The sequence below is a fragment of the Eleginops maclovinus genome, chromosome 17 (genome assembly GCF_036324505.1).
Source record: "Eleginops maclovinus isolate JMC-PN-2008 ecotype Puerto Natales chromosome 17, JC_Emac_rtc_rv5, whole genome shotgun sequence".
In the NCBI taxonomy this organism is placed as follows: Eukaryota; Metazoa; Chordata; class Actinopteri; order Perciformes; family Eleginopidae; genus Eleginops; species Eleginops maclovinus.
The window spans coordinates 4173342-4234289 of NC_086365.1; the positions used below are offsets into that span (position 1 = coordinate 4173342).

At 41.5% G+C, this 60948-nt stretch overlaps 1 protein-coding gene across 1 annotated transcript; it reads left to right on the forward strand.

Annotated features, from left to right (window-relative positions):
* The first annotated feature begins 24381 nt into the window (after nt 1-24381).
* sema3aa (sema domain, immunoglobulin domain (Ig), short basic domain, secreted, (semaphorin) 3Aa) lies at nt 24382-57320 on the forward strand. Its single transcript, XM_063905520.1, has 17 exons — nt 24382-25086; nt 38600-38760; nt 40065-40127; nt 43407-43526; nt 44534-44624; nt 44712-44831; nt 46785-46927; nt 47080-47194; nt 47287-47356; nt 49624-49768; nt 49941-50160; nt 50496-50587; nt 50709-50750; nt 50981-51138; nt 53292-53359; nt 53451-53596; nt 54574-57320. Exons 1-17 carry the CDS (start codon nt 24981-24983, stop codon nt 55297-55299), a joined length of 2586 nt encoding a protein of 861 aa, XP_063761590.1. The 5' UTR covers nt 24382-24980; the 3' UTR covers nt 55300-57320.
* Nucleotides 57321-60948: the final 3628 nt, after the last annotated feature.

The following is a 60948-nucleotide window of genomic DNA, read 5'->3' on the forward strand; positions in this document are numbered from 1 at the left end:
GGCCTATGATCAAAAAGAAAGGGGTTTGTGTTGAAAGAATGCTAGGGATTGTTGCTCTCAGTGTGATCAGAGCCTTTTAGGACCTGTGTTTACTTTAACTCTCAATGCAACAAATAATTCATTCAATCAATTTAAACTGAGAAAAGAGAACATTTTGTTTTCACAGAGCGACCACACATGTAATCAGGCATCTGATTGAACCATAATGGAGAATTGATAACCAGCGCCGTGATGGGTGTTGTTTTTTTTTTGGATGAGCCCCAGCGCCTCTGCAACTTAAACTCTGTGTGTGCTATCCAAAATCAATTCACAAACATTTTGCTCCCGGGTTGCTTTGGCTATTGATGAGGGTGATGATGGACTTGGGCAAACAGAGGAGTCATGCTGGGAGGGAACTGGGTCAATGTCAGTCCTGGTTCGGGGAATCGACCCGCCTCAAATGTGCGTCATTCAATGTTAATGAAAGTCCATGATTGATTCCCGATGCACCATCCTGTCACTACCACTGAACTCATCAACCGAGCTACAGTCGTTGACCATTGATGGGATTATTGGTCTCGCTCTGGTAATTAAATAAACATTTATCTGAGCTTCCGAGTCCGTATCTCTGAAAAAATGAAACATTGACTTTAATTCAATGTATTATGGCAACAATCTTCACCTTACTGTGTCAGGTTAGTTGAGAGCAATAATATCAAGTTGAATATACCGTTATTTATTATGTTTAATTAAACATAATGTTATTGCTTTTAACTAACCCAAAACAGTTACATTAAATCTGTTGACATAACACATTTCAGTAAGTCCAGTTTCAGTTTTTTCAGTTTAGGCTTAAAGAGGAAAATCTAGGCCTTGGTTTGCATAACTCTTGCTCCCTAGCTTTCTCCATGGTGAAACATCTTTTACAGTTTCAAATAATTATGTCTGACCTAATTGAGGCAACACATAAATTACAGAAACTGCTGACAGACTCAAAACGTACAACGCTGTGTATTCCGATAGCATGACTGTTATTTCTAATTGCTCATTTTTGCGTCACCACTCGATGTCTGTAAACCATTATCACCATTAAAAGATTGAGATCAGAAATAAATCATGACACAATTAATCGATTTGCTTCTAAATGTTTGCCTGTTATTCAAGAAAGAAAGCTGTTCCTCTTTATTTGTTTCGATGGAGGACCTGAATCCCCCTTTTGGTTTCATCCATCCTCTACTTTTAATTTCATACATTATGGCCTGTACATGTTCATGAATTTTAATGTATCAAAAAATAATCCCTGCCCTCTCTTGACCCGTAGAATCAGAGCCAGTCCTGTAAGACCAAAGAAAATCCAGTTTATTCAACTACAGAATACATGGAATTCTGTGTTTCCTACTTAAATCCGTCAATAATAATAACAGGATCCTTCAATCCTTATATAATTGTCAAGGGATCTTTAAATCCTTATATAATTGTGTCTTTGTTTGGTGCACATTTTGTATTATTTATATGTAAAACACACATTCCTTTGAGGAGGAGTCTGCAAATGAAGCAGTTATTTTACTGATTCCAATGAGACACATCTAAAAGTCATTTTGCACTAATTAAACAATTGTTTTGCCGTCTTTCTAGCATCACATTCAGTTTTGTCACATTGTGAATGTAGGACAAAACTTCTAATGAGCATGTGCCTCTGTGGATCCAACAAAGAGACTAGGACATGGCGATCCAGTATTGTGTGCTTCCCTGTTGTTCCTTGCTGATAACATTCAGCCTGTGTCTGCTCATCCATCTAATTATCTGTCTACCTGCCTCCCTCTGTCCGTCGCCACCCTCCTCTATTGTTATTCACTCCAGGCAGGACAAACATGACTCGCTGACCTCTGGCCATTAGAGACCTTTCAAGCCAAAAGGGAACGCTGACCCTTTTTACCTGTAGCGCTCAGGATCATTGAATGCCACTGTTTTAATGCAACATGCCATTATATCATTGGAAAGAGGATAATGGCTCTTGTCAAGATTCATTCTCAACCAAACTTCCAATAGGACAAAAGCAAGATAACCTCAACTGAAACCAATTGAAAGCCTCCTTTAAGTATCTCTGCACATAAGGACAGAGCTCCCCTTGCTTTTAGGGGTTAATGTATAATCACCCACTCAAAAGTTTCTTCCAACGAATACAGAGGGAGGGCTTGACCTGGATTTCTGTAAAGCTCTTCCTCTGAGGCGACAGTCGTACTATTCAGGGATATCAAGTCTTATCATCTCCTTTTTTTTCTAAGTAGGATCGCTTACTTTGGTAAAAGCTCTGGCTTGTAACAATAGGCCTTTTTCTCTCGGTGATTGAGGTGCAGCTTTATGCTATAGCCCTTGATGCATAGGAAGGTAATTTCATGGCTCCTTCCTGCAGACATGAATCAGACACAGTGCGCTATTATCAAGCCCTGGATATTAGTCTTCTAGGTAGGGGATGGAGGTGGAGGTGATATTAAGCCTCAAAGTGTGTGCATGTGTGTGTGAGAGACTGAGCCAGGGAGAACATGAGGATATGTGGTCTTCATGAAGCAATAGCGAGGGGATGGAAATGTGTGTGTGGGGGGGGGTTTTGAGCGGTCCTGTGCATGATGTATCATGTTGCCGACTGTGTGGCTGCTGCCATCACATCAAAGAACAAAGGGGTGTTTATGTCAGGGCTGACTGATTTGCTTTTTATTAATGTCTTACCTCCCTTTTCTCCCCCCACAACTATCAGACCTCCACACATCATTCCCCCTTCCCCCATTATGTTCACTCCTTTGGAGACCACAATGATTTCTTTAGCATTTGTCTCCCACTCTTAAACACACACATATACACACTGTGCCCGACTCAGCTGGGGCCTCCCTGAAATGTGCCGTGTATTCTCCTGGAGTGGATGAAGCGCAAAGGCAGACATTCATTCCCACTCCAGCTCCTCTTTCTTCCCCCCTGAGCCATTTACACGGTGAAAAAGGTTAATTGCTTGAAACACCAGCGGTGTTATTTCAGCTGATTCCAGAAGCCATGCATTTGATATTAAACAGACAAGAGATTACTGTGATAATAACCAACGTGTGTTCCAACAGAGTATTTGAACTGGCACATGGGTAAGCTGTAATTCATGGGATCCGTTGTTGAGTTTTAAAAGAAACGACATGAAAAATAAAGCCTCCAGGATCCTTTTTTCTCCATGTGGCAGCCCCGGTACAGTAAATACAGATAGAAAAATAAGGAATTCAAAGCATCTCCACTAGTGTTAAATCATTTTCAGTTGAATCTGCATGTACTCTCAGCTGTCCTCACCCCTGAGTGATGGGTCCATGTGTAGGAGCTTGGCTAATCCCTTACAACCACATTGTGCTCAGCATCGTCACCCCATGAAGACCATTAGCATCATAGCTGCGGGTGATTGGTTTCTACAGCTCAGGGTCACCGCTGGGTTTACTTTGAGGCAGCCCTGAAGAAAGAAAGATGTTGATCAAAGTGAGGATTATAGAAAAAAGACATACAGGGATTATCACAAAGATACATTTGACTTGACAAAGCGGAAAAGTGTTGTGAATGAAAGATCCTACCTACAAAATATTGATGGGTGATTTAAGTAATTCCTCTGCTTCAAAATGTGTCGATTACGGAAATCTCCTGTAGGCTACCATGTCACAACAACAGATCCCTTTTTAAAATGCACTATTTTGGCTATTTTGGCAGCTGTGAGTAGCTTTTCTATTTCAGTTGCATTCAATAGCGTTGAACAGTACATCAAATGTCGTGAAAGGTTGTGTAATTTTAAGCTTAACACATCGTAATGCACCTAGCGGTTAGCTAACAAAATCGGTTATTTAACCAATGAACATTTGAAAAGTAAAGTACCAAACAAGCTGAGATTGAACTAAACACAATACATTCAAATTTAAATTGTATGATCAAAATTAAATAACAAGATTTAGAGTTCACTGGGCAAAGCAGTGCATTCACTAAAAGTTAACACTAGTAGCATGCACTCTACGGCAATGCTAACATGGTAATGGCCTTAGTTTTTTGGCTTTAGCCACTGTTTGCTTATTAGCACTTAAAGAAAAGCGCAGTTAAGGATGATGGGACTACCATATCTTTCCCTCGTACTAATGTGTTATAATATGAGTCATACTATGAGCATTCTTGAAAGTGTAAATAAAAGAAAAACCCATTATTATAATCAGCCTCTTGGACTAAAACACATCCTCAAGTTAATTATTTATTTTCAATGTAAGTCAAGCCTATAAATATTTACATGTTATTATAGTGTTTAATTAATCCCTAGGTTGTAATTGCTGGCGCTACTTGCTGCCTCGCCTCATGAATTAGAGTTATTTCCTCTGCATTCAGCTTAATCAGTTGTATGCTCATAGTGAAAATGTTGTATGTGTGTGTGTGTGAAGGTTCATGCAATCCTGTGAATGCTCAAACACATTAGCTGTAAGTGGCGTCGGAAAGGCTAGCATCGTCAAACAAATGACACAAAGAGAGGTAGCCTGTGCTCTCAAACGCGTTACAGTGATTGAGCTTGAGAGCTAGAGTGTGGCATTCTTTAAACACAGTGTTTGGGGAGAAGTGGCATATTCAAACACACGGATAAGAGAGATGGGGGTCGCGTAGCAAAATGCATTACGGAGTTGGAGAGGTTGAGGGAGTGCAACATTTCTAAACACATTATACTGGAGCGACGATGGCATGCTGAAACAGAGTGTTGATGGAAAGCGGAGCGAGAGGGAGGGGTCAAGAGAGTTTCTGTTTTATTTCGGAGGGGTGTGTGTGCTTTGTCTGCCCATTGAGTGCTGACTGAGTTTTGACATCAGCTCAACGTGGGTACACAAACTTACCAGTGATTCGTCTCACCTAAAGCACACTTGAGGGTTTATTGGCACACACATACACTGACAAACATGTGTGCACATATACATGGACGCATATGGGAAGAAACTCACAAATTGACACACACACACAGTTTGTCTTGTTTTTTTTAGATCAAGGCATCCAGTAAAACCAGCATGTAGAATCACTTCCAGAACTAGACTCCTGACCCCGCCAATAAAGCCCGTCACGAAAGATTAAGCTCAGATCAAGCAAAACACTTCAAGACATGTTCCCCCGTACATTATCTTGGCACTGTGTCCAGCCCAATTAACCTTACAAGCAGGCCCCTTTTCACATTGCCAACTCTGAAGCAGCAGGGGCACTGCATCCCTGGCATTTTTCTTCGCCTGGCAACGGAACACCTTGAACAATGCAGAAAAAACGCCAAAAATGCTCTCTTCTTCTCCTGTGGCAGCACTTAGGTTGAATCTTTTCAATTAGCCAGGTTGACTTTGCAAGGCTAATTAAGTCCTCATCCTTGATGAGCTGTCTGACTTCTCCTCCAAGCCTCTTACCGGGGGCTTACAGCCCCGCGGGGGCCACCGGCCAGACAGATTGTAGTCCAGCTGGAATGGGATTAGCAGCCCGCCAGGGGCCTGAGGCCCACAGTCCCCGAGCTTTTGTTTGAATCTGAAGTGTCGAGTTGGAAGGGGTGAAGCAGGCAGAGAGGATTGAGGTAATCCCCCCCTCTTCAGGACTGCTCCCCAGAGGAGCAGATCCCGAGTAACGCCATAGACCACCAGCCACCATCAGAGCCACTGTTTACCCATCACACCCCAGCAGGTATACAGTCAGAGAAGAAGACTCCCCCACCCTGACATGAGTTAATGTATGTAATGAGGGTGATACTTAATGACCAATCAAAACATGTTTTTCCCTAGCCAAGCGTAAAATATAGGAGAAGTCTGGCAGGATTAGAGGCGTCACTCTGTGGAGCAGCAGGTTGGGAAACCCACCTAGGCCGCTTGGATTTTGTTTGCTATAACAAGGAGATTATTGATATAATCAACCAGCTGCCAATCTAAATCATTATAACAGATTGGTTATTGGCCAGAAAACATTTTCACTATAAACCAAAATTTTAAATCCAGAAACACAATCTCTGAACACTGATTAAAATAATAATTACAGTGCGAAGCTGCTGACTCTCTGCTTTTAAAACTTTATTTGCCCACGCATGTTGCTCCTCAGCCAAATTGAACTATGTTTGTTACATTTGTATCAGATGATTTTAAATAATAAAAGACTGAATGGTGCTGATTCTAAAAGTCCTCAAACACACCTGTGGTATGCAGGTGTTAGAACACGTGTTCTCACTGTACAGTGTAAACAGCGGTATCACACAGTGTTGGGGTAGATTATCATAATAGATGATTCAAAAGATAGGCATTTTGTAAAAGGACATGTCTTGTTTTGTGATGTAGGTTTTTCCTACATTTTTCTCCTGACAACTGTTGTTTTAAAGTAATCCTGCACATAGAAGATGAAGACATGTTAATCACAAATAGCTTAGCTGCAGAGGCTAAACTTGTCAGGCTTGCAAAATCCTGCAACAAAGAACACAGTGAGTGGTTTGTTTTAAAGACCTCCACCCTTTTTGAAGGATTAGGGGCAGAAAAAAAAAACAGAATTCTGTAAATTGTCAGGTTAGTCACTCCAAAATCAGGTTTGACAAGCACAAACCAGTATGTTTTTACTGCTTGAGGGTGACAAGTGTAGACATTTCTGCTCATCAGTTAATGTGTTTGATTTATTTAGTAACTGTTCCTTGGATGAACACCATATTATCTTGTATTATTTGCCGGCTCAGTTAGTAGTATGACCTCTCTTACGGTGCACCTGTGCCTGTGACTCAGTTTCAGCATTGAGCCAATTCCAACAGGCTGTCTTTCATCGCGGTGTGACAGAAGCACATGAGATTAGAGCCGAATCCACCCAAAACAACCACGCTGAGCTCAGGGATAATCCAGAGTCCAAACATCAGAGGGAAACAGGAGGACACTGCCTCATCTGTCATCCAACAAGAATCCGCCCCGAAGAAAAACACAGGGACGTGATGCGCCGCTATTGTCCAACCTCGCTGGCACTGGGAAAACAGGATGGGATGAGTTTCTACGCCTGAGGTGACCAACTGCGCCTCCAGCTTTAACACATGTGATGTTGTTGGATCAAACAGTGGCTGCATTTGTACAAAAGTATACAATATTTGAACCCACAGCACTAAATTGGCTCCTAAATAAGGATTGATAAATAACTTTTTAACCTTTTCCAGGTTTTTGCAAATCAGCAATTCTTGATCATAGGGATTCTGAGATCTGTTTTGTGTGAGGCCTGGTTAACGTCAACAAATGCTTCTTGCTACACTGAAAAAACTGACTTTAATTACATGTTTTATGTCAACATATTTCACATAACTGTATGAGGTTAGATGAAAGCAATAATATTAAGTTGAATCTAATATTTTTGATTTCAACTTAATATTATTGATCAACTTAATACAGTTATGTGAAATCTGTTGACATAATACAATTACTAAAGTCAACCTTTCAGTTTTTTCAGTGTAATAGCAAAGTCAAAATTGTCGGGTGATTTTGGTAATTTAAGTAGCTCGAACAACACTTCTAAACTTGGTTCACTTCACGAAACAAGGTTTGCTAACTCTAACTGACTTAGCTTTTGTTAAAGTCTAGGGGTTGAAATAATTTTTTGAAGGATATCTTCAGTTTGGACAAGAGTATTTAGAAACGTGTGTGTTATAAGATAAACAGATTGTGATTGTTCATTATTGTAACTTAAGTGAAGGTCAGACCATGTTTTGGTACAAATGTATACGTACATGCAGGTTATTCCAAAGGGTTTATTTGCTTTTTTTGCCACTGTACACTGAAAGAAGGTAAACGTTGACTTTAATTAAATGTATTTGGTCAACACATTTCACATAGCTGTATTAGGTTAGTTGAAATCAATAATATTAATTTGAACATATTAAACCTAACATTATTGTGTTCAACTAACCTAATAAAGTTGTGTGAAATCTGTTGACATAATACATTTAATTAAGTCAATGTTTCAGTTTTTTCAGTGTAAAAAGAGACCTCTTTTTTGTCTTTGCTTCATCTGGAGGCAAACATGATTGTAGCTAAGTTGGCACAAGTCCACGTTTTCCAATAGGATGAGCATTGATATGATCTCTCTGTAAAGACTTCAGGCTTCAGGGCATTTTTCTTTTTCTAAAGTTCAGAAGTAAAAGCTGTGCTAATTTGAACAGTGCCCCATTATGCACCATTCACTGTACAGGTGACTGGTGTGGTTATTTCCACTGTCAGTATTAGACATCTTATTGTACAGTCATCACAAAGGCTGTAATTCAAAGGCATGTTTCAATGCCAGAACATGTGCAACACAGCTGTTTGAGACACTAAATACATCGGTATCATCTTAATCTTTTGTTTTTAAAATCAACCACATCCCCCCCCCTCCCTCACTAATGTACAGTATCTTGTTGGCTCTCCCTATTGAAATGCAAGATGGATAGCGTACAGTATGTCTTTGCATGATGTGTGTTTGTAGCAATCTTTGCCCAGTTCTCACCAGCAGGACCAGAGGCTGTTTTTATAGCTGCATTTCTTGCGTCAGTTCTCTGAGATGTCAGGACTGACGGGTGAGAGAAAGGGAGCCTCACACTGAAGTGGAATGGGACTGATCCTTTGCCAGACAGCCTCAGCTGGGGGCCACCATCCAACTGACTTTTCCAACAAGTCCCCGCCCCCACAAACCCTCCGCCGTCCACCCACTGTCCACCCTCCCCGCATTTATTTCTGGACATGCACTGATAACAGAATTTCCGGGGAACAGTCCAAACAGACTGCCCTGTGTTGCAATGTTTTGGACACAAGTCGGGATTACTCCATTAGATAGGTGTCGGGTTAACATGCTTTGTCAGCATGCGGACAGGGAAAAGCAAATCCCCATTTGTGCTGTTGAGTCGAGGAACAAACAACAGCTCTATGTTTGTCTTGTAAATTGATTGTGTTTCCATCTTTTCTTTTAAATTGCCAGATACAAGGCTGTTGAATCGTCATGCTTGAGCTCTTGATATTTTCTCTCATGCCCCAGATGGACTGTGTTGTGCCGGTCGAACAGAGCGTACAAATGACACACTGACTTATTTATTATAACAAGTCTTGTTGTACGGACACAAACGACTGACATTTATGTTTCCTTTCCCACTCTTTCTCTCTGGACAAAAGAAGACTTCTCAGAAGTCAGCATGACGGTCACTCCGCCTAATCTCTGGACAGTCTTTTTTCCTAACTCATGACATTCTTTTAAGACATTTATTACAGGACAGTTACAAGTAATGGGGTGTTTCATTTGCCATAATGAAACCTAATCACACTGTGGACAGTGCTTTGAATCTATCTGTCCAGTGGTTTTATAGCCGAAGTTGAGCCGTGGAACAGAACGACTCTCGGTCTGCAGGCTGTCAGTGGAGGTAGTTGAAGGAAGGGATTCCTTTACATCTTAAAGGATTAAAGTGTGTGGATGATGATGAGATGAGTAGTTTGAAGTCCAACTTCTTTTCCCTCTTGGAAAAAGCCCAACTCTGATAGATGCTTCTGAATATGAATGAATCGTCAATGGAATTTCTTTAAAGTAAATTAACTTTTCATGTTTTTGTAGTTGAATTGTAGAGCAATACTTACAGTGCAGTGTATACTATCAAGTTTTTTGGCAAAATAATTTACTTCGAATGGAACCAGCACAATTAGCTGCTTCACTATTGGGGGCAAAATAAATGAGTTGACCCATTGACCAATAGCAAACTGTCCTGACTGGATCAATCGACCCCTGACTGAAACGAAAAAGCGGAAAGACATACATTTTAGCTTATTAAACGTGTTGTGTGTTGCATTCACAAAGCTTTGGGAAATTGAGTGTGCAATGATGTCATCCATATAGAAATGAGTGTCACGTGGGAGCTTTTTGCTGCTTTTTGAGCTAGCTACTTTCATTGGACAACAGTTAGTGACGTGGTTTCCTGCTAATTAATGGGTTAGCAGTTAGCATACCTGCTACAGCTAGTTAATGACTTAGCCCTATAGATATCGTTTTTGGTGTTCCAATGGGAGAATAGTGAGAGATACAGTATATTGTCTGTATTGTCAAAAATGTATCTCTGATTGTTAGCTTTAGATCTATCCCTTTTTTTTTTATTTACAAAAAGCACAACATATAGTTTGTTGAGTGTATAGGCAAAAGTTTGGACGTGCCTGCCGGGTTATTTTCCAAGCAAGTGTGAAAGATAATTGGTCACATAGGAGCTTTTATAATGGATCTGCTTTGATGGAGTCATTTAGTTGCACAGCTTTGCATTTCATCACTTCTGTCTGTCAATTATACTTGATTTACAAGGTGTCTAAGGGACAGCGAATGTGAAGCATCAATTTGTGAGTGGGTGATTGCACTTGAGAGAGGAGATGGCAGGATATATCATTCATTAACATGGCAGCATGTCCTTCAATTATCCCTTGTCGAATTGGAGTGAGCCATTTCAGTCATTACTCCTGTGAGGAACGACCTCTCCCAGGTATACACTGAGAGTCTGCATGTGACTTGTATGAAAAGGTACAAAACTGTAGAAGGCTTTTGCTAAAGTATTGTGCTATATACAGGTGGGACTCATCGCTCACCATACCAGCTTGTCAGAAGTCTGTGTTTACACAGATGGTTTGTATTCACCCCGGGTCCTTTATGAATGCTGTAAAGCTAGCAGAATACGAGGCAGTGTCTGCATAGAGTAATGAATGGAGTACATGAAAGTTTTTGTCTTCAGGGTTACATGACATGAGGTCTAATAAAAAGTAAAAAGGGGACAGACATGAACCACTTCCAGGAGACAGACTGGGGCATAAAGGTTGTCCACAGTTCCTAAAGGTTGCATTATGAGCCCCGATACATTTGAACTGATAATATTGTGCTAATGGATTCGGGAGAGGGCTCTGACAATAAATAAAAGAAGGTAATTACGTTGTTAAGAATGGGGGTCGTCCCCGTTCAGGAGTGAGGTCTGTTATCTGGAGTAAAAACAGGCTTTAGTAATGGAGGTGATGAAGTTTGGTGCCAGTCGAGCCGCGTATCTGCGATGAGTTTTCTTCTCCTGATAAAACACAGAAATGTTTTCTCTTGCCGTGAAAGTGTTAGCCTGTTCACACAGCTGGGGCAAATCACGGTGCAGAAATATGTAGTCGCCCACATGCCACAACACATCTACTATATTAAAAGTAGACATACACTAACCAGACTAAAATACATTTACTTTCAGATAGCTTTCTCTGGGATCATATGGTAGTGATCAATTTTGGGCTCGCTTCTCCAAAAGTATATTGTTCTCATTCATCATTTCAGTAGGAATATTATCACTCCCTGGAAGCAGTGATTTACTATATGCAACATTTTTGATGTCCGCAATAAATTTCCTACTACTTCCTCGACTACTACTAAAATTGAGGACAAATGAGCTACAGCTCCTCCTTTTCCAGAAATAAAAATGAAACGCAATAATATAGAAAACCAATGTTGCATTTATTCTACAATAAAAGCAGTGGAAATAGGCTCACAATGAGAAGATTAGTACAGCATCCCTGTTCTTACTCAGCGATACACATATGTAAGAGGGAAGCAACTAAAAATAACTTGGGAGTATGTTGTGTCATGATTTTGCTTAATTAAAATAATAATATTTTAAAGCATGATATTTATCATGACTAACTTTACCAAATGAGGTGTTGTAACTATGATGTCATTGCGGGACATGAAATACTCATGTATTATGTTGTTGAGTCATTTATTCATTCCCAACCCTAAAATGAATCCGCTGAGTCATAGACATTGCATTATGATTACGATTTTGTTTAAGAATTTAAAAAGGCACTCATTATGATAGCAGAGACACTGGGGAAGCCCAAATAACTGCAAAAAATCTGAATGAAACCAGTTAAATATATGATATAAAATGTGTTTAGATGTTTTAATGAAGATCAAGGTACATTTACTCAGAAGTATTTGTACCCATTTGTCTCTCTGTCTGCCTCTCTACCTCTCCTTATTTAACATGCATATTCTTGGAAGTGAATGTGAGCCGTATTAAATCTGACTCCTCTGCCGGAGCCGTAATGCGAGCGCCGGCGGTTAGTTTTATATGTTTCACGAGCGTGTAAATATTTAATAGAAGAGCGGGACGGAGTGCTGTGTCACTGTTCCTGCTCTGTCAGCCATAGAGACGTACAGAGAGGAATACTGGGAGAATTTCCTCATGACAGGAGAAATGTATGGAGCAGCCAGAAGATTCATACACTGTACAAGTCCTATTTCGTCGCACTCAGACTCCCGGGTTGAGTGACAGACATGGATATACAAGCTGTTTATGGTTGCAGACGATGTTAGTTGGTATAGATTTTGATACCTCACCTGATATGTATGAAACATGACTTGCAGCATTCCAAACTTGGGATGTATGTTTGGTCTGTTTGGTGTGTTGTTACTGCATACTGTGTGCTTACAGAGGCCGGTGGGTCTCTGAACATTTTCCATTCATAGTTTTGAAGTCTTGCACACATTCCATTTTTAATGTGCAACTTGAATTCTTATCCTTTGATGAACTGAGTGCACTGAAGAAACTGAGACGTAGATTTTAATTAAATATATTATTATACATTTTAAGTAAGTGTATTAGGTTGGTTGAAAGCAATTCGACCCCTCAAAGTGCTTTATATATAACAAGTCATTCATTCATTCACACCTCATTCACACAGCAGTGCACCTTGCTATAGGGAACTCATTTTCCCACACATTGTCCTAAGGATACATCGACATGTAGAGTGCTCTGGGATGAAACGCACAACCTTCTGGTTGAAAGACGACCGCACGCCCTCACAGCCACAGTTGCTTCTAAACACATTTAAATATTGATTTAACGTTGTTGGGCTAGGCTTGGTTAGTCTGGAGAAAATCTGTTCTCAAACTGCACTATTTTGGGACTGGCTTACAATTGGGGAACAGTGTACCCAATTTTGGAATGGGTCTGCATTAACATTTGGTTTCAAAGTGCGGAATTAGCTTGTCCTCTTAATATCCGATTATAATGAACTCAACATAACTGAGTTTTAAATTGTAGCTTGGGAAATTACGCACATCCTACTATTTTCTGACATTTCATAAAAAAAATAATTGATCAAATCTTTTGGAAAATAATCAGCAGATGTATCAATAGGAAAAGTAATAGTTAAATGCAGCCCTAGAGTTGATAAATTGTAAAATAAGTGTTTGTTTCCTTAATTTCATGCACATAAAGCTATTACAATCTGTATTATGAAATGCAAGAAAGCATGTTGCAATGAGAGTTTGAGGCTGACAGAACTGTGATTTTGAAATCTAGAAGACCACCCTATCCATGTTTCTTAGAGTAAAAAAGCTTGTTTTGTGCATCCACACTCATGACATAAACAAGGTCTAGTCTCATCATCTCCACCTTAGCAAACTCTTACCACACAATTAGGTTACACTTTAATTTCAGCGAGCCGGGCAGAGAAGCTAATGCTCTTTAAGGGATCTCTCAGAAGCTCTATTTTCATTAACTCTGTGTGTAGATGGGTGCAGGGGTAAGGGAAACCACATTTCTGAAAGGCCTATAAGCTCCTGATTTTGACCATATAAAGGGAATAATGAGCTTCACCACTGTTGTGCCAGCCCAACCTCAATTTTAAAGCCTCCCCCAACAAGCCTCCATTCAAAAATCGTGTGTTTTGCATTTACATATACATACCATTTAAAGAAATCTTTCAAGTCATGGATTAGTCCACGCCCCCCTTACTCCAACATTTCTATTGGTCCTTTCCGCATCAGTGGTGCCTCATGATGAGCTTCCTTTAGACTCAAACAAGTTTAGAAGTCTTTCATCTCCGGGTTGGAAGTCGCTTAGTAATCATTTGAAACATCCTTCTTGTTTTGCAGCTGCTCTGAATTAAAAAGCCTGTTAGTTTGGATGTATTCTCCACTAAAAAAACGAAACGTTGATTTTAATTAAATGTATTATGTCAACAGATTCAACATAACTATATTAGGTTAAATGAAAGCAATAATATTAGGTTTAAATAGGTTCAACTTATTATTATAGCTTTCAAACAAGCTAACATGGTAATATGACATTTTTGACAAAATACATTTAATTAAAGTCAACGTTTCAGTTTTTTCAGTAAATACTACTATCTTTGACTTCAGGAAAGGGACAGCTCAGGAGTGTTGTTGCTCAACAAGTGCATACTAGCTGATGTCATACAAAACAACTCCTCCGTCCTCCTCCCCCGCACCAACGTCAGTGGCAGAAGATCACATTTTATGAATCAGTGTTACGTTTCAGTCAGATTTCCTCGCTTCCTGTAAACGGTTCCTGTTCTGCCTTGCACCGCCATCACCGTATGAGTGGAGCGGACACATCTGTGTGAGGCAAAGCTCCACAGGAGACTTCCGTTGAGAGAAGATGGATGGAAATGTATCAGTGATGAATAAATACGCCCAACTACTTCCCCCTTCATCCCTGCCTCATTGCAACAGATGTTACAGCTCTGTGGTGTTTTACTTTCCCATGGTGCAATGTGGTTCCACTTTTGTTTATTTATCCTCTCGTTCCCGTACTTGTACTTGAGTGGATGCGGAAACTGGATGTGCACGCATGGAGATGCCTGGAAAGGCACTTGCTAAAAGAGATTACCCAAGCTCCGTCATGCACACGATGGGGCTGCGTGACCCCATTGTAAACCTGGGGTTTGACCTTTGCCCTTTGAGAAGCGATGAAATGGAGGGAAACCTCCCATTTCCCTCCGCCGGGGTTTTCGGGGCTCTCCTGGCATAGAGGAAACATTGTTAATGAGCTCTAGAATGGATTTTTAATGAAACCACCCCTTGGTTTGAAGAGTTTGAAGGCAAAAAGAGCATGCAAGAGCAGAAACAGGTGTCAGCACTTGACTGGATGAAATAGGGAGAAGATTCTATGATTTTTGTGACTTTACTTATAGGTCGAAGTATGTCATGTAACTGCCAGACCTTCCTTCCATCAAACTCCAGCTGTCCTTTCTGTTTAAATTATCTCTTTGTCTCTATGTTAGAAATATCAGAAACCCTGAAAAGACACTTTCACATGCTATTCAAGAGTTTCCTTCAGGCTTCATAAAGTGTGATATATAGCTCATTGTACAGCCCTTTATTAGGCAGACAGGATTACAGAGTTACAATACTGATCGACTACGCAGATGTGTTTTCCTTTTCTTCTTTTTCTCTTCCCTTCCCATGCCTTCACATTCAGGTAAATGTTTAATTGTGACGTACCGCATGGGCAACTGGTGATATATTAGGTGATTTTCCTCTTTTACAACCACATGTTTGTGATGAAACGTCCAGAGTTGCACAGTTATCTACTTATCTCATCTTATCCTCCCTTTAGCAGTAAACGTCAGGAGAACTCCCCAATGTGCTGACGTTTTACAGTTTCACTTTCCTTATTTCTGATCTGTTAGTGCCATTTTTTAAGTAGTCATATGATCGTGAATACAGCCCCCTTCAAAAAGCATAACCTATCCTCTTCTTTTTGGCCTTGGATAGCAGTTCACCTCCTCGCAAACGGAAACGCAGCTCTGTCATATCACACACTACTTGCTACTGTTCTTCCTCTGTCCCTCCACCCTTATTTCCTGACTATCTTCCAGCTTTTCCTCATCCTGGACATGTCATGTGTTGAGTAAGGGCTTTCTGTGTGACCTCCTGTAACATGGAGCAGGAATTTGTGTGGAATAGGAAGAGGAACTCCTCAGGGGTAAAGGAAGTGATGGCAGTTAATACCTTGAACTTCGTAAGTCATTCATCGGAGCAGCAATTATTTATTCCACGCTAGCAGTGGCAATGGCCTCTGGAACATTGGGTCAGTTAGGATGTGAGCGGGCAGACTTGTAGGCGTGTGCTGAAGAACGGGAGAGGTCGAAGGGCAGTGTGTGTACAGGGTGGGACATTTCCGATGTTTTCTGTAAAACAGACATCTGGGGTCACGTTACCATAATCATTTTCTTTGCACAAAACATTAACGGTGCTTCCCATACCACCGGATGAAGATACACCACGTATCAGTAACAGCACATTGACACCCGCCACACACACACAGACCTGTTTGACGCCCTGTCCGCTGTGTCCTCATAAGCACGGTGTCTCGTGTCCTCTTCTATTTTTACCGGCAGGCGCTGAAAGCCTCTGGAAGCTCCTTGTCAATGGGCATCTCATTCCATCGCCAACAGCGTGTCACCATTTATTAAGTCGTCATTACTCAGGACCACTCCGGCTGGGGTACCGTGAGGGCGGGGGGGGGGGGGGTGGGGGGGGGGTCGCAAATAGATCGGCGAGGATAGGTCGGACTGTTGCTGCACTCCCTAAAGGGCAAGCCATAAAGGCGTGTTGCTGCACATCTCACTCCCCCCCCCCCTGGTGAAAATCGATGCAGGTAGCCAGGCTGCCATTAGTTTCGGCTAATGCAGACAGATGGGAGGAAGGTGGCTGATCGGGGCAGAGGAGAGAGGCGGAGGTCGATGGAGCGATGCTGAGTGTGAGAGTACTTTCATGCGTCTGTCCGCACGTCTTTTTGTTTTGGGTAAACAGCTAAAAAGGCTGTTTAGACTAAAGAGGTGCTGAGAGACGAGGACGTGGGCGCCATGGTTTTGCAAGTGAATGCACAAGGGAGGACACGGATGCATGTAGGCACAGAATCATTCAGAACAACAGACAAATAGTGACTAATGAAATTCCTTGGTAATAAAACGTGGGTGTTACTTGAATAGACTGTTCAGTTTCTATAGGTTGAAAGAACAACACACTCAACAAGTCCTTTACTGTCTAGGAACATCATGACATGGCGAAAAACTCTGACACAGCAAAAAAAACACTCCACTTAGATGATCATATAAGTAAACGATTTAACTTTTGAGCCAGACTCTTTCTTTACTAATAAAATGCACCCTATTAAATCAGCTAAAGGTTAAAAACGTCTTTAGTCAGGAGAGCCTTAGCTGAAAGGCCAAGGAATGGTTTTATTTACCCATTTACATTCATACAACTGGATGCCCCCAACTAAAGTTTAAACAGGTCTGTAAACTGTGATGGATATGAAAAAATTGCATTTTGGATGATTATGTTAACGTTTGTCTTTATGTCCTTTTTTTAGATAATTCTTGCTCAGACTTTTTAGAAACAATAGCATGTTTCCAGATCTCAACAGTTATCTCTTTAGAGTGCAATTTTGTTTTACTTATAGGAGCAAAACTACAAAAATAAGATTGGACTTCTTTAGGCAAAAAATCGCCACTTTTTCCAAACTTTTCAAGAAATGATTTAGGACACAAACAAAACAGGGTTTCCGTTAGCTGGTAATTACCGGTTTTTAGCTGGTAAAATGTATAAAACAATGGTACGTTTAAAACCTGCCGGTCAAAATCTCCAGTAATAAGGCTCATACAACACTTAGTTAACGTAGGCTATCCCTAGATCAGTGGTTCTTAACCTTGTTGGAGGTACTGAACCCTACCAGTTTCATATGCGTGTTCACCGAACCCTTCTTTATTGGAAAAATAAAATGTGATTTTTTCAAATTCAAGACATAAGGTATATGTTTTACTGGTGCACAAAATGAACCGTGCATCAACATCACTGTGTTCAAAGAACAAAACCAGCAAAACATGATTTTCACACAAAAACATAATAATGAATACTTACTGCAAATCAGTGTGACTTCTGCTGTTGCCTTTGAGAGACTAGTTCAGAAATGTGCGGCTTCACCTTGGCAAGTGCCACTCTCATGTCATTTTCGCAACCAAGTCTGTTCCTTTTCTTCGTTTTTATGTCCAGCATCCTCGAAAAGGATTGCTCGCAAAGATATGTTGTAACAAACGGTATGAAAATCTCCAGGGCTTTCTTAGCAATAACAGGGTACGTTACCATTTGTTGACACCAAAACGTTGAGAGCGTTGTTGTTCTGAAGAGTTGCTGTTGAACCTGGCTCTGCTGAATTTGAATGATTTCGTCGAAGTATTCATCATTGACATCTGCTGTCTCAACACCAAACGTGAACGGCTGTCTCACCCATATGACTCTCTTGCAGGGAAGTATCCGTCGAGAGACTTTGCAAGCTCATCCAAGTGCGTGGCAATTGCTTGCTTCAGTTCCGCGGGTACAGAAATGTCTCCGATTCCAGACACGTCTTCGATCTTACTTACACAGTCGTCCAGCAGGGGAAAGTTTGCGAAGTTATCGTTCTCTGTTCGCCGTTTCCATAACGGTAGCTTTTTTTGAAAAGCCTTCAGGTTCTCTTCCGCTTCGATGATGTTGACTCCACCCGCCCTGCATCTGCTGATTGAGACGATTGAGAGCTGCGAAGATATCAGCCATGTACGCTAAAATGAGAATGAACTCAGAGTTTTTGAAGCAATCTGCATGACAATGTTGGTACTCTTGCAAAAACAGGGCTAATTCCACACGCATGGCAAAAGCACGATTCAGCACCTGTCCCCGGGATAACCACCGAATTTTAGAATGGTACAGAAGTACCTCGAATTCAGAGCCCATTTCTTTACACAGCTCAATGAAGATTCGGTGCCTCAGAGCACTATTTCGCAAATAGTTCACGCATTCCACTACAATTTTTAATACTTCTGCCAGTTTTGGAGGCACAGGTTTTTGTTGCCAACGCATGCCTGTGCAGAATACAATGCGTAACAATGATGTGTGGTGCATCGGCTTTCACTAGCACACCAAAACCAGACTTTCTTCCCAGCATGACTGGAGCTCCGTCCGAACAAACTGCGGAAACCATATCCCACGAAAGATTGTTGTCTCTGAAGAAGTCATCCACAAGCTTCTTCACATCGGCTGCCTTAGTTGTTGTTGTAAGAGGCTTACAAAATAAAACATCTTCCTTTATCACGTCGTCTTTCACATAGCGCACGAATACAGCAAACTGGCTTAGATTGGAAACGTCTGTGGTCTCGTTGAGTTGGAGGCTGAATTTTGCCGGGCTTGAAATCAGATCTGCAACTACTTGAGCCAAGATGTCTTTGCTCATGTCCTCTATTCTGTCGCTGATGGTGTCATTTGAAAGAGGAATTTGGGATAACTTAACTCCAGCCGCTTTTCCCAGCATGATATTCGCCATCTTCAACACAGCTGGTTTTATGAGTGTTTCACCAATGGTGTGTGGTTTGCCCTGCTTTGCGATCAGGTAAGCAACTTCGTACGATGCTGTGAGGATCGGTTTGTTAATGGGTACAAAGCCGAGAACAGGCAGAGTAGCCTTTTCATCGAATCTGGCTCTCTTCACCTTGAATTCAGCAAGCGTTGTGTTCTTATATTCCCCATCTCCATGCTGCTTAAGGAAGTGTTCCCTTAGTTTTGCCGGTGCTAGACTAGAATTGCTCAACTTGGCATTGCAAATCATGCAGTTAGGACGCTGACTCCCATCACGTTCCGTTATACATGTGAATCCATATTGTACGCATTCGTCCGACCACTTTCTTTTTTTGCTCGACATAGTTAGTATGAAGGGATTAAAATATTAAGAAAGAAATCACACGACGTACCATCACGACAGTCACAAGTCGACTACTGAGCGCACCAAATTCCCTGCAGCACAGATAGGCCAAGCGATGTAGCGTGATCACCTGCAGCCAGTGATGGCCAAGCGGGGCGTGTCATCACGAATCATATGAGTCGGGTGTGTGTCTTGACCTCCGCCGAACCCCTGAGACTGACTCACCGAACCCCTGGGGTTCGATCGAACCCAGGTTAAGAACCACTGCCCTAGATATTTGTGTTTTGACAGCTACATTACTGGTGCTACGTCATGACATCACCGTTTACTTTGCTGATTTTCTCCCCAACACTGCTCACAACAACAGCCGGGGACTGCGTCGGGTCGATGGTCGTGACTCGTGTTGCTTTTGTCATACAAAGCCAGATTGAATTAAATACCTGCTTCTCAAACCTTATCCTTTTCTCCAGAGTGCCGTGGTTCATTGTTTATTCATTACTCTGCAGTGCTGCTCGTCCACCGACGTTTAGTCTGCCGTTAGCTACGGCAGCGGCCGCTGGAAAGTATTCATTGTCTGACTGTCACACGAGCAGCTGATCAGTGAACCACATTCCCTGATCCCCATCAGTGTATGTGGTTCAGTCTGAATTGACGCTGTTTGGCATCACAAGCTGTTATGAAAGTTTGTCTGGTATAAAACGAGTGATGTTAGCAGTAGCGCAAAAAGTGGGTATGAACTTTTTGCGCTACTAGGCGATGCATAGGGGCGCCACACCAGGGGGGGCACCAAAGCGATGGTAAAAACAAAAATAAAAAAGATAATAAAATAAAATTGGTATTTTCTTTTATATTTCTGCTGTTGTGCGTTTCTAAATAGATTCTGCATTTCCTTAAGGTTATATAACATTTTAGAGGACTATAACATATAAGGGCGCCCTATCTCATAAGATTCCATCATAGAATCTTGACATGTGAGTGAGATGACGACCATGGGAAAAGATGGATAAAGCAAAAAAGCTGTTGGGGGCTGAAAATAGGAAAAGAAAGAGGGACAAGGAGATGGCATGTCAAGGGATGCGACAACAGTTAAATAAGTGGATGGTGAACGGCAACAGGTAGGATCATTTAAAGTGTGACCTCTTGTAAACTGGAAAATATGAGGTAGCATGTACAGTAAATGAGAAGAATCTGGAAAATATAACTAATGCAATGACTCGGGTTTACCATGGAATTATGCAGATTTGTTCCCGTTTACTTGGAAGCTTGTAAATAGTCATTTTAACAGACTAGCTAGTGTTTGCTAACGGGGAGTGTAGCAGCAAATTGGGGTTTATGGCTAGCTTAATGCGAAACCAATGTTGCTGGGTTGACACCTGGAAAATCTGAGGTAGCATGTACAATAAATAACAAGAATCTGGAAAACGTAACTAATGCAATAACTGGTTTTATTACTATTCTTTTTTTGGGGGGGGGGTTGTTAGCATAGCAGCCGAAGCTAATCTGACTACCTTGACTACGGGGTGCAACCTCTATTCCGACATGCCCCTATTACGACATGCCTTTATTCCGACATGCCCCTATTACGACATGCCTTTATTCCAACATGCCTCTATTACGACATGCCCCTATTACGACATGCCTTTATTACGACATGCCTTTATTCCAACATGCCTCTATTACGACATGCCCCTATTACGACATGCCTTTATTCCAACATGCCTCTATTACGACATGCCCCTATTACGACATGCCTTTATTACGACATGCCTTTATTCCAACATGCCTCTATTACGACATGCCCCTATTACGACATGCCTTTATTCCGACATGCCCCTATTACGACATGCCTCTATTCTGACATGCCCCTATTACGACATGCCATTCCGACATGCCCATATTACGTAGGGTGACCAAACGTCCTCTTTTGCCTGGACATGTCCTCTTTTTACGTCATGTCCGGAGCGTCCGGGGGGGGTTTTATAAATTCATGAAAACGCCCGGTTTTCACTGTTGGGACCATTAAAAATTGACTGGCGCTTCCCCCCACCCCCCAACAATCGCAAGTGGGGGGTTTTATAAATTCATGAAAACGCCCGGTTTTCACTGTTGGGACCATTAAGCGTGTACTTAAATTGACTGGCGCTTCCCCCCACCCCCCAACAATCGCAAGTGTCTTCTTTTTCGCCACCTCAAATCTGGTCACCCTATATTACGACACAATTTTAGTAGGCTACCACCATTCCGACGGTCTACCCAGGCGCGTCGGATCATCGACTTTCTTTTATTTTGTTCGTGTGTCTTTTTAACATATACTTTTTTGAACATATTCAGTTTAGTTTGTATAATATAATATAATATAGCCTATTGTAGATTGTTGTATAGAAAGTTAAAGCTATGCAAGCCATCGAGGCTGCTCCCAATTCTGCGGAGCTGTAGACTGGAGCTGATGGGATGACGATGGAGAGACTTGGAGGAGCAGTTGCGGTGGATTCGGGAGGGCTATCAGAAGCGTCCATGAGGGAGGAGGGGGATCCTGCGTGTCTGATATAGTGTCAACTACCGCTCCGAATGCTCATGTCGGAATGGCGGAATGTTTGAAAAAAAGTAAAGTGCCGCTACTCGACAAAGGAAATCATTTTGTCAGAGTAGTGGCACGTTGGAAAAAAAATGGAAATGCCGCTAATCCGACAATTAGACGTCTATGTCGGAGTAGAGGTATGTCCGAATAGCAGCATATAACCCTTGACTACTTGTTGCTATCTTATTGTGGCATAAACTAGCGACAACAACAGTGGCATATTTTACCTGCGAATAACCAGAGCTTAATCAGGCTCTAGCCTTCGGGGGTCAACATTAAAGTTGCTTTTGTAACATCTGCTATTGAAACATGACCGGTAAGTTTCGAATTTGTCCGGTAAAATAAATTATTTCCTGACACTTGACCGGCAAGAAAAAATCCTAGCGGAAACCCTGCCTTAAAACATTGCAATTTTATAGGAAACAAAATCATACACAAAATCCTGACACCTTAACAACGCAGCAAATGTAAAATTACATTTCCCAAAGCACACTGGGAGTCCTGAGAGGGTACTCTCATATCACAAACACACACTCTGCGCTAATACAGGCCCAATTCTCCGGTTGTTTTCTTTAAGGGTCTTAAGTGTGTGAGTTGACACATCAGCACTCCTGTTTATCAAAGCTTTTATCACCTCACCGCTGATATGTAGCCCTCTGAGAGGAAGCAGGAGGTGCCCACTCACACACACACACACACACACACACACACACACACACACACACACACACACACACACACACACACACACCTGCGGGGGCTTGTGGGGGTTAAGAAAAGGGGTAGGGAGGGGGGGGGGGGGGTGTTGTTGACCTGCATCGCTGATGTGAATGACTTAACCAGATACAGGATCTGTCCAGACTACACAGGTTAACTACCAGCATGTGTTCCCCTCAACCGCCAGATTTCAGATAAGTCCGGCACACACTCAAAGGATAAACTCTCTGTGGGAAAATTGTGATTTGTAATTTATGTACAGTACTTGTAACTCTGTGAAAAATATGTAAATTCAAAACTCAAAAGCTTTCCTAACTTTATTATAATCTACTTTGTTGAAGCGAAGCTTAGAGTGTACATGATAGGGCTTTTAAAGAAATTAGACCCTCTTGTTCTGTCTTGATTTATTCCTCCTGACTTTTCCCAGGACTGTGACTGCTTTTCTTCATCCATGTCATCCAGGCCCATTATTACTAAATCGCAGACCCACTTCAAAGCCACTTTTCAAGCCAGAGAGAAAAAGATGATGAATAAGATCTGCAATACACACAAACATTTAAAGAGATAAGGCGGAGGATCATGCCTTTCTTATCTTTAGTGATCTAAGTAAATTGTGAAAACTGTATATTTTCTGTTAACTTCCTTAAAAGCTACATGTATTTCTCACCCCCCCCCAAAAAAAATGTCTGTTAAAATAAATGCTTTTACCTTTAAATAGAGTTTTTTCCAATAAGATGTCTGTCTTTGGTTTCTTTGACAGAATCTACCAAATCAGTCCCAACGTGAATGTCTTTGAATAATTTTTAAGTTTAAACAGATCTAAAGTTTTGTGACAAATGCACAAGGAACACTGTCTGACATTTTTCTTAATTATCAGTTGCAACGTCAAGATAGCATTTTCAATCTGAAAAACTGACACACTGCAAACTCTCTAAACTAAGAAATGTGAAGAAAATTCATTTTCTATCAACAAGTCATTTCTGGAGATCTGGTAAATCATTTCATGACAAAAATAGTCTGACTAAGCAAATAAATACTGCATTAGACGATCATCTATGTTCTAAACAATTCAACTGTTTAACCAAACTATCCAAACCACTTCATCTGGAGTAAAAGCTGAAATAACAGCATGGCCTTTGACATTTAAAGAGATAAGATGACATATCTTTTTTTCCAACGCCAAGAGTGCGTCCTCAATCGGAACAACTAACACTTTTTGGCCGAAATGGCCCCTTTAATGACATTATGTACAGGATTCCGAAAAAAAGGGTCATACAGGTCTTTATAAGTTTGAACTGTGATTAATAAAACAGTATTTATTATGAGCCATCTCTTCAGTGTGTCAGCCTTGTTTCTGACTTAGCCTTAGGACACCTCTCAGTCGTTGTCAGATGACCTGCAAATCATCTGACAGCAGCAATAAAACCCAGCCATGGTTGATGCTTTGGGTGTGAGAGATTAAAGGAAATGGAAAATTGATGACTAACTGAATAAGAAATCATTGCGGAAGCGAGAACACTATAAAACCTTCACTATCCAGCACACTTCCTATCCACTATACTGGTTGCATCGTCGCTCTCCAGTCCTCCTGCCCCCCCCCTCTCTCTCTCTCACCAGCACTCCCCTTCTCTCTCCCTCAGCTGCTCTCCTTCCCCTCCCCTCTCTTTTTGTGGATGGTGTGGCTCTCTCTCTCGTCCTCTCTCTCCCTCGCAGTCTGGTGGAGCCGCACACAAGGATTAGAGGGTTGCTGTGAGTGTCTGCTCAGAGAGAAGAAGCCAGAAGACAGAGAGAGATAAATAAGAAATACTCCATAAAAAGGACAGCCTCACTGTTGTGGATCTGCTTTACCTTTCACTCATCTAGAGCTGAAGCCTTCACCTGGGGGGGGGGGGACAGATAGGGACTATAAAGCCTGGACCTCCACACAGGGAGCCATGTGAGCGGCACCCCTCCACCCACTTCACACCACAGAAGTCCCCCCTACAGTCTGCTCTCTGAGCTGGGGAGCACCACCAGGATTTTTACCCCTGCTCCCTGGACCCTCCACTTTCAGTTCTCGCTTGGAGGGACTCTCCAGGCTTCTGCGTACCCCAGAGGGAGACACTCATCTCTGGGCACTGGTCGGGGGTGTGAGTGCCCCCTGGTCTGGAGGCCAGCCAGCAGTGCTCCAGCACCATGGATTACCTGTTTGGGATTGTAGTGCTGCTGTGCGGGGCGGTGCAGCCTGGAAGAGGTGGAGAGCCCAAGCACAATGTACCCAGGCTAAGGCTGTCATACAAGGGTAAGCCCATTCTCTGCCTAACCCCCCCCCCCCCCCCGTGTCTCCAGGATACATGGTTGTTGGTGCTTTTAACGTAGGTTGTTTAGTCTGTTTCTCTCGCCCCTGGCTGCTCTTTCAAGATTTTCTTTTCATGCATTCTTTCTTATGTTGAGTATTCCTTTTTTCTATTTCTGTGAATCTATTTCTGTGTCTCTTTCATCCACTCTTGGTCAGTACACTGAAAAACTGTAACGTTGTCTTTAATTAAATATATTGTGTCAACAGTACTGTATTAGGTTAGTTGAAAGCAAAACTATTAAGTTTAAAGGAAAAATATGTATGTTCAACTTAATATTATTGCTTTCAACCAACCTAATACAGTTAAGTGCAATTTGTTGACATATTACATGTACATAAAGTCAACATTTCAGTGTACACAGCATCTAACTTACCCTTCTCTCCCCTTTAGTCACTCCCTCCTGCTCCGCCTGGCCCTCAGAATCCAGTATTCTTCTTACGAATAGTCAGATTGGTTCCATATGCTGAGGAAGGCCTGGAGTAAAATGTATATATTGGCCCCTGTACCAATTTTCCCCTTGTGCTGTCCCCTTGTGCTAGCACTGTACAGCCCTGTTAAGTGCTCCGAACAGGCAGTGGAGCCTCCGTTTTAATGGCTTCTGTCCCAAAAACTTCGGTCATGACACAGAGCCTTTCTTTAAGGGGCCGAGCAGGTTTCCACACTTTTCATTACTCTATCCTAAATGGATCCAACAGTTGTAGAGTTTGATTTAAATGGAAAACTATACAGGCATGTTGATTTTACGTGTGTGCGTAAAATAATGTGCAGCAGAATATATTGGGGGTAGAATAAGAGGGAGTTTCGTGTCTTTTTTTAACGTGCACGTGTAAGCTTTTGACGTATACAGCTAACATGTTATTCCCTCTGCTTGTGTGTTATTTTGAGGGGAGACTGCGGAGCGCCGGTTCTTCCTCTCCTCCTCCCTCTCTCTCTCTCTCCCTCTCTGTCTGGTCTCCTCTCTCACACCCTACACTAAATCAGGCTCTTTGTAATAGCAGACTTTTCATCTCAGCTAGAAATAACTGGCAACATTTTTGACATATTTTGGGAAGGTTTTTTCGTGCATTTTAATTTCAGTGAGGGAAGCTATCGTGGTTCTTTGTCCCAAAACATGACCGAAAGTATATGGCTGCGAGTGTGGTCTCTCCATTCTTTATTTTAGTCCCGTTTCTCTCATAAAACAAGCCCTCTGAAAATGTATGAACGTGCTGATTTGCCGCTGTTTAGCAGCATCCCGTTGTGAGTTTGACTGTCACCCAACTCCTTGGTCACTCAGATAATTTCAATCTAGGGAAAAAATTCAGTCATAAATGTGATGTTTGTCACCCTAATTCATTTTCTATCTTTAGCCCAGACATTTGCTATAACTTGTGTTTAGAGGCCAGCTATATGACATGCTTTATTCTTTAGATGGAGCGCACGTTGTAATTTTGGTAGAGTATATTTTCCTTCATCACCCTTTAAACTTCCAAGCGTGTGTGCCGATGCTCTGTGTTGCATGTGACTTTTGTATTTCAGTATTTAATGAGCTTCTTTAGCATGTTGTTGGCACAAAATTTAAAAGGGTGATGACATGCATTCACCACATGGAATCTGGGAAGAATCATAGTTGAACTTACCTGCTACAAGTCATACATCCCCTGGGCTCCATTATGTCAGTTCACACGGAGCCTCTGGGCATGATGGGAAAATGTCATCTCTTCTTTTACACAGCCATCTGCTTCAAAAGAATGTGAATATAGTTCCCCTCTGCGCCTTTTTTGTGATCCTCCTTGGTGTTCGGTCTGACAAGCGAACATGTTGCTGACAACAATACTAGACAAGAGATATGTCATCGAGCATCAAAGTCTGCATTGCCTCACTGTACAGTAGTGATGGATGTGCATCCTGGAACCAAGAGCGTAGGTCTGCAGGGAAAGAGTCATGACAGATGCACTTTAGTGGATGTACAATTGTTTTTACTAAAAGAACATCAAAGCCCTGTTGTTTATGTGTGCGAATGTTCTTGCAACGTCTTGGTGCGAGGACTCAACACCCTCTCTTGTGATTTCCACCCTTTAGACTGTAAGTGGTGGCACGGTGTGTGAGTTTGCGTGTGTTTCAGCGAGGCAAAAAATGTGTCAGGTCTAGCATGTGCCCATATAATTAAACACCTGGTTCTGTGCGTGTGCCCGTGCACATGGGCTCACAAATCGGTCTTTTATTGTTCCGTCGAATCGGTGTTTCTGTAATTACGTGCGATTGCAAACTTTTGTTGGTTTCCACCATTGTGTATATACGCATATCATTGGGGTGTAAAGGCATCAGCGTCTTTGTGAGGTTCCGCTCAGCGCTGTCTCGGGCCCACAGGTGTTTGATGGCTCTTTCGATGCCTGTCAGGGGGACGATTCTCGGTTAACACCCACTGTGCGGGTGGTGGTGGGAGTAAGAGAGAGGGATGGGGGTGACAGTGGAGGGGAGGAGAGATTTGTTTTTAATGAAGGAAAAGCTGGCAGACATACAGCAGACGACGCAGGAGGAAGGGAGACTGGTTGTTAAGTGAAGTGTCACTCATCCCCCTCTTCCTCCACCAAGCCTGCATAGTAATTAAGTCAAATAAACGACAAGGAGGAATCCTCCTGGGAAGGACAGTCAAACGAGCGCCGAGCAAAAGAGTATGCCGGGACGATCACACGAGCGGAAAGTAAAAGAGAGACTGAGGCCCTGGAGTGGGACAGTCGCAAGAACAAGGAGGGTCTGTGATTTTGGGCAGTCAAATAAATACAGAGCATGTGAGCAGAGTCCCGTGAAATTATTCTCAAACGAGCGCTGATGACACGCCTCCAGGGACCGATAGTCGTCTGCTGGAAAGGACAGACGAACGACTGCAGAGTGAGCAGTTTGAGACGTAGAACGACTGAGAAATGGAGGCAGGTAGATACAATTACCTCTCCTGGGACGGCTGGCGCAGCAAGTGCAGAGTAAATGATTTCCCGGTGGGGTCAGTTAGCCATCTCCCTCAGCTAAAATGATCTGACTTCACGGGGACAGAAGTATGATCACAGGAGTTAATGATTTTCTCTTCTCCTTGAGACCAGAATAGCTTTTACTTCCCCTGCCTTGACCTAGGAACATAAGGAGAGGGAGTTCTCAAGTCCAAGTTAAAACAAATCGTCCTTAGCAAAGATCTAACACATGTAGAAATAGTTTTATCAAAGGCTGAATTGTTTGAACAAGAGATGAAGTGTTGTAATATTGTAAGGCAAACAATTGCAGCCCATTTCTTTAGAAAAAAGTCATCATAACCTAGAATAGGTTGGCAAAACACAACTATCATAATATTTGAATGATTTAAGACTAAAAGCACTTTATGGTTGCAAAATTAAATCTATGCAATGCTGCTGCTGCAATACTGCAGTCACATAAATACAAAGGATGAAACAATGACACACTCCCATGGATCAATGCATAGCTGCACACAATCACATTCCTGAACACAATCTATCTACCACCCCCTCCCACGCTGTAGAAGTCCATCAGGAGGAACACTGACCCCTAAAGGTCAAGCGATGCACATACAGCACCCAGATACACAGTATGAGGGGAGATAAATGAAACAGCAAAACTCCACAAGAGCTGAAACAATACATTGATTCATTGATTAGTTAATAGACAGAAAAATAATTGGCAACAATTTACAATATAAATTGATAATTTTATTCACTTTGTAAGGAGAAATGACCCTTAAAATAAAAGGATGCTGCTTTTCTTTGTCATATAGAATTATTAAGTTAATATCTTTGTATTATTTAGATTTTCTTTTTTATTAAAACAAGATTTTTTAAGAAAATGTGATTGCAATTTAACCTTTGTTGGACTTTTAATAAACAAAGTGATAGAATAATCATGCTGATGAATTGATAGTGGAAATAATCATATGTTGCAACTCTAAACTTGACCCGATTGTGATCCGTAAAAGGGAACCAGCAGGCGGCACTTTAACACTTAAAAGGCCTCGTCAAACAACCTGATAATTACCCTCGCCGTGGGTAATTCTGGAGCCTACTGCATGACCTCGTAGTGCCACTGCCCCGCGCTGGCTGCATGGGAGGAACTGAGGAGGAGGGAAGGACGGAGCGAGACGGAGAAAGAGACAGGGAATCTGGAATTGGCTTACAACCCTTCAAAATAGACACTTGGTGTGGAACCGCACTCAACGCAGTCTTGACTCAGTCCCATAATAAGCCTGTGTGTGTGTGTGTGTGTGTTTTGTGTGTGGGCGTGCCTGCCCATAAAAATATGAACTCTTTGTGGGTGTTTGCATGGTTGATCAGTGTGTCTTGTCTATCCTTTCTTTGATATGTGAATGAGATTCTTTCTCTTGCTCTCTTTGTTGAATCTGTCCATCCTGCGGGCTGGGGCTCACAGAGCGGATGTAGATAATTATAAGGTGTTCTCCCAACGCGCCAACTTCGGAGATGTCTGCCTCCCTTTTCTCTTTCTTTCTCATCGTTCTTCTCTTTCTACCCCCTCCTCCCTCTCCCCGCTCCCCTCTCCACCACAACACCGCAGACCCTAAGTACAATCTTCAAGCAGGCTGTGTGTGTTTTTGATGCTGGTCTTCTCTTCCTGTCTCTTTGATTGCTGCTTGGTTGATACATATCTTTGGCTATCCTTCTTTTCAACTCTATTGGACACACATACACACTGAACTACCCTCATGGCTGCTCCCACACGGCCACATTCCAATAGTATAAACCACTGTTTTGCTGTGGCTTGCTTTTCAATCATGCCCCTAAGTTACATACAAATATATTACATTTCCTTGCACTGACTCACATAGCTGACCGCAAGTTGAAAGATGGCATAATTGAGTGTCGGAGAGTATCTGTGTCGACACTCATTGCCCCACAGATAATTGTGCAATGACACCAACGCACTTGCAAAACAAAAAGCCATTCATAAAGTCCCTTAATGTCTCTCACTTGTTTTTGTTGACATTTTACACTGGCATATACTGAAAAAACTGCAAACGTTCACTGTAATTAAATGTATTATGTCATAAAAACTGTATTAGTTTAGTTGAAAGCAATAATATTAAGTTGAACCTATTTAAACTTAATATTGTTGCGTTCAACTAGACTAATACAGTTATATGCATCTGTTGACATAATACATTTAACTAAAGTCAAAGTTTCAGTTTTTTCAGTGTGTTATTGCAGTGAGTGTGATGTTGTTTTGATTCCATATCGAGCTTGTTCTATTATATGTTTTTTAAACAAGAACATGAAAGCGGCATGAGCGATTTGTCTCATTACCCCATGCTGCAACATACTCTGGTGTAATTTCTTAGTTTTATGACCTTTCCGATTGCATGTGTTTGCTTTCCAAGTTGGTGTGTGTGTTGGAATGTCAAGCACGGCCCCAGTGATCTTTAAATGTTCCCTAATTACAGTGCGTTTCTGTTCAGAAATTTTAATTAAAACCGAAATCATTACTTAAAACAATCTGGATGTGGGCTCATAAAGGCCACAATAGGAGTTAGTGTCATCACAGTGTGCGTTCGCTGTAAGATTAATGAGCGTACACGCAGCGATTGTGCGTGTTCAGTGTACATTTCCGTCTGTGTGTACATAAGCAGTGTATGGACACGCATGCGGGAAAAATACCCTGCGTCTTTGCATCTGTGTTTGGGATGGAGGCTTGGGTTACAGCGTGTTGCAGATTGCTGAACTGCGGGTATGAATGGGTCCCGCCACCTGCTAAGTTTTGTCAGTCATATGGAGAAAGGGTGAACCATTCAATCTGAACAGAGTCGTGTTACAAATGAGGGGGACATCTCTGCGGAAAGACTGGAGGACTGATGGACAACAGACGGACAGGCAGAGGGAGAATGGGGAGCAGCCTGGGGAAACAGAAATGTTTAAAAAGTAGAGTGTGTGATGAAGTTTTGTACTCGATTGATGCTTCTCCACAGAAAAAACTGAAAAGTTGATTTAAATTATAGATATTTTATCAACAGAATTCACACAACTGTATTAGGTTAGTTGAAAGCAATAATATTAAGTTTAAATAGGTTCAACTTAATATTGTTGCTTTCAATTAACCTAATTGAATAATGTGACTTTGTTGACATGATACATTTATTTAGTCAACGTTTGATTTTTTTCACTGTTAGAAAGTGCCCTGATTTATAAACTTAAAGCCACTGTTTGGGAGATATAATAGTCCCTTTAAATATGCTTTTTTCCCCTTCGATGTATTTCTGTCATAAATGCCAGAATCCGCACAAGACATAATTACCAAGTTGGGAAATTATATTCATAAATCTTGACTTTATAATTTTCAACATTTGGGATTTTTTGGATTATCATTTTCCACTGCTCTTGCATTACGTTAAAAGCAGAGACTGCTTACATTTATTTCACAAAACCTCATTTTGTTTTTATTAATAGAGAGCAGAGCAGAAATGTGCCTGTGGATTTTAACTGTGTCTGTGTCGCATCAACGTGTTTGCTGTCACAGTTTGCCTGGGACACATTGGGATCTGTAGCCCTGCCTCATTAATTTCTATTAAAATGGCAGGGCTGACATTCGGCTACACGGCACAGCTGACAGGCTGCACTAACAGGCAGTGGCTCCAGACATGACCACGCTAACCACAGCCTGGTTCCTCTCAAAGTCCATCCATCAAACTGACTCACACTAGCACCGTCTCCGTCTCTCTGCACAGATTTGCAGAGGAGTGATAATGTTATTGTGCGCGTGGATACACATGGCACATTTCGCCCGTTTGTACATGTTCAAAAATGCCGACAACTGTATTTGCATAGAAAAGTTTATATTTGCAAGTGTGTCTGTGTGTGTGTTTTCCTTAAAATTAATAGGAACCAGAGAGTCTGAGCAGCCTGGTTATACAGTGAGCATTTAGTGGTGTGTGAGTGGGCTTTCTGCGGTACACATGGCTAGGCCTCTAGCCGTCTGTGGCCACAGCGCTGGTTGGAAACCGCTCTCTGTGGTCCAGCCGTCCAATGACAGGAGGAGACACACACTAATGAAACGGATCCATATTCAACCGCTTTTGTTTTGTTTCCTTTTTCTCTTTTTTCCTAATCTGTGCTCATGTTTCTGCCTTACTTTGCTTTCATTATTCTCGTCTCTATTATGCTACTATGTCCACTCTCAGATTAGTGTGTGTTCAGTATCTGTCCTCACTCTCTGACTCCCTCCCTCGATGTCGTGCGGTGATGAGGAGGTCTAGCGTTTTTTGGGTGGAGAAAGATGAATGATGCTGTATGGTGAAATTCAACACATACTTAGACTACTCATATAGATTCTTGTGGTTTGGGATGTGGTAACATTTTCCGTGTTAGTCCCTATGATACATATCCTTCGGTTGAACTTGATCTCAGTCATATTCACTAGACAGTGTGGTATTTAAACGTCTCATAAGATACAGTACTTGACTTTGAATTATATCTCTGCATCATTTTGGTTGAGAAACAGTGTTTTGCAGAACTGAATCTTGAAATCCTTCCTGGAAAATACACTGCAACAGAAAAATCATATTCAGTGTGTTTGTAATGAATAATCACTCAACACACACTTTCACATTATCGGTCCCATTGTATTAAAACACATGTGGAAGCTCTTCTGAATCGCAGGGTTCACGGCGCCGTGTGCGAGGTAGCACATTTCCTGTCACTCTGCTGAACCTGAATGAGAAATCCAACGACTCAGGTTGTGTTATACTCACCGTCACCATGGAAACCAACCCACACCTGCTTCCGTGCTTAGAAAGAGAGAGAAAGGGAGGGAGTGGGGAGGTGAACTTTTGAGGCATGTGTGGATATCCTTGAGCTTAGGATAATATTTGAACACTTTGTTAAGCAAAGCTATCAGCAAATTTCCATGAGGCCTCCTCTTTTTTCTCCTGACACCTGTGTTTTGTGGCAGAGGCCATCGTGAGAGCCGGAAAACGCACACCGCACCACACACGGAGAAAAAAGAAAGCATTCGGAGGCCGATATGGGACAGACAGAAGGATTGACATGCCAAACCTAAACCACTGGAGATATTACAGAACTGTGTCTTTGCTTTTCTGAAGCCAGCCTTGTATTATAAAGATAAACACGTGTAATTCTCAGTTCCTTTTTGAGCTGCCATCTTCAAACTGTCTTTTTTTCCCTGCCTGTCAGCTTTTTAGTAAAACAGTCTTACACACTCTGACAGACCACAGAATCACACCTTTTGGGTCTAAGTCAGGAACCTTTTGCCAAGAGCAGAAGAAAAAGAAAGCTTTGTCAACCAAAAGGGAATAAAAAAAAGGTTCCATTTACATTCACAACATTTATACTTGTCGAAACTCCCTCTCCTCTTGTTGTGCTGTACTGTATATACGCACGGGAGGAACACTCAAACAGTGTTGCATTAGTTTAATGGAATATTATCCATCTGTTGAATCTCAGTCAAGTGTTTTCCTCTGTCAGGCTTTTATACTTAATGTCACTCAAACACACACTCGCTCAGCGGCGCGCACACAGTCAGATAAACATAATTTAATACCCTGTCGCCTTTCTTTCACGCAGTTTCATTATTCCGCTATTGCGTGGCATGTGGGCGTGTAAAGCGCCTGCCTGTTCGGAGGATGGGGGAGTGAAGAGTACTCCACAGACAATTGCACTTGAATTTTAAATGTAGCCCTTTTTTTTTTCCCGGGGCTTTTTAAGACAAGAGCCATGTTATTTTCCATAATGGAGTGTGACAGAGGGACAAATGATAATTAATTTGAATGAATTGCTTGTATTTGCCAGTTTCAAGTGGGGTTCTTGAATATATAGTGTTTGTGTTGGACTTATAATGAAAAGGAAGGCATACAACCTCAAGGTAGTCAGCACGTAAATACAAATATATATATCAATAACTTATGATCCAACTTGCATCTTTCAACCATATTTTAACTAGTATTAGGGGTAAATTTGTACAGCTTAGTATTTCAAATTACTTTCGCAGAGTTGTCATTATACTCATATTTAGGTATCAGTCTACCATCATCTAAACTATTAATATTGCAATTTCTGGTAACAATTGCTTTTACAGTCACTACATGGTATTATTTTAGTTGTATTTTGCGGTCATGGGTTAAGTCAGCAGGATTGGCAGGAAGTTGTTAAACTGCATAATTTGAATTTGAAAAAAAGCAAATGAATCATTATAAATGTAATACTCAGCATATTGCACAATGCTGTATCTGTATCAATACCTATTAGATTCCCACTTTAAATCTTAACGTTAAAAAACAAATTTGCCCGTTTCACTATATCTTGGACGCACACAGATGTGTCTCCATATTAACATCTGTGTGTGTGCGTGTGTTTGCATCTTTGTGGCTGTTTGCATAGAGAGGCCCACTGCGCCCGAAAGTGTGTTTTTTAATATGTAGGAAACAGAATGTGCGAGTGAAAAAGAGCAGACAGAGGATGCATGTAACAAGAGAAAGTGTGATGAAAGTGAACAGAGTGTGTGTGTCGCCATGTGTGTGTGAAGTGAGTGGAATCCATATTCATGCACTAGTATATGTTTAAATGTGTATCCAGTGGTTAGTGTAAGCAGACTGTGTGTGGTGAGGGGAGCGCGTGTGGCATGTGTGTGTGTGTGTGTGTTAGACGGTGTGTTTTAATGCGTGTGTTTCTGTGTGTTGAAGGGTCTGGGGCCAGGGAGTGTGTTGGAGGTGGAAGCTGCTGAGTGTGCGCACTGTTCCATGCTGCATAGGCAGAAAAAACGATTGGATTACAACTTAGTCTGGGAAGAATGTGTGTGTTCAGGGAGAATTGATGCGCTGTAAACATTTAGGTCAATATTATATATTATATATGCATGTCAGTTGAGGGGGGGTCTACTTGCATTATAGAAGCAGAGCGCAGTGAAGACATGTTGAACCTGCTCTGCCTCCCTGTGTGTGTGTGTTATTCTAGGGTTCTTGTCTTTGCTTGGTTACTGTATTTTGTATGAGCCGTGCTGCGCGCCCTGAATCTGCCCGTGCTCCATTTCCAAACGAGCGTGTCTGTGTTTAGGTTAGAGGTCCTTAGGTGCTTACGCCCAGTTCCTCCAATTCTCCAAACCACAGCAGATCCCAGCTCAGATAAAGCCTCTCTGTGTGTGTTTGTATGTGCAGGCCGAGGCCACCGTGTCTTTGTCGGGGGATCGCCACGTGTTGAAATATGCGTGTGTGTTTTTCCTTCTTTTGCCCAACTGGGGGAAACCTTTCGTGACGGACCGGTTTGCCCTACATTGCCATTCCTAACTTTTCATGTTATCTTTAAATAGCCTTAAACTATTGTTTTTTCCACTCAATTCCCATTTTTACACTTTGGCTTCCTGCCACGCACATTATTTTTTCCGTTACCTAATGTTTGAAACATAAGAAGACCTCCTTTGACGTTTCTGTGGACTGGAAATCACATTTGCTTACTTCTCTACTCTAACTCATTTCCTGACCCTGCGATTTCATATCTGATTGGTAAACCGAGAATAACAGGCTATCTGATTGGCTACCACCTGATTACAAAATGGCTTAGACGTCTTATCTACAGTATTTAATGTCTCGTCATCGTTGTTTCAGTATTATAGGACGTTGATGTCCATAGAATGGCCAGTGTGGAAAAATATACCTACACTGAAACCCACACGCATACGCTCAACCCATCTGTGGTTCACTACGAATTCTCACACACACACACACACACACACACACACACACACACACACACACACACACACACACACACACACACACACACACACACACACACACACACACACACACACACACATCCACAGACCTCCATTCATGCCCACACCCACCCACTCCATTTCCTCAAAAATTGATATCCAAATGACGCAGATGAGCTGCAACCGTCTTTATTAGGTGACGACCACTCCCTCTCATCCACCCCACTGCTACTCCTCACACACACACACGGTCGACACACCACTTCCTCCATCTCCCCTACCATCAATTCCTTCTTTTATGTAGACACAGATGTCCGAGATCTTACACAGTGTGAGTGGGCGCAGATGGCTCCTATAGCAGCCCGTCAATCAGCGCGATGCAGGGAGAGCAGTGAGATCACAATGCATCGACCGGACTGTGTGGATGTGTGTGTGTGAATGTGTGTGTTTATGCTATATACAGTGGTGTTTGTGTGTGCATGTGTGCTGGTTTCTGTATTATGTGCCTGTGTGTGTCCGTGCTATATGGTGACACTGATGATGATGGATGATAGTGTGATGGTGAGGCTGATGTATTAGAAGGCTGTACCTGTAGTGGAGATATAAAGCACATGGTGTGTATCAAATGGACCAAGTGGAGGCTGATGCGGAAGGGGTCACTTTTTTTATTTGCATTTTAAGAAATGATTTGATTACAAGGCATACTTAAGAAAAAATAAACACTAAGATGCATAAAATAACTACATAATTATTGATAAACCGAGAAAAGAGATGAAAGAAAGAGAAAAAGAAGAAACAAAGGGAAACATCATTAATACTCATAATTGTCAGATCTTAGCATCTGGTTATTATAAATGTTTTGTGTTCCATAATTTACCAATTTCTCTGTCTTTCAGCAAAGATATTAACTTAGTTTCTGGTTATTTTCTCCATTGTATACATTTCATATACTAAATTCTTCCATTGTGACTAAATGAAGGGGTTAATTAAAGGTTTTATATTGTTATTGTTAACAAAATGTTACTTTTATTAGAATAATATTAAAAGAAACTAAACTAAAATTGCACAATAATTGTGTGATCTGTTATCCAATCACCTTTGATGTCCCCTTGTTTGGCTCTTCGTTATAATTAACAATAGACAGTTTGACAGGAATTTACCCTACAAAATAAATATATATATTTAGTTGTTAGACGATATGAAGGGTTGGAAGAGTCACTAAGGAAGTTTATTTATACACTGTTGTAGTCATTTTGGAAATTTCAATACATATTTGAATTAGGCTCCATCATTTTGAATAATCTTCTATTTTTTATTAATGAATCATTTGCTTAGTCTACAAAATGTCGGAACATGTTGAAAAGGGGATGTTAAAAATGTCAAGACCCGACTCAGATATATATTAAATGTATAATCATAATAATGATATTACATTTGCAGTGCAATAAACTGAAAAAGAAAGCAGATCCTTTCATTTTAAACACTGAATTTTACTTCATAATTTATTAAAGCTGTTAGCCTATCATCTGAATGGTTTACCAATTAAGTTTTCTGTCAGTTCAAAAATGAAATCGACTCATCATTTCAGGTTTGGTTTCAACAATAAACTAAAAAAGTATTAGGAAATTCTGCATGTTTAATTGATTAATTAACTCTTTATCAACCCATGGCTGTTGAACTCCGGTTATGCTGATGCAAAATTGATATATTGATATAAATGAACAGTTTGGTACAACTTGAAACATGAGGTTCACTTCAGCAATATTCAATGGAGTGTTTAACCTGGTTTAGAAAGGGAGTGTGTTTTTTCTGTTAATGAAACATCACAGTTGAAGGAACTCATCTTTGGTGGTTAGAAGTTAACTTGACTGTCCGAGGTCTGGCTAGACATTGACCCATATGTTAAACCTGGTTTCCATTTATCTTGTCTGCAGGTTTTTAGTTTCTACTTCACGACTGCGTACACCTGAAAGGAGCTCCACAGAACTCCATGTTCAGTGACAAACCCTTGAACGCTGATTTACATAATAACCCATTTACAGCTACATGCCACACACACCCACACATACTTACTTACAAACAGTGTCTCCCCTGGCCCTGACTCCATATGAATTATTCAACCAATCACACGGCTGAGCAGGCTGAACCGTGTCCCTGATTGGAGCATGCTGTGTTCACTTCAAATGTCTCACGCTATACCTGACTGACGTGTGTCTGTGTGTGCAAATGCGTGGGTGGAAAAGCAATTAGGGAAACATGAAAAAAGTAACTGATTTCCTATAACGGTTTGGGGCGAGCAAAATTATTTTTGTATTTTGGGCGAAGACAACCACTTTTTCAACACTACCACCATTTAATGTTGATTCATTTTCATTGCAAATATATTTTAAGATAGTGAAACACAAGTGTGAGTAATTGTGCTATTATAATCCAATTTGTATCAATGTAAACTGAAACATTGACTTTAATTTCAACTGCAATTTCTCATATCTGTATTAGGGTTGGGGTTAGGTAATATTTTGTATTTAAACTTAATATTTTTGCTTTCAACTAACCTCATACAGTTGTGTGAAATCAGTTGGCATAATACATTGAATTTTAGTCAACGTTTCAGTTTATTCAGTGTGTTTCTAAAGTAGTGCACTGTATAATGTGGAATTTGTTATTTGATTTTCAACCTGTTCTTTATCAATATTTCGTTATTCCACATGATCGACACCAACAACTTTTCCTCTTTTTCTGCAGAGATGTTGGAGTCCAGTAACCTCGTCACCTTCAACGGCTTGGCCAACAGCTCGAGCTACGACGCTTTCCTATTGGACGAGGAGCGAGGGAGACTACTGGTCGGAGCAGAGGACCACATCTTCTCATTCGACCTCGTTAACATCAACAGAGACCACAAAATGGTAAAACTTATATATGTGAGAGTTCAATGCATTAAGTTATTTTGGTCCAGTTATTGAGGAGTTTTTAAAAAAAATGTCTCTCCTCTCTTCTCCCTCTGGAGTCCATTACACCTCGTCTCTCTCCCCTCCTTCTATCCCTCCCACTGTCTGTCTCGGTCCAGACAGGGCTGTCCATAATTCCATTACTCCACCTGGACTAGGTTAACAGTGTTTTTATCAGATTGGGGTAGCCATCATAGACACAGACTTGCCTGCAGGCTGCAGAGAGCCGAGCAGGGGAATGAAAGTGCTGAAAATCACAGAGTCAACGCAGAGACAGAGAGTGTGTTACTTAATTATTTTTGCCCTTGGCTCGGATGTGTTTTTTTCCACTCTTTTGTTCTGATCTTTGCATCATTATCATGATCTTTGCATCATTAACTGTAAAGGCTAAAAAGAGGTGATTAAGCAAATCTAATGTAATTATCCTGAAATGTGCAGTGCAGAAGAGAAGGAAACTCAGCTGATCCAGAGAGAGATAAAGTCTAGGAATAGAATGAGGAATGTGTGTGTATTGTATAAAAATAAAAATGCATGAACGTGCATGTGCATATATTGCCTTTGTCTATCCACATCTGAAGAGCCAACAGAAAGAAAGTTTGCTCAATCGCGCTCTTAGTATATAATTATTATTTTGTGGCCATGTGTGTTTATAATTCATGTGACACCGAGGGCCACAGATTTCTTTTGACAGCACAAGCGTTCAGTTATTTCACAATAAGTCCTCTCTTTTTCAAAACAATGACACAAAAGCTTAACACTTCATGTTTTTTATAAGAAGTACAACTCAGGATTTGAAATGTAGAAATTAGTTTTAATGCCATGATTTGAACCAGAACTCATATTTAAACAATAATAAACAGCAAGTGTCAAGGGTAATAATCCTACATGTTCCTACAAATGTATGTTATCCAATTTCACATAAACACAGAACATGTTTCATTTACAAGTCACCATAACCCCTTTCCATCTCTACTTTCATGCACCCTATCATTAAACTGTTTAAAAAGCAATCCTCTGATGCATCATATGTACACACAACACTTATGGTATGACCAGGAATGCAAAGGGAAATAAGGAAGTGAGTAAGTTAGGATCTGTCACTATATAACAGGCCAATTCCTCATTCCCCAGGAATTATAAAAATGTGGGCTTCCCCTGATTCACTGCTTTGACTCACTGCCGTCATGTTTCTTGAACACCATGTAAATATGAGCTCTGCACCTCCGACCCAATATGACTTTGTCTTCCTCTTGTTTACATAGATTGCGTGGCCTGCCACCCCCTCCAAGAGGGATGAATGCAAGTGGGCAGGAAAAGACCTTGGGGTAAGTCCACATTCATGATGGCATCATTGTTTGATCTCTTGCCTATAATTATTGCCTTCATTGTGACACAAATTATACATCAGTCCTGCATCCATGACATTCTTCAACTTACTCTCAAACGCATGGTCGCAACAATACATTATAGGAGACAATTGCTGGATCTAGCACCAGAAATTAGCTAGTACCCATCTTTCATCTCTCCTCTGGCACACTGTACTCTCTATAGGCGATCCCCACTGGCACCTATAATAAAACACACTGTATGCCAGATGTTCGGTCACAGTAAGGTGTACACAGTGTCCCTCTAGGACAATGACGCATTACCTCAGAGGTTATAAGCTGCTGTGACAAACACTTTAATGTCGGGAGTATGTTTATGTTTGTGCCTCGGAGTGTGCGCATGTGTGCATATTTATGTAGGAGTGTAATGTTTGACTTCCTGTTATCTGGCGGAGCGTTGGCTCACATGTGCAGGAGTTTGCTGAACACATACTGTATGCCACCAGCATTGTTTGCGTATGGATGGTGTAATTGTGTGTTATCTCGGTGTTGCTGTTTGGATAGGCTCTCAGTGTGCTTGTATCGATCTTAATTTCATGGCTGGATGAGTCTGAAGTGCAGCGGCTGCAGGGTTTTTTGGATAATCCAGAATTACATAGTCATTTCAAATCACAGAGGTTTTTTCTCGGGTCTTGATCGCCGCCAGCTTTGTGGGATTCTCGCCCAAACACACAGTCGCAACACAAGCAACGCTACACCTTCGCTCCCTCGCGCTGTGGAAAAAATGTTTTTTTTTTCTGGCAGTACAAAATCACACAAAGCACAATGATGAGGTATTTGCGTGCTGTGAAAATGTTTACCCTTGAAAATGAGGCGGTAAGAGCAGAGACGTAGTGCAGCAGGCCTTGATTAGGACATTACTAAAGCATTCAGAGCTCCCCAAAGTGATGCATTTCTTCTAACCACAATTTATAGCCGCAGAACAAATGTAACAGCTGCCCCCCTCCAAAATCCCTGATGGCTGTATCATTCTCTCTGGCTGGATGAGTGCGAAACATGGCCCAGGTTGTTGCATTTGATTCAACTAAGAAAGTGTTCACATCCTGGAGTGCAGACAGAAATTCGAAGAAGGGCCTGATGTCATTTCTAAAATTATTTCCAGCTATTACACATATTATGGGACGAATAAAAATGTTTCCAATGCATTTACAATATTAACTTTGGGACTTAATCTCAAAATCCACTTAACTTATCCAAATAAATACAAACCGCATACAAATGTGTCCACCCTTTTCTCCCATGGAAAATCAGCATCAATACACTGTCAAAAAAGAGTCATTAGTTTCATTTAATTATGACGCATTTATCCTCTGTGGGTGATGTGGTTTGCACATAATGACATGGTTTGTGATCAGGGAAACCATTTTTCACCTGGGGCAAGACAGAGCGGCATGTTTGAGTGACTTGTATAACTTAGGTACGTCAGTGTTTATGTGCAACCTACCTACCACATGAGGCAAAGTCGAAGAAAGCCATGTCAAATCCTAAACAGAGCTGACATTGGGCAGGGTGAGGATCTTATGAGTTGGTGAAATGCATATAATAAGGTCGTGAGAAGGATGTGGGGGCACGCTGTTCCACCGTAGAACTTGCAGAGGGTAAAGTCATTAAGTCACACAGTCGCAGAGACCTACACAGTTGAGGTCAGCCACAAGAAAAGTTTAGTCTTCCTCTGTGAACTTGGCAAGAGTCCTGTGGAGACATTTTGGAGGAGGGGGTGGGTTAATGATCTAAAGTTGTTGAATGCTCGAATAAACCCTGGTCAGTTGTAAACCACTAGCATGCAACACTGTTGTATTACAACATGTTAATATTTAGACTTAAAATTAAAATCGAATTTCATATTAAACAAATACTTTTCAGACATTTAGACAAGAATATGCTTATTTGAGAGTTGGACACTAAGATTTACACAACTTTCCTGTCTTTACGTTCAATTTGAGGCTGTACAGTAGCTGGGACCTGTTAGCATTGCTTACAGACATGGGAAAAAGCTAGCTAGCCTAGCTTTCACCAAAGGTACAGCAGTCTGTCTTTCCTATAACTTGTTTTTTTTTATTTAAAGCCCCAATAGATTGCGGTTTAACTGGGTTTTTCTGTGCGGGATTCATTGTTGTGTTGTTTCCCTTTCATTTCATCCTGTGCATGGGTAAGCTAACAGGCTGCTAGCTAGGAAGTGATTAGGGATCATTTTAAAATGATCAGAGTCTTCCTTCAAGCAGATTACTACGGAAGCGAAAGAGTAAAGGTTATACACAATATTCTGTCTATCAGAGAATTCAGATTTTTTGTAAAATTGGTGCAATGTGTGATTCAAGTGAATTTGGTGTTTGAAATCATTTCCCCTCTAACCTGTTCTCAATGCAGCTTCAGATCCATTTATGTCTCATAAGAGAGCCATCAGCAAAAATGAAATGTCGGTGAGGTTTAGTAGCCTGAAGACATGCATGTGTTACAAGGGAGGAAAAAATCTGGGTAATTTATCCGTCTGTATGTGATGTGATGTGATGTGTGCTGCGTTTCCAGATCCCCAAGCCAATGTCTACTTGTGTGTGAGGTGGACATTCAGCATGTATATATAATAAGGAAAACCGCAGACTAATCTCCTAAACACATGTGCCCAAATCAACTCCTCTAGGCTGCTAATAACCTTCTACATTAACCAATCCCGTTGATTAGCACTCTAATAAACAGTCTCACACCACTGGGACTATTAACATGTGCTGGGGAGCCAACCCTAACCCCCTCAGTAAATTCAAACATATGGATCATTAAAGATCTGAGCTACATTTTGCCTGATTTGAGATACAGGTGGGATTTCCGTGAAGGAGACTCAGTTTCTCATTTCAAATCCAACTGGAAATTCCCCGCTTTAAAGGGAATTCCAACAGAGCTTTTCTCTACTCTCCATTATTCTCTGCTTCCTATTGCCTTCCATTTTCAAGCCAATCACGCCTTTCTCTATTAAAAGTGTCAACGCTATTTTCATGAAGGATCAAACTTAATTACGACTATATGATATGTAGGAGGCTTTTTGGAGGTTAATGCTTACAATGCCTTAGTTTCACATGCTTTGTGAGACCATAAATATATAATACTGGTTGAATTACTACATAAACAGAGACTGGTATAACATTCACATAATGTATTGCCAGATGTATTTCTCACTTTATGAAATTTGGGGTTTTGATCTGCCACGTTTCCTTTTTTTTTTTCCAGAAAGAGTGTTCTAACTTCATCCGGGTCCTCCAACCCTTCAACCAGACCCACCTGTACATCTGCGGCACAGGAGCCTTCCACCCCATCTGTTCTTTTCTGGAAATGGGCAAGAGAGCTGAGGTAATCCAATGGGTGCATTAATGTGGTTTCAACATATGATCTATACAGTATATACTGTATATGCTGATGTCATTTAGTTCTCAATTGGGAGTTAGGGTTAATCTGTTGTTAAATATCACAGAAAAGCTACAATAAACTACAATAAAAAGACTGAAACGTTGACTTTAAGTAAATGTATGTCAACATTTTTCACATAGCTGTTTTAGGTTAACTGAAAGCAATAATATTGCGTTTAAAAACAAATATTAGGTTCAACTTAATATTATTGCTTTTTAATAAAACTCAATACAGAATTGTGACATTTTAGAGATAATACACCTAATTAAAAATCAACCTTTCAATTTGTCAGTGTAATGACAGAGAAAGTATTTCACTGAATGTAAGCAAGCAACCACACCGGCTGGACACACACACACACTCACACACATTTTTCTGTCAAGCACAGCAGTAACCATTCCCTCCATTGATTATCTTGTCATCAAAGTTTTCTTTTGTGTGAGGAAGTGAAAAGAAAAGTGGTTACTACATGCTTCGTCTTCAGCTGTTGGAAATTAAACCACCTCTCCCCTATAAAAGTTTAATCAGTCATCTTGATAAAAGCCCCCGGGTTAATCAATGTACCGGCATGGGTTCTGCAGTCTCACAATAGCGAGGGGGACTGACTTGCTTGCACCATGCCGGTTTTGAGAATAGAAGAGCCGGCATGGGTTCACTTGAGTTTATAGAACTGTTTTCAGTTATTGATTTGAAGAAACATGAGATGTCGGGTCTCTCTTTTGTGACTATATAAAGACACTGCTGCATGATCCTACTTTATTCCCCATCATTTTTTTTGTTGCACAACTGTGGTTTAAAATAACATATTATTGACCATGCCTGGCTCTAGCCCAATCCCACAGATTGTTCTAAAATGAAATTTTGGTGTAATTTGAAACACAGGCTATAAATGTACCTTGTTAAGTGATTTTCCCTGGCCTCATTTTGAACTTTGACCCTTTTCTCCACAGGATAATCTCTTTCGACTGTCCTCGCATTTCGAGAATGGTCGCGGGAAAAGCCCCTATGACCCCAAAATGCTGTCAGCCTCGCTTTTGATCGGTGAGTTTGGTTTCTGCTGTGATTAGTTCCAGGAAGTACATGTTCACATTAGACCCTTATTCATAACTGCATTTTCTTCACTGGCAGATGGAGAGCTGTACTCTGGCACATCTGCGGATTTCATGGGAAGGGACTTTGCTATTTTCCGTACTCTGGGAGATCAACATCCAATCAGAACAGAGCAGCATGATTCAAGATGGCTGAATGGTAAAAATGCTTTCTATTAGCATGTGAAATGGTTGCAAATAACTAAAAGAAGACCTGTTTTTGTACGACTTAATTTTATCACTTTGGTCTACTCAAATATATTTCATTCCCTGGGTTTTTCAAGAGGCTATTTCTATCTACAAGCTTACACTTGAAGCATATAAGTTTCAGAAAACAAGAATAGATAAAACATATTTTGGAAACTCAAAACAAACTCTAACAAAAATGTAAGACACTTGCGGCCCAAGTAAAAATAAATATTTCGATGCAAGGTGGAAGTAAAGCGTTGTCATTGGCCAGTTTTGGATAAAGAAGACCATTGAACTTTCAATGGACATTGGAGCATTGAACTATCCTGTCTCCAAACATTCCCATTCTTGTGCAGAAATCTGATATCAGAGCCCATTCACAAAGTCACTGGATTTGCCTGTGCTGGTAAGATTAGCACGGCAGTGAGGGTTATTGACGGTTCATTTTGTCCGGCTATCTTTCGGCACCGCAGAGGATTTAGGGAGCCACAAAAGGTCAGTTTGAACTTTCCCCTCAAGCTGTGCCATCCTTTTTTCCGCCTCGTTCCCACAGAACTAATCCGCTCTCAGCTGTTTTCCTGTAGTGGAGTCGAATTCCACTCAGTTCCCTTCAACCACCACCCCCTCCCCCAGCACCATCTAAAAATCACAAACACAGTTCTTTGCCGTGCTGATAGCAGTGACATATTCATAAAGAGCGATTTAAAAAGGAGAAGCCATTATAACAGCGTTAATCCCCATCGATCTTTCACCGTGTTCAAACAAATACTCGGGGGATTGTATCCATTCGGCTCGGCAAAACTCCTTCCCCACAAAGGGAGGATTGTAATTGCACGGATTACCGGGTTAGGGATATTCTATTAAGCCTTTATCAACATGGTTACATGGTACTCAAATGTAACGAGAAATAAACTTGGGAATTAATCCTCAACAGCAGCTGATTCTGGAAAAGATTTAAGGTTAAACGGTAGCTTTGGCTTTGTAAGTCTTTATTCAGGCAATTTATTTACACATCTCTTCACCCTTTAATGCCCTCTCATTCAATGTTCAGGTTGGATTGAACCACAACTCAATACAGTGGCCTTTTGTTGGGAATTAAATGTAATAAATTGGATGACCTCAATGGTTGGCGACACCAGCAGAAGCCTGTTTTTGTATGCAAGGGCATGTAAGATTAAATGTATGAATGTGTAGATTTAATAAACACATATTCACAATACAGCTATGAGGCTTGTGTGGTGGTACCCATGATTCATACCAGAGGTCTCGCACCCGCACAGCGCTTATAAATCTGCTTGCCACTTTGGCCACACTCGTCTTTTTCACAGTTACTTTATATCCTAAACGGCCATGCAGGCGAAACATGGCACTGCTTGTTTCTTAACAGCTAACCCCCCGAGCTTTCAGACACAGGCTCGTTTTACGCGTGACGACGCCTCAGTGACTGCGGCCACTTTCTCCCCGTTCCCTCTGCCACTTTGTCAGAAGATGTCCCTGCCCTAAGGTCTCTGCTGGCCACTTTAACTTTGATTTCCTCTCGTGCTTAAAGTCAAGTTAAATTTATTCAAGTGTTACCGGGGACAATCAGAGCCATGTGTGTTTTTGAGGATGTGGCCTAAAGAAAGGGGTTATGTGGGATTTGGGCTTGGAGCGCTTACTTGGGGTAAAGTCAGATACTGTAACACCAGGGTGTAAAGTGAATGGCTGTTATTACTGAGCCGTGACTGGAGAATATCACGGGGGATTTGGTTTCAGGGGTGTAAAATAGGGGTGTAGGGATTGTCATCGGGGCGGAGGTTGGATCGTAAAACCTTCGTTTGTGTAGGTTTTTGTATGATTCAAGTGTGAATGAACACATGTATGCACTTTGGACTGCCTGCGATGTTGTTTCTGGGCTTTATTCATTTCCCCTTTCCCCTTCCAGACCCCAGGTTTGTAGGTGTTCACCTGATCCCAGAGAGTGACAACCCTGAAGACGACAAGATCTTCCTGTTTTTCAAAGAGAACGCCATGGACGGAGAGCACACGGGCAAGGCTACCATCGCCAGGATAGGACAACTGTGTAAGGTAACAACACACACACATACAAAACCCTCATCACAGTTTGAACTGAAACAAAGGATATATCATTTAACAGATCTGCATTCTTGAAGAAGAAATTACTGTGTTTATCAGATTTAGCAAAAGTGTATTGACCTTTTGGTATTTTTGCCATACAGAACGACATGGGGGGTCACAGGAGTCTTGTTAACAAGTGGACCACGTTCCTTAAAGCCCGGCTAATGTGTTCAGTACCCGGGGTCAACGGCATTGATACACACTTTGATGAGCTACGTAAGTGTGTATTCTTTATTTCCAAAAAGTAATCTAAATGTAATTGCTGCGTATAAACATCACCTTCACTCCTTCTTTCTTTGTATTTTCAGAGGACGTGTTTCTAATGAGCTCCAAGGACCCGAAGAATCCAGTTATCTACGCTGTATTCACCACATCCAGGTACAGATCTTTTTTTGTCTGACCTTCAAAATGTGCGTGCAAAGACTGACATTCTCAAACAGCTTGAAAGACGCTGTTAGTATCATATTTGTTTTGTTGATTAGTTGCTAGGAGATCACAAGGAGCTGACACAAATTCAACCGGCAACCGTTCTAGACAGGTTATTTCCAGTGTGTTTGGAAAGTACACACGCTTCATATTTCCTTTCAAGGATTATTCCTTTTCAAATCTTTTATTCCGTCCCTTTATCTGTAATTTCCTAACCATCCAAATGAAATGGCAGGATGCGAGTGGCCAGGCGTGCCTGCGTCAAATTCCCGCTCCCCGTCCCGTAATCCACTTACAGGTGTCTTATGTTAGCTTTCCCCTCATATGGTTCCCCTCCCCACATCTCAGAATGGATATTGCTTTAAGCCGATTCCCCCTGTTCCTCGCTACCTGTCCCCTTTTTCACTGAAACCTTGGCAGAGTTTTGTAGGGAAATCAGATTATGGAGCAGGAGGGAGCGAGAGAAACATGATATTCACTCAGCAGGAACGCACGTCTCTCGCCCTGGCATTGAATGGGGTTTTGTCCATGGCCGGGTGGGGCTCTATTGAAGCCTACGGAGAGGTGAAGGCATGGGGCGGCGCAGATAAGTGAGTTGAAATGGGACAGATGGCAGCACTTATCATGATGATGATGAATTTGCATTTGGGAAGGAGGAGGGGGGATTTTGTGTCCGGTAGTGTCTCCAAACTGCTTTGAAAAGAGGACAAACACTTCACCATCAATCACTGCTAATGATAAGACGCATACCGACGGGCGCCTTGCATCACAAGCCCCGTATGGCTTTTCAGAAATGTATTCAAGGCAAAAGGTCTCTGGTGGGTGCACACCTACTCACCCATGTGTGCCCATACTCTCTCTCACACACACACACACACACACACACACAAACACACACACACGCTTTAAAATTCAATTATAGGGCATTGAGGAATTAGAGTGGTTTAATTGGTTTTCTAAGTGGCCGCTTTTCAGAGATGAATAGGGCAGAGATTCCGAGGGACCGGCTTTTAATATCACTGCTTAATGAGGCACGAAGAAGCTGCCACTGACAGATCAATGTTAGATTGTGCCGCCATTTTTTGTTTGTGTGTGTGTGTGTGTGTGTGTGTGTGTGTGTGTGTGTGTGTGTGTGTGTGTGTGTGTGTGTGTGTGTGTGTGTGTGTGCGCATTCTTGTGGGGTTAACTGAATTTCTATGCCTCTGTCTCAAACTGTGTGTATCTGCACAAACACATGTTCGCCCTTCTTCTAAAAGCATGGGTATTGGAGTGTCTTTTTTTTGCCTCTGGAGTTAATTGAATTTCGCTGTAATTAACATTTTCAAATGCTAATCCATTCATCTTCCGTGCTTTGGTGAGTACTGTGGGCTGCGTGTATGCCAGCCACATCCCTAATTAGTCTGATACAACTTCCCATTGCAGTCGGAAAGACAAAGGACGTCCCGAATCTTATTGAAGCATTTGGTTCCTCGCTCATGCAAGAGACTGGATGTCCAAATTAAAATCTGCCATCTGTAAAAAGTGACAAAAAGCTGATTAATGAACTTGATTTCTTAGCATGCAAATGATCACAAGTCTTTAAAATTGTGAAATAAGTCCGCATTACATGTGGTCAGAGGTTAATGGACTTCAGAAAAACAGCCACAGGAATATTCAAATGACTCTTTTACGAAACATATCTTGGAAAATTCCAGTGAAACGCCTAACACTTTGATGAGTCACGGCTCGGATTGCTGTCTTCTGGATGACCCGGGACAGAGTTTAAATTGAAATAAAATCCACAAAATTCCCTCTTTTTTTGCGTGATTGATTGACTTTGCCTGTATCGGACATTGTCTGGCAAGTGAAAGTAAAATCTGACCATCTGGCTGAAGCGAGAGCTAAATATAGGAGGGGATTTCAAGTATGCTGTGAACCAGGTCTCCTGCTTTGTTGGTGGTGCGCCCAAATTCCTGTCTGTTCTCAAGAGGCTGGAAGCAATCAGGAAGAAGTTCCAATCTGTCGTTTATATACTTAGTTAATGACAACCCTGCTCTGCTCTGTCTTTGTGCGATGAAGGGTCATTTTGTTGTCTTTCTTCAGTATTTCACAAGCTCCTAATCCCTGTCTTGTGACCAATCATTTAAGTCTCTGTCATCTTTCACCCCCCTCTCCCTCTCTTCATCCTTTAACTCTTTTTTTGTCTCATCCCTTCTACGTTTCTCTCCCTTTCTACACAGTAATATCTTTAAAGGCTCAGCAGTGTGCATGTACAACATGGCCGACATCAGGAGGGTTTTCCTGGGTTCCTACGCCCACAGAGATGGACCCAACTACCAGTGGGTGCCTTTCCAAGGGAGGGTGCCTTACCCCCGCCCTGGCACTGTGAGTGTCCACATAAACAATAGTCTAAAAATGCAGAGATTTGTCCCGCAATAAAGTCAGACTTGCACGAAACAGCGCAAAATGTAAAAATGGGACAAATGCATTAATTAACAGATGCATTAATCATACACTGTCAATAATTTAAAACTAACCATTTTGGTTTGACCCTCAGTGCCCCAGCAAGACATTTGGAGGATTTGACTCCACCAAGGACCTCCCTGATGATGTCATCACCTTCGCCAGGGGTCACCCAGCCATGTACAACCCGGTGCACCCGATAGGCGGGCGTCCCATCATGGTGCGGACGGACGTGGACTACCAGTTCTCCCAGCTGGTGGTAGACAGAGTGGAGGCCGAGGACGGACAGTACGACGTCATGTTCATCGGGACAGGTACACAATTTCAGTTTGTCGTATGATTTCTGCTTAATGTGCATTTTTTACGTAAAGCTGCCTTTTATGGAAGGAAAATATATATATTTACCCCAGTGCCTGAAGGGATGTATTCTAGTAGTGAAGGGCTTCATCTCCACTTGCTATTTTAAAAATATGGCAGTATAATTAAACCTGGAGCAGACTGAGAAGAACTTTGCCTGTTATTCAATGTAATAATGGCTTACTAATACCCATGCTAATATGTAAATAAACTTCAAGTGCTGATTTTACCACTGATCATGTGAATTTTTGATAAATTCTTAGAATTATATCAATGGTATATACATTTTCAGATATAGGCACAGTGCTGAAGGTGGTAACAATCCCCAGAGAGAGTTGGCACGACCTGGAAGAGGTGGTGCTGGAGGAGATGACAGTCTTCAGGGTATGACCATAAATATTAAGTGTTAACAGCAGTTTATCACGCTGATGCCTACAGTATAGAAATACACACCGTGTCCAGATATGTGGTACTAAAGCAGCTGTGCTTTGTTTGTTTTGTGCAGGAGCCGACTCCCATTACTGCCATGGAGCTGTCGACCAAGCAGGTAAAGGCTTTTTCCCCCGCACATAATAATTTATCCAGACGTTGTTGACAGGGCTAGAAGTGAGAGCTCCTGGGCCTTTAAGCAAATACTGATGTATGAAAGCAAATATATCTAATGTGCCTACTGAATGTCAAACCCACAGCCTACTTCTTTTTACAAGAACCTTTTCCAATTGAGCCTCACAGGAATACTTCATTTTCACATCCTCGCTCTGTCTTTTGCTCCTACAGCAACAGCTGTACCTCGGCTCTGGCCTGGGTGTTTCGCAGATGTCTCTACACCGGTGCGAGGTGTATGGGAAAGCTTGCGCCGAGTGCTGCCTGGCCAGAGACCCTTATTGTGCCTGGGACGGCAGTGAGTGCTCCAGATACTTTCCGACAGCCAAGAGGTAGGAGCACGCACACACGTCTTTGACCTCTGTTTATCCTCTGAGGGGTTTGCTGAGCCTGCATGCTTCTTTTCAGCAACATCCTGTCATTGTTATAATACCGTCATACACCTGGGAGTTATCAGTGCACCTGCAGTCCACGGTTGCAAATGGCTTTAAATGCAATGCTCAAGGGCATCTCAGTATACAACCTTGTTTCTGTAGACCTCAACCGACACCGGCCTATTTGCAAGTGCTGTGAATCCCCCCAAAAAGTACACAGTACATGCCAAAACTTCTAAATGTGGAAGTAATATGCAGTCAGAATAATATGGGCACAAAGTACAGTGATTAAATACTCGGTGTGCATTCCAAGAGGTACAATCCAACATCCTGGGTTGTAACTTCTGCCAGTAACAGTTGTTCTGAGCTGTGATCCTGCGCCCTACAGCTGAGATCTACACACACACACACACACACACACACACACACACACACACACACACACACACACACACACACACACACACACACACACACACACACACACACACACACACACACACACACACACACACACACACACACACACACACTAAATTATAGCCAACAGGAGCTGTCTGACCGCTTCACCCTGAAGCCAGGAGGTATGAACAAACACACCCTCAAATTACCCTTTGCCGTAGCCAGCGGGATTAGGCTGACCACCACAGCCCTCACACACACACACACATACACACTGCACCCCTGCAGCTCATTCATCCAGAACTTCTCACACCAGCAGAAGTAGGCCAGTGGGTATACTCCAGCTTGGCAGGGGTTACAGTAGAGGTGGCACGCCCCGTGGTTGAGGCCAGGACCGGCTCCTCTCCTCGATGCTGCAAATATTTTCCCTCGCAGAATGAGAACCAGACTCCGGGCCATGCCTGTGCTGAGAAAGCCAAAAAAGACAGGAATGTTATCCCAGGAAATGTATAGAGGAGGGACATGTGTGAGAAAGAAACAAAAAGAGGAGCGTCCAAGTTTGTATGGCACTGACCGTTTCACTCCATCTGTTTCTGTGTTACATCTTGTGGATTTTTCCTCTGCTTAATTTCCTTCTTTCCAGCCCTTCCCCTCACCTTTGGCTTACCCCACCTCACCTCACTTTGATTTTACAGGGCCTGTCAGAGATTTTAAACATGACCATGACAATTAGGAACAGGAACATTTGCAATTACTCAGCGAAGCCAGGCTATGAAAACTCCGCGCTGTCAGGCAGTAAAAAATGCCGAATGACACGCCGGACTTTAATATCGAGGGGACAGAGAGTGGGTCTGCTTTTACGAGGCATTTCAAGGGCGAAACAATGTGTTATGTGTTTCATAATAACGGCTCATCGGATCGCAATGAGGCATGCCGTTTCATTGCTGGGCAGGTTTATGTTTCTTAAAATTCTGCCTGGCTTGACTTTTTTCCACTCATGTGATTTAACAGTGGGGTAAGGGTACAACGAATACCCAGTCTCCAGAAGCTGGAGAAGTATTGTGTAACATTGCCCCCTAGTGGTTGACACTAAACAGTACGTAGAACGGAAAAGGCATTTCTGGTGTATTCTGTTGAACATGTGTTGTTTAGATTATCAGTACACCCTCTACAGCAGGGGCCAAGTTAGTAGGCCGGACCAGTAAAATCATAACCTAGAAATAACCACAACTCCAAATGGTTCCTTTTTTACTGTCTTTTTGCAAATATTATGAACAACCTGACATTTGTTAAGAAAAATAAGCCAAATTAAAAATATTTTATGCCTCAATTTATCATTTACACATGTGTATTACATCTTACAGATAACATTGTATCTACAAAGGGACAACACACTTAGTCTGCGGTAACTGGAACTGAGCAATATAGTATTTAACGTTATTGATCTAGACATTATTTTATAGTTATTTCCACATCTATGTAGTAATCCTGACCACCTGAACTGACACAACACCTCACAAACTAGTGTGAACCCTATCGATGAGGGTTAAGTTACCCCTCTGCCTTGTAAATGTATAAAATGTATACATACAAAATACATAAAAGTTGCAGTTAATGTATTCTCTGTCATTTTGACACTTTGCGAAGTCATCCTCATGTATGACACCCCTGCTCTAAAGCCATTAACTATCTCTGTGGTTCTTCCCCAGGCGAACCAGACGTCAGGACATCAGAAACGGAGACCCTCTCTCGCAGTGCTCAGATCTCCAGCATCATGGTAATGACTCCACACCAACACATACGCTCTCCCCTCTTCTTACTACACACTTCTCATTCCCTTCACCTGTGTGTGTGTTTTGTTTGAGCAGAAGACGCGGACGGCTTAGGAGGTGTGGAGGACAGGAGTGTGTACGGTGTGGAGAACAGCAGCATGTTCCTGGAGTGCAGCCCCAAGTCTCAGAGAGCGCTCATCTACTGGCAGCTGCAGAAGCCCAAAGACGACCGCAGGCACGAGGTGTGTGCACGTTATTGCTGATTAAATTGCAGCTGGATGATTGCAAAAGCCACATGTTTGAACTCTAAGTTAACTGAATTAGTGGGATAATTCAATTGCTGCAAACAAAACATCATCTCCCTGCAAAAGGCAGTTCTCTGTGTTATCTTTCGAAGATCTCTGACCTCTTTGACCTTTAAACTCAGTGACGTACAAAGGGTGATAACCTAGTGTGGATGTTTAGATTGACTTTTGACCCCATAATTTATCCAATTCATTTTGCCTGAGTTTCTGCTGTGGCTGTTTTTGTTTAACATGGCATTCATTCTGTAGGTCATTGGGTACTGGTGTGGTGTTGAATTTGTTCTTAGTTAGTCCAGATCTGTGATATTTTTAGGCTCATCAGACACAAACCACTAGTTAACAGGTTATAATTTCATTAGAAAACACTTTACTTCCATGGCTTTGGCCAGTGGTGTGAAGTAACTAAGTAGATTTACTCATGTGCTATACTTAACTACAATTTTAGGTACTGGTACCTAAATGACGGCAGTGGCTCAGTAAGTAGGGACTTGGTCTTGGGACCGAAGGGTCGCCGGTTCACGTCCCGATCGGACCAGAAAAATAAATAAATAAATAAAAAAAATATGGAGTGAGCTGGTAGCTGTAGAGGTGCCAGTTCTCCTCCTAGGCCACTGCCGAGGTGCCCTTGAGCAAGGCACCTAACCTCCATCTGCTCCCTTGGTGCCGGGTACATGGCTGCCTCTCTGCTCTGCCACCTCTCCTCTGCATGTGGTTGTGTGTGCATGTATTTCCTCTGTGTTTGTGCATGTATATCCTCTGTGTGTTTAATGTGTGTCAACACAACAGAGTAGAGAAAGCAATTTCCCTGTAAGGGATTAATAAAAGTATGTCTTCTTATTTAAATTTGTTGTGCTTTTTTCACAATGTGCTGTTATCTGTCTGTTTTAATTTCTCCCTTCACTCTTTTTTTTTAGATCAAGCTCGATGACAGAGTTCTCCTTACAGACCAGGGTTTGCTCATACGCAGCCTGACCCAGACGGACACAGGTATCTACCACTGCCAGGCTGTGGAACACGGCTTCATCCAGCCCCTACTGCGCCTCAACCTCCAGGTCATCCCCGCTCAGAAACTGGGTGAAATCCTGCCCGGACTTCCCAGCGCGGGAAGCGGGGGAGGTCACTCTCCCAAGCACAAGCTGTGGTATCGAGATTTCCTGTCTCTGTTGGACCACCCAGACCTCAACAGCGTGGAGGAGTTTTGCGATCGAGTCTGGAAGAAAGAGCGCAAACAGAAGAGGGGGAAGGCGCCCAATGGCAATGCTCAGGGTAAAACCGACAGCACAGGCACTTCTACCCCGGCGGTACGGCCTAGAGCTTTGGCGCCCAATGCCCAGAGGCAGCAAGGCAATCCCCCACAGAGCAGGCCATGGCCCAAGGGTGATGATCCAACTGTGGACGTGCCAGCACAAGGTCAGCCTACCCAGAAAACTCAACCAAATCTGGGTACATTGATCGGCCAGGCACCTAGGAACAATTCGAAGACGCAAAATGGACAGAAGGGGACCGGACAGGGTTCCCAGGCTTCAAGCGGGTCTCGGGCTGGAAGCCATCAAACAGCCAAGTGGAGAAGGATGCAGGAAAATAAGAAGGGACGCAACAGGAGGACCCACGAGCTTCAAAGACCCCCGCGTAGCGTCTGAGGAAAAAAAGCACAGAGATGCACACATGCAACCAGATCTACACACACAAGCACAAACCCATGCATTCACACATCAACACACACATTCTATAGATTGTGTGTCCAACGTATGATTCAGTGACCTCGTCATGACAACAGAACCAATAAAAAAACAGCAGCACACACTCTTAGAAAAAGTAGAAATACAAGAGCTGCCATCATGTTCCAACAATAAACTCTAATTCAAAGACACAAAAGAAACGGACAAAGACTAACAGAGGACTGAAAACTGGAATGCATACTGTAAATGTGTGAAGATATGGCTGGTTGCCTGGGATACTGCCTGGCAGACACTTCAACCTCCTGTACATAAGCTACTAAAATAAGACTGGGACAAAAATGTTTAGTGAGGTGTTTGTTCATATGCAGAGGTTGGTCATACGCAGAGGGACTTAATATGCTGAGAGGACAGTTGTGGAGACATTAATAGATACACAGACATTTATGGAAGCAGAAATGATGCATCCACTGTCCTCACTGCCTGGGCATGTGACCTGCAAGATAAGTGTACATGGAATGGATTAAAAACTCTTATTTTGAAAAACAGTTTGAGGAGAAAGAGCCTTCCATCTAGTCTTTGGAGTGAAGACATGCAACAGCACCCTTAAAGGAGAAAAGGGAAAGGGTTGCACCAGTGGCCCCTTATGTTCTTTAAAAACAAATAGAAGCATTAATACATGCAAAAACTGCAAAGTCATGCTGCGGTGTAGAGAAAGTGCTTCATAATTTCTCCACCTGAGGCTGGGAAAGCATTGTGCATGTTGTCGTCAATCAATGTTTTAATAAGCTAGTTATTTTATGGAATTCTAGAGGCTTTTTTTTGTTTTTTTACACCCTCCCTAAAAAAAGTTTTTCTTTTATATTGTCTTTCCTTTCCAGACCAGTGATACTATTTTGGGGCAAAAAGTTTCAAACAACATAGTAGTTTCATTGTGCATTATCCCTTCTGCTCTCCAGGATTCGGTGTAAGTTATGATGTTGTTGCTTTTTCTGGGATTTAAAGAATCTGGGCACTGATTCCAGTTGTAGGCTATGCTAAAATCCCAGTCTGAAATAGACTGCCAGTTGTTTTGTGTACATATATACAACAAACTTAACTCTGTGTATATACAGTACATATACAGTACAAGAACACCACTTGATTATTATTTATTGCTCATTGTTTTGTGAAAGGGTTGCATTTATTTTTGATATTATGGTATTTTTGGCTCATCAATATATTGGGAGAAACAACGGAAACTAAGGAAGCTTTGATGGACCAACTGGCAGAAATTGTGTCAAGGAATCCCTTTTTGGGGATAAAAGGGTTGAAAATGAGTACAGGGGTTTGTGTCATTACTACACTTTTGACAGATCCCACCAACGATAAGCACAATTTTGTCTCTTTTGACTTTCATGGCAGATTATTTCATTATATTTTTATTTCTCCTAAATCCATCAACATGTCTTTGTTCATTCAGTATCCATTATGTGTAAGATAATTCCCCAAACTGAAAAACTTTAGCTGTGAATCTCTGTAAGAAATAGTGGAGAAAAATGTTAAACCTAGTCTGAAGGAGAAGACACGTTATACTGCATGTGAATGCTACCTACAGTAAGTGCATCTTTTTTATCGTCTCTTTACGTGTTTTGTGTGAGAGGTAAAGTTCCTTTAAAGCAAGGTGTGAATTACTTTTGTCCTTTTGCCAAAACAGTGATACAACAACCCACAATACTCTGGCCAAAGCTGGTTACAATCCAAACTCCTTAAACTAGAACTCAATTACGGTACCCCCTGTCTCCTAAGACAGGAGTAATGTGTCAATGCAATAAATTAGTCAAGATAGTATCCTCTACTAAAAGTCCAAAGTTGGTTGTGTCCCTGATTCAGGTCTCTCCCTCAGAGTTAGAAAAGAGAGAGCTGAAAGTTACCGCTGCTGTAACAAAGGTTCTTTCTGGCATGCATTCAGTTGTCTAAATAAACATCTCCGTTACAAAAGAAAAGTCTCCTTGTTCTCATTTCAGGCAGAAGAGTACAGCACAGTGTCCTCAGCTGCACTCATTTTATCCAAGGTAGCACAAAGGGTACATTTTCAACTATTGTATGTTAACACAGTAGAACTATCAATCCATCAGCAAATACAAATCAATTTGGCCTAAGGGTCATTCCAGAATTGGAGAACTTTAAAAAATGAATCCTTTATTTTCTTTTTTTAATGTCTTTTATAAAAAAAGCTGGTGGAGCATCACAAAAGATGATTTGGCCAGCTCAGGTATCAATGGTACACTTTCTATTAGATATTGTATTTGTTGCTTTTCGTCAGCGCTCCATGGGTTGTAGAACTTTTAAATCAACAGCAATCAACTTTAAATAAACAAAAAAAGGAATTCATAATCTGGGAACATTTTAAAACATGTAGATTATGCTAAAGTATATACAAACATGTCATTCTTCTAAAAATATTAAATTGTACTACTATTGCGCAACCCTTTTTCTGTCATTTCTTATTGATTGATTGAATTATAGTAACAGGTTTGCAAATCAATGCCTATTTTAGCTTTATCATTTAGGAATTCATGCTAGCTGCAGAATGTAATGCTACTTTCAAGGCAAGGACAAACTTAGTTATTTACCTAAAGAAAGATAACTTTGCATTGAATTTGTCTTGTTGTGATAATGTGAGTAGCAGGGTTGAGTGGGTAAGAGTGCCACACTTGTTCTAGACTGAAAGAATACGATACATCTGAAAAATAAAAGAGAGGACTGAGCTTTGGCAGTTCCTCTGTGTCATGTAACTGCAGTTTTTTTAACTTCCTCTGCCAAGGTTAATTGGTTTGGGTAACAGGGTTGCGCACATGTTAGGGACACACCTTCAGCTTAAAAGGAATTATTTAACATAGGTTTATGATTGAACAATGACAAATGCAAAAGACATGTATTAACACAAAAATTGCAAAGAAAATTAAGCAAAAAGCTTATTTTAAATGGTAAATTGGACATGCAAGTGCAATTATCATTTTACAGTTTGGACAGGAAATGTCCTCCAATTCTGGAATGACCCTAAAGGTAATTTCACACAATTTACATTAAAAAAACGACAGCCGTGTTAAGCCCTGTGAGGCTAGAAATGGAGCTAAATGCTAACCTGAGTATGCTAACATGCCCCGAATGACAATGCAAGTCCACTATCTTAGTGTTAGCATGCTAATATGTGCTATTTAGCACTAAACATAAAGTAAGCTAATGTTATTGTCAATAGTTGTGCAGACACTGTATGTCATCAGCCAATGTAGCCTTACCATAAAGGGATATTCCATTGTTGAAAACGTTAAACTACTGTTGCCATCGACAGAAACATGGCTGGAATTCAAGCAATTTATAGTTTTTAAATTTTCAAAACTACATTATAGGGTGAGTTGTTAGCTACCATGATGTTAGCTCACTGTGACTGGTTACTGGGACACTTGAACAGAGACATCATTAACCTAATTTGTTTCACCTGGGCTTCTCCTACCGTGAGGTTAAATGACTGCTGTGAAAACAAGTCTAAAATATTCTGGAGAGCTAAAACGCACCGAGTTCTACTTATTTTAGGTGTAATCTCTATATTGCTGCAAAATACTTTAGTTTATGCAGAAATAGATGCATATCTCACAAGCGGGTAACATTAAAATGAAGCTATCTGGTTGGATATAGAGGTAAGTGATACCTTGTACAGCTAGCAAAGAAAACTCATACACTAAGGACAAATAACTCACGAAAGGTTCATTCACTCAGCCGATAGTAAAGTAGTTTGAAATGTTTTCACATTCTAACTTTTTATGAAAAGCACAGGTCTTAATAACCAATTGAATGAAAGCTCTCTTCTATATAAGTGTCCCAGTACGCCATGTATGTGTGACAGTGATCCAGCGCATGCACACAATGAGGAAATCAATTAAATACAATTCAGAATATCCTTTTATTTAAACCTGTTCGTTTGCTAGTGTGGGCAAAATGTCTTCCATTAACTGGTCTAAATTTGCACGTTAAAGGGGAATGAGTGTGGCCTGCAGATTTGTTAATTCTCATTATCAACCATCAGAGGTCGCTGTTATCTGTCAGACTCTTGTGCTGATAGTCTAAGACTCTAAGTGGAGGCTGCAACATCTTACTGTTGTCATATTCTTAGACAAATGCCTTTCTTACACTGAATCAGAAATTTGCAGACACTGCGTGTACGTGCACTGTTAGCTGAAGTGATTAGATGCTGCAATCATGTCCACTTTCCTCAAGTTTCACACAAGTGTTAGGAATGTGCTGCTACTGTTACCATGGCGACTGTCTTTGAATGTCATGTCCTGTCTTAAAAATACATATTTTCATCTGTACAGAGGGGTTGTCTTGACCGTTATGTTGGAAGCTTTTGGTTACTGTGTGTCCTTTGCTTCAGGGGAGCATCTTCACTGTCTAATCTGCTTCCTCTTTCTGTCTCATGTCCTCTCCTCACACACTTCTGCTCTGTGGAACATTTTGTTTTTTCTCAGCAACAGTCACCTGCCAACATTAAGAAATGTACATTCAGCCTTCTGCAGACATTTGTAATGATTGCAAATTGATCATTTATTCCAAATCAAATCTTGCTATTTGTTAATGTTTTTGATTTAACAATTAATTTTAATTTTGAGATTAAATAAAGTAAAATGTGTGTCAATGTAAATTATAACATATCTTTAAGCTTCTTAGATTAAGTAATTTATTCATCTTTTTTAATACTGAGCCTTATCCTAAAGTACTGAATAGATGTGTTATTCTTAGTATGATGTATTTGTGAAATGTAATTCTCATGGTTGACAAAGAAGAAATGACAAAGAAAATAGACTTTCATTTGAGGTTTGAGGGATGTTGTTGCTATGGGCAGCTAACAATATCATGATCAGAGGACAAAGGTTGTGTCTATATATTTTTATGTTCACAGTGTGTGCCTGTGAGTTTGTGCTGGTTAAGATACAAGAAAGTGGAGACAGAAAAAAGGGAAATTGATATCCAACATATCTTCATGTTGCTGTCAACTAAGCATATGTATGTGTGTCCAAAGCTCCTCACGACTCTTGAAAGTCATTTCTGAAACTCTGACTCATTCCTTCTTGCACAGGAGCTGGCCCAAGGGATTATGGGAACTCAAGTCTGTGAGCTCGCGGAGAAGAAGAGATTTAGGCCAACGGCAGGACAACATCAGGCTGCTGTACTCACTGCCCCTCCTCCTCTCTACTACTACAGAATATAAAATACACAGAATAAACGGTTTAGTTTCCTTATCGTTCTATTGCTTATTCTTCTTTAACCATCCTGTCGTGTTCAGGTCAACTGCTGCTACTGCTTTCATTAATCATAAATATTGTGTTTCACATTGCTTCAAGACCTTGTGATATCCTCCACAGTAGGCGTTTGAACATATAGAATTGCTGATCACCACTTTCATTGAACCATGAGTGGTTTAGTTAAGTTAGTATCGCCTATCGGGTCAAAAATGATTGACATAAATGGGTAACCCTGGATTATGTTCCTCCATCAGATAGGACACACCAACAATCGACTACTACAGTCTATTCTTTGTGTATTCACTGCAGTTATTCCTGTAAACCAGCAGTC

Excerpts from the sequence above, each read along its gene's own strand:
- sema3aa (XM_063905520.1), top strand. The coding sequence starts at position 24,981 with ATGGATTACCTGTTTGGGATTGTAGTGCTGCTGTGCGGGGCGGTGCAG. Across the intron at positions 44,832-46,784 it reads TGATTCAAGATGGCTGAATG|ACCCCAGGTTTGTAGGTGTT; the intron begins GTAAAAATGCTT and ends TTCCCCTTCCAG. Across the intron at positions 47,357-49,623 it reads GCTGTATTCACCACATCCAG|TAATATCTTTAAAGGCTCAG; the intron begins GTACAGATCTTT and ends CTTTCTACACAG.